This window comes from Passer domesticus, unplaced genomic scaffold (genome assembly GCF_036417665.1).
Source record: "Passer domesticus isolate bPasDom1 unplaced genomic scaffold, bPasDom1.hap1 HAP1_SCAFFOLD_44, whole genome shotgun sequence".
NCBI lineage: Eukaryota > Metazoa > Chordata > Aves > Passeriformes > Passeridae > Passer > Passer domesticus.
Window position 1 is genome coordinate 2434975 of NW_026990160.1, and position 55252 is coordinate 2490226.

Below are 55252 nucleotides of genomic sequence, written 5' to 3' on the forward strand. Positions count from 1 at the left end.
GAACCATGGAGACCATTCTGACACTGCAGGGGACTCGTGGCAACAAGGGTCCATTGTTTTCCTCTCCCTGGCACTGCCCAGTTCAGCCTTTCCCTGCCCCTGCCCCGTTCAGCCTTTCCCTGCCCCTGCCCCAGCCCAGCAGAGCAGCAGAGTCAGGTCTGGCCCTGTGGCAGGAACTGGAGGCACTGGAGGTCAAGGACAGCCACTCTGGGTCTGCAATGCTCAGCAGATGCTCAGCTCGGGCAGCTCCTGCAGCCCCAGGGCCAGCCCCGCTGCCCAGCCCAGCAGCAGAGTTGGCCCCGGGGCTCCTCAGGCAGCTCCTGCTGGCCCAGGGACAGGGCAGCCTCTTGCCAGGGCTCCTCTGCACACCCACGGGCTCCTGCTCTGCTCCTGGCCCATGCCAGCTGCCCCCAGAGCCCTTCCCAGGGGAACACGTCTGGGCTGGCCCGAGCAGCCATTGCTGCAGCCCCTGCCCTGCTGCCCAGAGCCCCGAGCTGGGGCTGCTGCTCTGCAGAGCACGGGGGCTGTGCTGCCCGGGGCCCTGGGCTGCCTCTGCTGGGCTCTGCTGCTCAGCCTGGCACACAGAGGCAGCTGATGGTGCTCCCTGCACTGACCCCCTCCCACACAGGCTCTTGCAGGGCATGGAGGGGGCTCAGAGGTGCCTGCCTTGTGCCAGGGCTGCCAGAGGGGCTTGGGGCTGCCCTGGATCCTCCTGGGGGAGTTCCCTGAGGGTCAGACCAGGCAGTGCCCAGACTCCTTTCCCTGGGCCTGCTGTGTCCCTGGGCTGCAGAGCTCTCCTGGCTCACAGCAGACATTCAGTCCTTGATCTCGGGGTGACCCCAGCCTGGCCAGGCCTGTGCCCAGTGAGCTCCACTCCCTGCTGGTCCCTGGCACACACTGTCCGTGCAGGTCCCCTGTGTTCTCCTGGCAGCTCCCAAGGCCCTCCAGACAAACCTTCTCCTGTCATCAGCCCTGGCACAAGCTGCAGAGCCCCAGGAAGGTTCAGCACAGACCATTCAGCATCTGATGGGCACTGACCACCAACAAGCAAAACCTGACCCCGACTTGAGTCCCCAAAGGCCCCAGTCAGACCCTGATCTCATCCCACTGAGGCCTGGAAGAACCAGGAACACAAGGAGCCTCTTGAGAGTCCTGAGAGTGACTCTGGAGGGGAGCAAAGCCTTCCTGCCCTCTGCTCAGGAGATGCCCTTTGCTGGTGGAGCTGCTGTGCTGGAGCCCAGCTGTGTCCCAGCAGTGCCCATGGCCTGTCCCTGCCTGAGGGCACAGCACGGACACGCAGCAGGACAGTGACCAAGCTGCCAGAGCACTCCGGCCTTGCACCCACAGCAGGGCTGGGAAGGGGAGTGTGGAGCTGGGAGGAGCAGATGTGGAAAGAGCCAGGGCCATTGTCCCTGGACATGCTGCTGTTCTGGGAGCCCCTTCCCTCCACCTCTGCTCACAGGCACTGCCCCTGCAGAGCCAGAGAAGGGCTGAGGAAATGCCTTGGGCACACAGCTCAGGACAGCCACTTCTTTTTATTCACATGCACAAGGAACAAGCCACCTAAAAGCCTTTGTGTTAAAAAAGAGAATATCATGTAGAAATACTCAGAGTAGTACTGCAGTATCTTATAAAAAGATACTTATAAGATATCTTATAAGACCAGAAAAATAATAGGAAAAATTCCCAGTGACAAAATGGACAAATAGGAAAAAAAGGCCAAGATTGTCAAGAATTACATTCTGAAGGTTCTGGAGAAGACAAGTTTAATGTTTCTGAAAAGATACAGTCATCATTTTCCTCAGGGCATCCTTGAGCTCCTGGTTCCTCAGGCTGTAGATGAGGGGGTTGAGGGCTGGAGACACCACCGAGTACAGAACAGAGACTGAGAGATCCAGGGATGGGGACGAGATGGAGGGGGGCTTCAGGTGAGCAAAGATAACAGTGCTGACAAACAGAGACACCACAGCCAGGCGAGCGAGGCAGGTGGGAAAGGCTTTGTGCCCTCCCTGCTCAGAGGGTATCCTAAGCACAGCCCTGAAGATCTGCACATAGGAGAAAACAATGAACACAAAACAGCCAAATATCAAACGGGCACTAATTGCAATGAGCCCAAGTTCCCTAAGGTAGGATTTGGTGCAGGAGAGCTTGAGGATCTGGGGGATTTCACAGAAGAACTGGCCATTGCCATGGCACAGGGGCAGGGAAAATGTATTGGCTGTTTCCAGCAGTGAATAGAGAAAGGCACTGGCCCAGGCAGCTGCTGCCATGTGGGCACAAGCTCTGCTGCCCAGGAGGGTCCCGTAGTGCAGGGGTTTGCAGATGGACACATAGCGGTCATAGCACATGATGGTCAGGAGGAAATACTCTGCTGACAGGAAGAAATACAAAAAAAAGAGCTGAGAAGCACATCCTTTGTAGGAGATGGTGCTGGTGTCCCAGAGGGAATTGTGCATGGCTTTGGGGACAGTGGTGCAGATGGAGCCCAGGTCGCTGAGGGCCAGGTTGAGCAGGAAGAAGAACATGGGCGTGTGCAGGTGGTGGCCGCAGGCTACGGCGCTGATGATGAGGCTGTTGCCCAGGAGGGCAGCCAGGGAGATGCCCAGCAAGAGGCAGAAGTGCAGGAGCTGCAGCTGCCGCGTGTCTGCCAATGCCAGCAGGAGGAAGTGGCTGATGCAGCTGCTGTTGGACATTTGTGGTGCCTTGGCATGGGGATCTGTAAAAAAAGTAGTCATGGAATAGTTGCATTTGGAGAGGACTTTATCCCAGCACAGCCTGGGGGCACTTTCCCCCACTGCCTGCCCAGGGCTCTGCAGCCAGGAGCTGTCCCTGCCAGCAGCTGCTTCCCTGTGCCCAGGGCTGGGCCCTGCCAGTGCTGCCAGAGCCCAGCCCAGCCCTGGGGGCTCAGCTCTGCCCTGCAGACCCCTCCCAGCTCTGGCACTGCCCAGGGGCAGCTCTGGCTCTGCAGGCTCTGATAGCAACATCAGAGCAACATTGAGGAGGCTGGAAAAGTATCACTGATGCTGTCTCTAAGGGGTCCTGTGCTGATTTCTGTCACTGCGTGGTTTTCTCAGATCTGAGAAAAAAATTTTAAAGTTTTTCTCACCCTGAACTGAGATTAATATCTGTGTGCAATTTCCCATCCATGTAACCCAGACCTGTAGATTAAAAAAGCAGGATTTTCCCTTTTATGCAGTCCCTCCCTTGCTCTGCTCTCTATATAACCTACATTGGAAATGTTCTGCAGTTAAATGTGGTTCTGGTAGCAGCCCTGAAAAATGCAGCATCCTCCCCACACAAGGAGAACACTTCCAAGCCTTACCATCTGTCTCCCTCCACCCAGATCTTGTCCCCCAGTGCTGGGAGCAGCTCCCCGGGCCGGCTGAGAGCTGTCCCTGGCAGGCAGCAGAGTCCCTGCCCCAGCACAGCATCCTGGGCTGCAGGAGCCTGCTCTGCAGGACAGCCCTGGGCACCCCTGGCTGCTCTGCACAAAAGAGAATCAGAGAATGTACTCACAGAGTCTGTAGGCATTGGGATGTTCCAGCTTTAGGAGATCACTCCAGGAGCTGCAGCTGCATTGTCCTGCAGCCAGAGGTTCCTGTGCCAAGGGCTGGCAGTGATTCTGCCCCAGGCACTTCTCAGCTCCTTCCCAGCCCTGACTGATTGAAGCTCTCTGTGCCTCTGGGCTGTGCCCAGGGTGGCTGCAGGCAGTGCCCCAGCCCTGCTGGGCTGGCAGAAGAGCTGCTCATCAAGAGAAATGTGCTTTTGAAGCTCTTCTTGCTTACCAGGAGCTGCCTCTGTGCCAGGAGCCCAGCCCAGCTCAGCAGCACAGACACAGCACAAGGACTTTAATGATCCTCTGGGACTTTGTGCTCAGGCCCTGAGCATCAGTCCCTGAGAGGCAGCTGCAGAAACCTCTCCAGACCTCCAAGTCACAATCCAACTCCAAAGTTTCTTGGACTTTTAATGGGTCCCACTGAGAGACACGACTGAGAAAGTGTCCCCAGGCGCCAGGCAGAGCAGAGAACTGGAGGCAGTGATGACAGGTGGGGACAAAGAGAAGCCAGGTCTTGGTGTCCTGGGGCACAGCAGGGTCTGTGCCAGCAAGGGCTGGGAGGAGACACCTTGTCCTGAGGCCCTGGGGCCTCCTGGCACAGCCCCAGCCAGGCTGGGCACTGTCAGCCCCTTGTCCTGCCCTCAGCATCCCCCCTTAGCCCACATCCCAGTGGCCTCAAGGGTCTGTTGGAAGGAGTCCCTGGGGAGCCTTGCTCAGGAATGGCCCTGGGGGCTTCTGAATGCTCCCAGGGACTGCAGATTTTTCAAAGGACTTTGAGTTTTGTTCTTGCCTTGGGGATTCTGAGAGCTTTGTGCAATCATGGCCTCCAATTATCTGCTGTAATTAGTCCCTGGAGAGGCTTTGTCAGTAACAGCACTCAGTGGGGCTCACTAATGCTTCAAGGTACTTCAGTTATTTGAAGGTACTTGGTGTTTCCCTTTTGATACAGACTCTGGGAGAGGTTTGTGCCATCCTGGCCCCAAATATCTGTTTTAATGAGTCCCTTGAGAGCTTTGTACTGACACTCAGTGGGGCTCATTAATACTTTGAGATACTCAAGGTTTTTAAAATACTTGGAATTTTCCTTTTCACACTGAGTCTTTGAGAAGTTTTTGTGCCATCCTGGCTTCCAATTCTCTCCTCCAAGGAGTCCATGAGGAACCTGTGTTGGGGATGGACTTTAGTGGGACCCATTCATGCTTTGACACACATTGGGGTTTTCTTCTGTCTTTGACTTCTGGACAGGTTTGTACAATCTCCTCTCAGGGCCTAAGGTTCCAGTGCTCAGCTCTAAATTCACCATGGGCCTTATTAACATCAAAAAAGTCCTGACAAACCATGGCTCTGCCTTGATTTCCCTCTGGTCTAGTGCTGTTCATCAGGAAGTTTTCCTCTTGGAGAAATATTTGAAAGATTTTCTAGGAAATATGTATTCCTATTTTCAAGGATGTCTTTTATTATTTTTCTTATTACACAAGAGGTGATTGAAGCATTCTGTGACTGATATTGATTCAGGGACTCTCTAAAGGAGCTCTGGCCTGGTCAGAGAAGCTGTGCCTTGAGCTGTGACCCAGTGTGGACAACCTTGCTCCACATTCCCCAACCCCATCCTGTCTCTCCTCACTCACTTGGGATCTGCTTTGCTTGGAGATCTGACTGCACACAGCCAAAGAGGGGTTTTGTCTTTTTAATTCTTTGAAGCACTCTAAAACTCTTGAGTTTCTCTGTTGAAAACATAGACCCTCCTCAAGGCTGTGCCAAGCCCAAGGTGCCACCAAGGCCACCAAGGCCACTCCTGGCCTGCCCTGGGCCGGCTGTGAGGGTGGATCATCATCCCAACCTGCACTGGGCCATTGCAAAAAGCGAAATTCTGCCTAGTTTGACGTTGATTTCTGTTAGGGACCGGATACCCCCCTACCCCAGAGACAATATTTTCTAAAATGTCTTTGTTGACCACACTGGAAACATATTTTTGGGCCCTGTAACTGTTGCTAGGGCCCCTTAAAGGGGAATGGCATGGCCACTAGGGCCTCTGCAACTCCTTTCCCAATGGCCTGGGCTTGTACAGCCGCTCTGTCTTCTGTGGTCCTGAGGCAATTACAGCCTCAATCATCTGCAGGAGTGTTGGTTCCATCTCTAGTGGAAGGGCACACAGCCCTTTCTTACATTCCAGGTTGGCATTGGCTACCCCCAATGAGTTTAGTAAATAATTTTGAGTCTTTTCATCCCAGACTTGTTTCTCTAGTGCCTGTTTAAGGCGATCAATCAATTCCATGCAGGGCTCTCTGGGTTCTTGTCTTATATTTACATAGTCCAAACTGGGGGTGCTACCATCCGGTACCTGGATTAAAGCTTTCAAAGCCATCTCTTTTATATCGTCCAATACTTCTCTGGGGATACCTGCTGCTTGATCATCTGGCAGGCTGTGTTGTCCTTTTTACAGCTAGGTGGTTGATTGTCAATTGCACCCTTGCCCCATTATTAGCATAGTCTGCTATTAATTGATTTAGTAAACATTTCCATCCCCCTTTCCCACAGGGTGTATTCTGTAGGTGATAGAAACATGGTCATAATATATTTTAAATCATAGGGGGTTACATGTGCTGTAAACATGGCCCTCATTATGCCATTAAAACAACATGAGTCCTGCCTATAGTCTTTAGCTACCCTACAAAACTCTTTGATTTCCCCATAAACCAATGGCTGATACCTGGGATTCTGCTCCCTTCTTTCATAATGTCCTGGGGTAATGTGGACTTTCAAGACTATTTGCCAGTCTCCTTCCTGAACTGCTTCCTTCCAGATCTTTTCCCAGGGATCTCCTAGGGTTGAGGGGAGAGGTGGCTCTGGGGAATCCAAACTGTCTTCTGGGGAGGAAGAATAACTTGGAGCAGAAACACTTGGATTAGAAATAGTGTGACAGTTTTGCTTAGTATCCTTGACCATGGGGTTTATATTGTTGCCGGACGGTGAGTAAAGAGCGGTGCCATTTTGTCATTTTCTGGAGCTGTGGCCCAGGGTGGAGGTGGAATGAATGACAGTGGAGGCGTGACCTGCAGTCACAGGGGTGGAGTCTGGAGGTTCGTTCAGAGTGGAAGAGAAGGTTGTGGTAGCAGGAAGTGGAGGAGCCAAGATGGAGGGAGGATGGCCAGGCTCCCGAGCCACATTCGGGCTTCTTCCATCTTGGGTCTCCAGGGCACAATTCTCCAAGACAGCATGGCCATTGCCATCTTGGACCATCATGGAAAGTCCAAGAAAGGCAGGTTTCAGGGGAGTGCCTGGGTTAGGAGTGACTGATGGATCAAGTTTTCAACACACAGCTTGCTGGTGAAGTGTCTCAAGGATGGTGTAGAAGAAGGGGAGCATACGGGGTGCAATGGGGTCCCTTTTGATTGAAAGGTTGTACAATTTAAATCCCACAGAGTCACAGAATTCAGTAGTATGGATTTTGTCAGCATAAGTGTCTGGAAAATTTTTAATGATCAACCTCACAATTGATTTTAAATTGTTCTTTGAAAATATTTTGTCATGATCAGTGAAAATTAACTTAAAGTGTCCATATAAGCTCCTTTCTACTTTGGACAACTGGCCATGCATTTTTCTCCTTCTCCACTTTGGGGGGAACAGCCAGCGGAACGCCCCAAATCAATTATGGGATGTGGATTCGTATTTTAAAAAACATGGTGGCAAAATGGGTGATAAATGTCCTGCATTTTCCCAAACCCACCTGCAATCCTCCACAGGAGGAAACCGTCATCGTCCCCACCATTGCTGGCTCAGGTCCCTCAAAGTGATGGGAAATCCACCAGGCCAGGCACAATCCACAATCCCGGGGAGCCTGGCCTATCTCTCAGCTTACCCCAGCTGACGTAACTGAATGTCAGGGTCCCTGCTCAGAGGCCAAATGTCGCAGTGAGGGTGGCTGCGACAAACCTCACTGGTTCCCTGACTTAAGAGTGAAGTAAGCAAAATAGGAAAAGGAGCGGGTTCAATGGAGTTGCCCAAAAAGAACTTCAATAACGGGGTGAAAAACAATAAATATGGAGAAGTTGAGCACAGTACGAAGGGCAGGATCCAAGGACCTGAGATAAAGGGGAAGCAACAACATATACACTTGGGGCTAGAGAACTAGAACAATACCCATACAGGGGAAACAAGTAACCAGTAGGGAAGCAGAATTAGGACAACTTAGCACAACAAGGCTAAAGACTTACGGGAGATCTCACAAGCTCATCCTAAGTTAAGCAAATGACTCCCAGGGCTTGAACCTCATGCTGGGCTCTTTCGGGGTAAAATCTGGCTGACTCTGAGTTACAGCCGGGCTAACTCCCACACTGCTGCTTCACACTGGCCCCTTGGGACCATGGGGCCCAACAGAGCCACAGTGATGTCTTTGGTTCCACGAGGCTCCACAGTGTCACATTGGTCCCTTGGATCCATGGTGCTCTGCAGTGTCACAATGGCCCCTTCATTTCACAAAGTGTCACATTGGTCTTCATAAGAAGGAAACCACAGAACCCCCATGTTTCAGGAGCTGATGAACAGCAGCCACCAGAGGCCAAGGCAAGCCTGACCTGTCTGTCCTGGCAGGTTTGTCTGGGAGCAACCCTTGGATATTCAAAATTATGAATGTGGAATCCTAATTTCAGACATTTGTGCCTGGAGAAGGAGGATTTTTTCCACAAAGAGAAAAGCATAGAGCCCTCTCCAGTGTTTGGAAAACAGGTCAGTGCTGGCACTCGGGAGTTAAAGACCATCCAGACCTGTCTGTCCTGGCAGCTTTTCTCTGGCAGCAATCCTTGGATACACAGAAATTTGGAGGTGGAATCCTAATTTTGCCCATGGATGCCTGGAAAAGTTGGACAGTTCTTTTCCGTACAATGGAAAGCCCAGAGCCCCAGTGTTTCAGGGGTAGATGGGAGTGACCTTCCACATTCCAAGGTCAGCCAGACCTGTCAGGTGACTTCTGGGAGGCCAAGGCAGCCAGACCTATTCTGCGTTCTCTTGGTTCCATAGGGCCCTGCAGTGTCACAATGGCTCTATGCTTCCATGAAGTCTTGCAACATCACAGTGGTTCTCTTGCTTCCATGATGTCCTGTGGCATCATAATGGCCCCTTGGTTACACAAGTCCTTAAGGATCTTAATGGTCTCCATGGTTCCAAAAGGCCCCACAGTGTCATAATGGTCTTTGTGTTCCATGAAGCCCTGCTGTGTCACCATGGTCCCTTGGTTCTGTTGGGGCAACAATGGTTCCACAGCTTCCCACAGTGTCACAATGACCCCTTCCCTCCATGAGGCCCTGCAGGGTCACAATGGCTCTTTGGTTCCCTGGGGCCCCAGAGTGTCACAATGATTCCATGGGGCCTTGCAGTGCCACAATGGTCTCCATGGATCCACGGTGCCCCACAGGATCACAACGGCCCTTTGGCTCCATGAGGCCCTGAAATGCAACAATGGCCTCTTGGTTCCACAAAGCCCTGCTGCTTCACACTGGCCCCTTGGGACCATGCCGCTCAACAGAACCACAATGATGTCCTTGGTTCTGTGAGGCTCAACAGTGTCACAAGGGTCCCTTGGATCCATGGTGCTCTGCAGTGTCACAATGGCCCTGCATTTCACAAGACCCCAAAGTGTTACAATGATCCCATGGTTCCTCAAGACCCCAATGTGTCACAATGATCCCCTTGGTTCCACAAGTTCCTACAGTGTAACAATGCCTTTGGCTCCACAACACCCCACAGTGTCTCAGTGGTCTCCACAGGAAGAAAACAGCCAAGCCCCAGGGGCAGATGAGAGGCAGTCACCAGAGGCCAAGGCTAGCCAGACTTGACTGTATTGGCAGATTTTATCTGGGAGAAAGCCTTGGATATAGGGAATTTTAGAGGTGGAATCCTAATTTAAGCCATGGGAGCCTAGACAAGAAAGACAGTTCTTTTCCATAGGAAGGAAAGCACAGAGCCCAGTGTTTCACAGTCAGATGGGAAGTGGCCCTTGACATGTCAAATTCAGCGGGACCTGTCAGACAGGACCCAGGAGGCCAAAGCAGGCAGACCTGTTCCACGTTTTGCTGATATCATGGGTCCCCACACCATCACAATGGTCTCCTTGATTCCATGAAGTCTGGCAATGTCACAATGGCTTCTTGGTTTCAGGAGCTCCAACAGAGTCACAGTGGTCCCTTGGCTCCATGCGGCCCTGCTGTGTCACAATGGCTCCTTGTTTCTATGGGCCCCACAGTTTGATCATTGACCCTTGCTTCCACAGGGCCCCTGAATTGCACAATGGTTTCCTTGATTCCATGAAGTTCCACAGTCCCACCATAGTTTCCTTGGACCTGCATTGTCACAGTGACCCTTGGCTCCATGAGGTTCAGCAGTGTCACCGTGGTTGCTGTCAGAGTCTGGATGAGATCGATGTCCCGAGACACCTCGGGATGCTCGAAATGCCCGTGTGGGGCCAGGGCCGGGTCAGGCCTTGGTTTGTGGTGGGACAGAGCCCCGCCCCCAGCCCTGGCAGAACTGTCAATCACACAGCAGGGGCGGTGCTATCCCAGCTGTGATTGACAGCAGAGCAGATGTTGATGGGACAGGAGCCCTGGGGGCTGGCAGGGACCTGCAGCTTGCAAGGTGCTCTGCTCTCCCTCAGGTGCTCTCAGAGAGATCCAATCCCAGCTGGGCCCCTCAGGGCACAAGTGGCATTGCCTGTTCTTGGGCACACAGCTGATGTCTGCCTGGAAAGGGGCACAGGTTTTAATACCTGTTAATTTCAAAATATACTATATTTCATAAGAAATATTTTCTTATCTGGATTACTTGAGTACTTATAAGAAATGGCAAAGTATTCCCACCAGGAACAGGAATTTCCTGGATCTCATGGATTCTTCTACTGATGGCAGGAGAAAAAATACTGATCTTCCCCTCTACCTTTGCCAGAAACATACAGTCTAGTATTTCACGGCCCTCTTCCTTTAGGTGCCTCCAGCTCTCCTGGTTGAATGGCCATGCCTAAGGACAGCTCTTCATTTAGAGCAGCTGGATCTATGTAATTCCTGTTGTTCCCAGATTTCCTCCTGCAGCTGTTCTCTGGTTATTCCAATGTGTCTCCCTTGACTGGCTTCATGCTTTGAGCATCAGGGAGTTGCCCAATTTTTCAAAACTTTAAATACCTTCTTAGTCAGCGTCTTAGTTGTGTTTTTATCTTTTATATCTTTATGTCTTTGTCTAAAATCCTTTCCATATGGCAATCCCTTGTCGATAGTGGACATATCAGATGTTGCTGTCACAAGGAGCTCAGGGAAGGGTTTTCATGTTTATTAAATTTATTAAATTTTATCATGTTCACATTTTTTATATTGGCCATGAAGAGAAACCCTTCTGTGCCTCTGAGTCTCACCAGTTCCTGGTTCCTCAAAGGACACAAACCTGATGAGTTGTGGTTCCCACTGCAGGGGCTGCACTTGGACCTCCCTCCATAGCCAGAGCAGAGCTCCCTTGTCCCAGAAAGTGCCTGGCAAAGGAGGGATGAAGGAAACAGGACAGGCTGTGGGGATCAGCTGCAGGGCACTGCCAGGGAGAAGAATGACTTTTGCATTTGATGGAGCTGTGCCTTCCCTTGGCTTTGTTGGCTGACAAGAAATGAACATCCCTCGGTGTCTGGGGCAGCTCCTTCTCCAAGGAAAGCAGGTGGGAGTTGGAGCCAAGGAGCTGAAAGCTGCAGGTCCAACCTTGTCTGGAGGGAGCTGAGATTTGCACAAGGCTGCTCTGAGTGCCAGGGCTTGGATGGGGGAAATGGTGGGGTGGGGGTAGGGACGGAGTCTGATTGATTGTCAGCCATGAAGGGTCTTGATTTTCATATCTATTCAAACTGCATGAGGAGGTACTTGGATTAAATGTCAATTGGAGATTGGATATATCAATGAATTTACAGGAGAAATAACCTAAACAGGACCTAAAAAAACTTTTCTCCCTGTCTTTTTATATAGAATATATTCAGTTTGAATACACTACTGGAATTTGTCTAATTAACCACAAATTATTTGAAATCTGAAATCAAATTATTCCCAGAGGCTTGGCTTGTTAAGGTGTTCTGAATGTTATTGAGCCCCGGGACACTGAATTCCTGCACTGAAGAGCTGAAGGCTGAACAAGCCTCTGCAGCAGTGAAATCCAGCAGCAGGCTCCAAGTTGCTGAGGATGTCAGCAGCCCCCACTGAGGCCATCCCTGCCCAGAGACCGTGGGGGAATGGGCAGACAAGGAGAGCGTCCCTGGGGCTGGGCCAGCAGAACTCAGAGGCACCAGCGGCTCCAGCTGGGAAATGGAGTGTGGAATGTGGCTGGGAAAGCCCTGCCTGGGCTGTGCCAAGTAGGACAGACAAGCCCTGACTCCCATCCCCCAAACAACTCTCTCAATGAGATATTCAAAAGGAATTACAATTCTTTGTGTATTCTGAGTTGGGCTCACTGGAGAAATACCAACAAGAGTTTCTCAGGAGCTCAAAACAACCAAACAGCCTTTACTAGCAACTTTAGAAAATCAGAGAAACTTTGGCAAAAGGTTTATTATTATATATTAGTTGTTTTGGTTTGTTAATGTAAGATTTTCTAATTTTGAGATTTCTTAGTTAATGTATTGATGAGTGTGGTGGGTTTTATTGTCGGTTAATAATTGATGTATTTTTTGTGAAATTGGATTAGGAGAAAGGTAAAGTAGGTTTAAAATTTTAAGTGGATATAAAGAAAAAGAGATTTTTCTCCATAGTTTATAAGATTATTTTCTTTTTAAGATTAAGGTATTTTTTCTGGATTTTTTTTTAATTTGGGATTTAAATTCTTCTTTACTGACTTTGATGGTTTCATGTTGTTTTTTTATATACTTTTATTTTGTTGTGTTTTTTTTACTCGAGGGACGATTGAAGTATTGAAAGGATTAACACCTGACCTGCTGGTAACTTCTGGTGGGAGTTGTGCTTGGGTTGTGTTAGGACTGGTTTTATGGTTGGTTTTTGGGGTTTTTTGTGTTTAATTTTAGTTGTAGGGTTATTTTGTATGGGTTTTAGTTTGTAGGTGTTTGGGTTTAGTTGTGTTGGGGGAGGGCACTTGATGGTAATATTTTAACAAATTCAATTGACCTATCTGGTCAAAGCTGAATTGGACAGCCTGCAAGGGTGATGGGTTTTTCTTAATAGTGTAGTATAGTATACTAAAGTGATTGATCAGCCTTCTGGAATAATGGAGTTGTCAATGCTAATTATTAATTACCTAGCGGGAACCCATGCTATGATAAAACACAGAGCCTTACCCAGTGTTTTGGGGACAGGTGAGAGGTAACCCTCATGAAACCATTGCCAGCCAGACTTGTCCTGGAAATATTCCTATAGGAACAATGCCTAGATATAAGGAAATTTGGGGGTGAAATCCCAATTGTGGCTGTATGTTCCTGGAGGAGAAGGAGAGTTCTTTACCACAGAGAGCACCAATGTTTCAGCAGCAGATAAGATGTGACATGCCAAGGTCAGCTGGACCAGTCAGGCAGTCTACAGGACGCCAAACCAGCCAGAGCTGTTCTGTGTCACCTTGGTTCTGTGGGGCCCCATAGTGTCACAATGACACATTGGTTACACGAGGCCTTGCAGTGTCACAATGGTGCCTTGAATACATGGGGCCCCGCAGTGTCATAATGATGCCTTGATTCCATGGGGTTCAGCAGAGTTACACTGGCCCCTTGGTTCAGTGAGGTCACACAATGTCAGAATGGACCCATGGTTCCAGAAGGCCCCACTGTGTCACAATGATCCCAATGATTCCATGGCACCTTGCAGTGTCACACTGGCCCTTTGGACCCTGGGGGTTTGGGTTGTCACAATGGTCTCCTTTGCTCCACAATGTCACAATGGATCATTGATGACAGGAAGCCCCTCTGTGTCACCCTGAAGCTTTGGTTCCATGCAGCCCTGGAGTGTCACAAAGGCCTCTTGGTTTCATGAGGGCCCACAGTATCACAATTGTCCTCTTGGTTCTGTGGGGACCCCCAGGGTCACAATGATCTCACTGGTTCCATGAGGCCTCTCAGAGTCACAATGCTTTTCTTATTCCATGGGCCCTCATAGTGTCACAATGGTCTCCATGATCCCATGAGTCCCCTCAATGTCACAATGGCCTCCCATTTCCATGAGGCTGTGAAGAGTCTTAATGGTTTCTCCATGGTTCCACGAGGCCTTGCAACGTCACAATTATCTCCACAATTTTCCATGATGCCCCACAGTGTCACAATTGTCCCTTGGTCTCACAGGGCCCCACAGTGTCACAATGGTCCCTTGGTCTCACAGGGCCCCACAGTGTCACCATGGTCCCTTGCTTCCATGGGCCCTGTGCTGCTGCATTCCCCCCTCCCCTTCTCAGGCCACCCTGCCAGATGAGAAATGCTCCTCGGGCCTCGGCCTTGGCCAACAGCCCCTGGGCTCAGCTCCTCTGCAGCTCAGCACAAACACTGTCTGCTCCAGGCACTGCTGTGCCCAAACAGCTCCTGGTTGCTGTAGGAGCAGCCCTGGGAACTGTTTGTGTTCCCTCAGTGGCACAACATCCCTGTTCTCACACTGCCAAAGAAAGCTGTTGATGCCAAGGGCGGCCAGGATGAACCATTGCTGTGACTGCAGCCCCTCTCTTGGGGCCCTACAAACAGCGCTGCAAAAGGAGCCCCTTGGAGCTCTCCTGGGCCAGCGACTCCCTCTGAGTGGGGCCTCTCCCAGCCGGGAACTCTCCCGTTTGCTGCACTCGGGGATCCTGAACAACGAGGGAGCCTGGGCCGATCCCCCCACTCCTCCAGGCTCAACACTTCATCCGCTGGGGAGATGCCAAAGCATCCACAGGGAGCATTTCCTGCCCTCAGGGGAATTTCTCACAGGTGCCTTGCACTGACTCTTTGTGTCTGTGTGCACACAGGAGTGCCTGTGCTGGGGAAATGTGGCAGAAATGCTGCTCTCAGTGGGGTTGGAGTGCCTTGTATAGCTAAGTTAGTCAGGCCTGTAAGTGAGGTTAAATCATGAGGTCTAAGCTAAATTAAATGCTTCTAAAAGTTGCTGTTGGGCTAAGTTGTTATGTTTAATATAAGTCATTAGTTAAGTTAAACACTGTTAAGTGTTACTCCTCTTTTAAATTACAAAGTCATAGGTTGTAAGTTAGGTTAATACTATTAAGTGCAGGGGAGAGGTCAGACTCCACTCACCGCCGGACTCAAAAGAGAGAGCCCCTCTGGGAATACTCTTCTTTTATTCCCTGTGTGTTTACAGAGGCGTATCCAGGTTCTCAGTGGCCACACTAGGTGACAATTTCAAATCTGGCCACTAATTGGTTTGAGCACAACTTTCTCAGAAACTCGCTTCCTGGTCAAACCACGACATTCTGTCACTTAATATTAACCCCTTGCAGGGGATTTTTTCAGCGCTCTCAAGCCCTCTTTCGTAAGACATGAGGACGCTGCTGGGGGGTCCCTGTCTCCCTGTTCCACCCCAGGGCCCCGGCCCCCCGTCCCCGTGTCAGGCTCTGGGGTTGATCTCGTGGAACATCCTCTGGGGGAGGCTGCAGCAGAGGGGGTGGGGGGACCTGGGGGGTCAGGGGACCCCGCTGTGCACGAGCAGGGTTGGACTGCTCTGGGGGAGCTGTGAGGGGGGGCTGGAGCAGAGTGACCTCCCCAGTGACCTCACACAGCCCCTGTAATGTCACACAGCTGATCTGAGATGTCACACACTCCCTGTGATGTCACAAAGGCCCTGTGATGACACCCAGCCCATTTGTGATATCACAGCCCACATTATGATGTCACAGATAATGTTATGATATTACACAACCTACCCTGGGATGTCACACAGCCATTCTATGATGTCAGAACCCCTCTGTAATGTCACACAGTTACCCTGTGATGGCAGAATCCATTCTATGATGTCCAGCCTATGATGTCACAGAACCTACTCTATGATGTCACAGGCAACTCAGTGATGACACACACAGCTGCTCTGTGATGTCACAAAGCCCCTTCATGATATCACAGGGCCAGTGCTGGGATATCAGTCTGTGATATCATAAAGCTGCTCTGTGATGTCACAGAAGATTCGGTGATGTCACAAACTCACCCTGTGATGTCACAGTCTGTTCTGTGATGTCACAGCCTGCTCTATGATGTCGCTCCGTCACCAGTGATGTCACAACCCACTCTCCTATATCACAGAGTCACCCTCCATGATGGCAGACTCTGCTCCATGGCCTCACATCCTCCTCTGTGACATCAGAGACAGTTCTGTGATGTCACAACCCCCTCAGTGATGTCACAAAACCCTCTCTGTGATGTCATACTGCCAATCTGTAACGTCACAGCACACACTTTGATCTCACAGTCTGCTCTATGGTGTCATACAGCCATGCCATGATGTCACAGCCTGCTGTGTGATGTCACACAGTCCCCTCTATGATGTCATATCTGATCAATGACCTCACACAACAAACTCTGTGATGTCATAGCCCAACCTGTGACCTCACACAGCCCACTCTGTGCTGTCACACAGCCCCTTGCTGACATCACAGCTGCTCTGTGCCTCTAGGACACAGCCACAGAGGTGCCACGGTGACACAGCCCCCTCTGGGACATCCCCCAGCCCCTGCCAGTGCTGAGCCCCTGTCAGCTCTGTCTGTGCCCTGCTGGTGTCCCTGAGCTGCCCTGGCAGTGCCCCAGCCCTGCTGGGCTGTGCCCAGGAGCTGCTCCTGGCCAGAGCTGTCTCTCTGCAGCGCTGCCCTTGCCAGGAGCTGCCTCTGGGCCAGGAGCCCGGCCCAGCTCAGCAGCACAGACACAGCACCAGGACTTTAATCACCCTCTGGGGCTTTGCTGCTCTTTGTATCAGACTCAGTCCTTCAGAGTGTGCTCAAAAAACTTCTCAGGGACTCAAAAGGGAGTGAAACACTGAAGTTTCTCATACTTAAAATAGTTCCTTTTGAGGGACAGGACCAAAAAAGTATCCCCATGTTCTAGGTAAAGCAGAACACTGGAGGCAGTGATGACAGGAGGGGACAAGCAAGGAAAAGGTGTTTCTGATGCTGAGCAAACCTGTGCCTCTGTCCCTGCAGGCTGTCCTCATCCCCCGCTGCCCCACCTGGCTGGCCCCTTCCTTTGCTGACAGCTCTGCCTCCTGCCTGCCTCTGCCTGCCCACACAAAGCCTTGGGCTGCTCCAGGCTCCTTCTGGGGGTCGTGTTGTACCACAGTCCTGCCCTGGCAGGGAAATTCCTTTCTCTTGGTGTCCAGTCTGGATCACCCCAGCTGCACATGGTGCCTCTCTCTGTTTTATACAAGGAAGAAAAGCTCCAGCCTCTGTGAAACCACCCTTCAATCCCTCCCAGGCAACTCCTGTTCTGTCCTCAGTCTCAACACCACTGAGCCCAGAGCCATCAGCCTCTCCCTGCTGGTTATGTGATGAGGCCTCCAAACCCCATCTTGGGAGATTTTTCAGTCTTCTCCAAGGTCTGTGAAAATGGAAAAATAGTGGCCAAAGTTATTTTTTCCCAAATCTTGCTGTGACAGAACAAGAGTCAATATTTCTAAACTGAATGAGGGTGGATTTACTTTGTTAAAAGAAGGAAATATTTTACAATGTTGAGAGTGGCAGAAAACGGCAACTTTTTCCAGAGAAGTGGATTCCCTATCACAGCAATATTCCAAGATCAGGAGCTTTGTGCAACCTGACCCAGTGAAACCCACTCATCCCCAAGCACAGAATTCCTGTTGTGTGGGTTCTCTGCTGTGCTGGGTGCCCTCACAAAGCTTCTGGCCAGAATGTCTGCTGAGGGCAGCCAGGCTGCTGCAGGGGCAGTGACCTCACCACCCCTCTCTCCAAAGCCTCACATCCAGCACATAAGCACTGCTCTCCCAAGGCTTCTCCCTCAGCCAGCAGGGATGTTCTCACCAGTGGTAATGGGAACTGGTCAGGCCCATCATTGCAGCAATAGGTCCTTCATGAGCTGAACCTGAAGCAAGTTCATCACTGCTGACATGAACAAAGTTGAGCTTGGCAGATGTTCTCTTTATTTTTGTGTGTGATGCATTCATCACCAAAGTCCCCAGAAGACACTTGGAAGTGACAGATTGAGCAGCAGCAAAGCACCAAGGCCAGGAACTTTTGTTTCCTCAGTGGGGCTGTACAAAAGCACAAAGGCCAGCAGCTGCTGGGCAGAAGCACATTTCCCCTGAGCTCTCCCTGAGCATCAAAGCAGAGAGTCTTGTGTTTGTCAGGCAAGAGCTGTTCACCTGGTGACCAATCCTGATTGCTGCTGTTAAATCCAAAGTGCACCAACACATCTGCATAATTATTTCCAACACATTGCACAGAGTTTCTCTGCTGGGCCAAGCAAACAGTTACCAGCATGGGTGACAACCCACAGTCCCAGACTGCATTGCTGGTAAATACACAGAAACCTCCTGTTCCGCTTCCTTGATGTGCTCCTGTTCATGGTGCTTCATTGAGCTGGGATTGGATCCTTCAGACTGGAAATGGCATCCTCCTTTTGGGTTTCCATGTCACTGTATTGCTCTAATGTGCATTTGCACTCTTTCAGAGTTTTGACTGCTCCCTTTCTTAGCGTAGCTTTCATTGAAGTACTGCTAAAATGTGCCCTTTTTAGGCTCAATCAGGATGTTTTCAAGGTAAAACACACCAAAGAACCACACTGCAAATTCAACAGTTATTATTCCTTGGTCTGTAAAAAAGGATTAATACAACATCACTTTCCAACATCACACATATAGTATTCATTTTAATATTTACAAACAGCCAATAATATAATAGGCATTTTTCACAGTGCTGGTAACATGGAGCTGCAACCCAACTCTGTCTCCCCTTCCCAGGGAAGTCCTGCTCCATAATCTTTATCTGCCTCCCCCAGCAGCTCAGTGGGAGGAAAAGCCACTTGAAGTGGCTGGTGGATTGTCCCTCAGTTTTGGCAGAGGCTTTGAGCCAGGAGGTTCCCTTGAGGGATTCTGGCTTTGGAAACCTCTCGCCAGCCTGCAGGTGTGGAGTAAAACTACCTGCTGTGCCAGTGAACAGCAAGTTATCCTGTGATCCCTCTGAGACCCCCAGGGCTTGGGGTCAGCCCTTGCTGGGGAGCGGCTGCTTGTGAGAAATAGCCACTCACTTTTCCTAAGTTTAGAAAGGTTGATTAAACCTTATCAAAAATACAACAGAAGACTGGATAGAGAAGATGTTACGGAAGGATTTTCCTCAGGTGTGCTCGCCCACACAATGGAGGTTTTGCCTTTTAACCCTTTAGCCTCTCCCAAAATTCTGACCATCGACCCCTTCTTCACTGTCCTGTGGTGGAGTTCACTTCCTCCAGTCTTGATTGGAGGTCAGATGTCACCATGGTGACAAGCTGACCCTCCCAAATATCCCAACCCCGTCTGTCCCTTGATAACAACTCAGGGGGTAAAAAACCCTTTTCTTAACCTATAGACATGGTATTTGTCTCTTAATGGTGAGAGTCAGTCGTGGCATTGCTCATCTGTCACACTGCTGCTCCTCCCCAGGTGCTTTGCTCTCCTGCACTCACACTTCTCTCTGCAAATCTGTGGCTTATTAAACGACCTGCTGGCTTTGTCTCTCCTCTGGCTGCAGGCAGAGTCTTTTTGGGCAGTCACAGAGAGAGCTGCGGCAGGAAAAATTAATGGAGGAGAAAGAAATAGGGAAGGAGAAGGGCTCTTGTGAAGATCGTGCTGCCAGCCTGAGAGCCTCGGGGGAGATGGCAAAGGTGCACCAGGACCCCATGTTCTCTGATGACGTTTCTTTCACTGAGCCAATGGTAAGTGATAGCTGAGAACCTCATTTTCTTCCTCTTCCTCCTCTCCCTCTTTCTCCTCCCACCCACTCCAATCCTGGCTGTGGTCACTTGGCAGATCCTCAGCTGGTCCCACATGCTGGGAGGGAGGGCATGGAGTTTCTGGTGCAGCTGCAGAGCTCACCTAAAAATGCTAAAATGCTCAAAGCATTTCTGCCCTGGAGGGTCAAGGCAGGGCTGGCAGCCTGACAAAGCCGAGCTCTGCTGCCAGGGCTGGAGCTCAGGGCACTCCATGCGTGTCCCTGCAGTGTCACAGGGAGCAGTTCTTGTAGGCAGGGGCTGCCCCCACACGTGGGGCTCAGCAGAGGCTGTTGCAGCACTGCCAGCTCACACACTGACCTGAAGCTGGCAATGGCTGGCTGGGAAAAGGAGGCCAAACTCAGCCCAAGGTTAATCCCAGAAATGCCAATGGCCTCCTGTAACCACGCCTTGCACTATTTCTGAGTCTGCCTTCCAGTGTCATCTGTGAGCCTGGACACAAGGCTGGAAGGTTTCACTGGGCCTTTTGAGTTCTCCTGCACACAGGGACAGAAAACCTTTTCCTTTTCTGTTTCTGCAAGCAAACTGCCACGTGCTGCCATCAGCCAGAGCCCTGATTCTGAGCACTGGCATTGTGAGAGATGACGAATGCCTGGTGTCTGCACAGTGCAAAATCCCTTCTCCCCTTGGAGTAAAGCCCAGAATAATCCCAACCTCTGCTTTCTTTCAAAACAGGTTAAACTAATATTTTTATTTCTGGGGGAGGGGATCATGATCTCTCCTTGTGAAGAGCCACCAGTGCACATTGGCAGTTACATCCCACTGCAGCTGACAGCAGCATGATGTGAGCAAGAGCTTGTGTCAGAGCAGTAGGAAATTGTGGAGAGTGGGACCTGACCAGCATTGAGAGCTTCCAGCACTGTGTTGAGCTGCCTTTGGAGGGTTTCCTTGGGCTCCTTGTGTTGTTCACTCATCACTGATGCTCTAAACAAAGGCTGACAGGCCTGTGGTTGAAAACAAGAAATGTGAAGTTTGAAGAGAAATGTTTTGCTGTTTCTGTTGTAGGAGGGAGAAATCGAGCCGGATGGTTTGGCCAAAATCAAGATGACTTTCAAACCCCTGGAAGCAGTGGAGTATCAAAGTATGGCTTATTGCAGCATCTCAGGTGCAGCTCCTTTGCCCTGCTTCTCTCCCCCTCAGTGCAGCCATGGTGCAAGCCTGAGCCCACTGGGCTGCCCTGGCAGTGCTGGGAAGAGTCCCTGGCCAGCAGGGCAGTGCTGGCACATCCCCAGTGGCCCTGCAGCTCCCAGGGAGTGTCCCGTGCAAGGCCAGGGCTCAGAGTGCTGTGTCTGGGTTCCTGATCCCAGCACAGCCCAGGCAGTGCAGGGAGAGGTTTTCATGCCATGCCTTTGCTGGCATTTCCTCAGAGGCCAGAGAGCTGCAGAGCAGAACAGCTTTAGTGAACAAGCACTAAGCCCCTGCAGGCCCCTGGCCTCCAGGATGGCTCCACTGGACATGGATCCATCATCAGGTGGCAGGAGCTGGGTTAGAAATGTGCTCCCTGAGCCTGGATCAGCTCCCACTGGCCAGACAGCACCAGAGCAGAGGGGGCTGAGCCCCACTGAGCCCAGGCTGTTGGTAGAAGGAGCAGCCTTGGCCAGCAGCTGCTTCTCTCCCTGTGTGGGAGCTGTCACCTTGCAGCTCTCAGTCTGTGGAAACAGAGCCCAATGCTGAGGACTTGGGCAACAAAGTCCTGTGCTGCTGGGCCAGGTAGTTTGGTAATTGCCAAGCTCTGGATGAGCTTTGTGCCTTCACTGAATGGATTTCCAAGCTCCTCTAGGTGCATGGGAAGGAAAGCACAGAATCCTAGGATGTTAAGGATGGAGTGGACCTTAAAGATCATCTAGTGCCAAGACCCCTGCCATGGGCAGGGACACCTCCCCCTAGATCAGGTAGCTGCAAGCCCCATCCAGCCTGGCTTTGAACACTTGCAGGGCTGGGACCTGCACAACTTCCCTGGGGAACCTGCTCCAGTGTCTCACCACCCTCACAGGAAAAAATGTCATCCCAAATATCTAACCTAAATTTCCTTTCCTTCAATTTCTACCCATTACTCCTTGGCCTGCCACTCCAGGACCCCAGAGATGTTTGAAACTCAGCAAACTTGTGGCTCCCATTGGAAACCAGCCCGAGGAATGGGTTAGGAATTAGAAGTCAGCCCCAAGGGATATCTGCTGAGGGAAGAGAAGGGTCCATATCTTGTCCTGCAGCATCAGGAGCTGGTTGCATCCAGCTCAGAGTCAGGGACTAGCACTGAGGCAGCCTGGAAAAGACAGTGTGACAGAGGGAATGCTTGTTCTGAAATGGACATCTCTCCCCAGGCCGTGAGAGCAGGCTGCCCCTGCAGCTCAGAGGGGAAGGCCAAGGACCCTTGGTGGAGCTCAGCTCTGACACTCTGGAGCTTGGGGACATTTTTGTCAACACCCCCCATGTCTGTGAGGTGAGCAGCAGGGCTGGGGATGGATGCTGATGGCTCCTGAGGCAGCAGCAAGCCTGGTGGAGCTGTGGAATTCCTGCCAGCCTGGGCAGTTGTGAGCAGGGAATATTTGATGTGCTGGTCCAGTCTGGGGGGTCAGAAAGGCGTGTCTGTTGTTCATGAAGCCCCAGCCCCTGCTTTTGGGCAGCCTTCCTTAGGGATCAGCTGGGAGGCTTCCTGCAAAACAAGGCCTTGGCAGGTGAAACCAGCACTGGGTGCAAAAGCTGCATGTTCAGAGGCTTTTGTGGCAGTGCCAGACACAAGGCACCTTTGGACTGGGCTCTGCAGAAGCAGCTGGAACCAACTGGCTGCCTTTGAGCTTCAGTCCACTGCCAACAGCTTCCAGTCAAGGGTCTCCTGCTCATTCCTGGAAGTCCCAGGAAAGCCTTGGGAGTTCTGTCCCTTGCTGACTAGTGCCACACTTCAGCCTTGGTGCATCTCTGGCTCTGGAAAGAGAAAAGTGTTCCTGGGAATAAAGCAAAGGATTTTTTTTCCTATTTGCCTCCCCCACAATAGAGCTAACTTGCAAAAAAACCACAAGAGAGCAACTGAAAGAGGTAGAAAATGAGGCACTACATCATGGCAGACACTTTCAAAAGCTCGGCTGGGGAAGAGAAAGACCCTGAGTTCTCTCACCAAAAGATGGTGCTGTGTGTACATTTTGATGCTGATGCCTCATTAGCAATGTCTTGTTTTCATGGTGTGGGAAAAGGTGAATGAGGTGAGGGTGCTGTTGGAGCTGTGCAGGCTGGGGCAGCAGCAGCTCAGTGCTGATTCACCAGGCAGCTGCAATCACCCCACGTTGCTCTCAGGGACAGGTCTCCATGAGCTTGGTGATGCTGCCCAGAGGTGCACTGCTCTGTGCCCATGGGATAACCCCAGGGTGACTGCAGGTCTGTGCAGCTGCCACTGCTTTGCATGAAAACCCAAAGGCAGAACTTGTCCTCTTGTATCTTTTGACTTGTGCCATTCAGCAGCACAAAGCATCTTCTGCCTTTTCTGGCTGTTCATTGCATCCTTAGGCAATAACTCCCAAGAAGGGAAGATTCCACATGGATTTCCACTTTGCTTTCTTGCTGCTGCAGGTGAACCTGATCAACAAAGGAGCTCTTGATGCTCCCTTCAGATACATCCCTTCAGCCACAAAGGTGGGCTTGGGCTTCAAGTTGGCACCCCAGGAGGGCATCATTGCAGCAGGTGGGAGCCAGACTCTCCAGATCTCCTTCAGTGCCACTGTGTTGGGGAGGTTTGAGGAAGAATTCCGGTTCAGTGTGGCTGGATCTCCTACGGCTGCCATCCTGACCATCAGGTAAGGACCCTGGGAGCTTGGTGGGCACATCTGCAGCTGTCTCTGGGACATGCCCCACCTACCTCCTGTTGGGGTGGAGCAGAGAGAAAAGGTGTTTGCTGAGGTCTTCATCTCTGCTCTGATGCTGGCACTGCTTTAGTGGGAGGATGCCTCCTGCCCTGTGTGGTACCTGGAGCTGGAATGACTCCTCCCTGCAGGGATCTCCCTCTGCCCTGGGCCATGGCAGGCAGTGGGATGGATCAGCTTTGGGCAGCAGCTGCTCTGGGATGTCCCAGCTGAAGAGCCAGCAAGGCCCCCAGGGCTTTGGAGATGGGCCAGCCTGGGGCATTCTGCAGCAGCAGCAGTGCTTTTAAAAACTTCTGTCAACAATCCATGCCAGATGGGCAGCAGCAGCCTCACCTCCCCTCTCATGGCCATGCTGTGGGGGACAAGCTGTGCTCCCTGCTGCTGTGCCCAGAGGGCTCTGGTGCCTCCTGTGCACAGCCAGGCAAGGGCTGATGTGGGAGTCAGGGAACTGTGCAGCAGGAGCTGTGCCAAGGACTTGGGCACCATCCCCTGGGCTGGTGCCATGGCAAGAGATCATCCTGGCCCAGCACAAGGGACAAGGGGTGATGATAGGGGAGGCAGAGCTCAGTGCTCAGCACCACAGCAGCACGAGGCCCTGTCCCTGCCAGCCTGAGCCATGGGCTGCTAGGATAATGCAGTGGGAGCAGGAGAGCTGATGCTGGCTGCTCTGCAGCTTTGGAGCTAGGCTGCTGCTCTTGGGAGGCACTGGGGCAAGGCAGTGAAGAAATGAAAGCAATCTGCACTGGGTTATAGCAGTAAGATAAGGGAGATGGATGAACAAGAACAAGGAAGTTATTACTTAGCAAGGGAAAAGTGGTGAGTAGGTCTGCCCCTAGTGGAGAAAGAATGGTGATGGCTTTGTTCTTGGAGGAAAAGTGCTGCTTTTTTATTTTGGAGATCAAGAGGGAACCTTCCACCATCCGATAAGTGATTCTCCTCTGTCCCTCCCCTAAACTGGTGATGGGGTGTTTGTGCATCAGCAGCTTTCTCCTTGAGCAAGGGCAGGTGTCTCTTGTTGAGATGTGTGGAGCAGAGCCAGGGGCAGTGCTGTGAATCCAACAGAAGGCACAGGTCACTGGGCCTTGATTTTTAACCACAAGGCAGAGTGGGCATGGATTGGCATCAGCCATGAAATCAACTGGTGAGTGTTGTGCAGCTCCAAGTGCTGCTTTCAGTGGGTGTTGGTGACTTTTGCAGTGTGTCTGCTGAGTTCAAGGACAGGTGAGGTGCTGTGCTAGATTCAGGACCCCCTTGTTTGGTTGTTGAAGCTGTTGCTCTTGGCTGTGCCAGCTGCTGCACTGCTGACAAGCTGCTCCTTTCCTCTAGGATTCATCTGTGCCCTGTGTAGAAGTGTTGCTGCTCTTTTCAGAGGATGTTTGGGGCTGCCCTGGGTTCATGGCTCACAACTGTGTCTGTAATGATGGTGTGGGTCAAACTCTGCTGAGAAAGCTCCTCCATGGGAACAGCAGTTCCAGCTAAGAAGTAGCAAAGCAGGAACCTGTGTCTGGCAGGACTGGTTACAGAAGTTTGTGGGGACACCTTGATGCCCATCCCATTGCAGATGGGGAAACTGAGGTCCACAGCCATGTCTGGCTGTGTGTTCAGGGTCCTTCATGGGACCAGCAGCATCCCGGGGGCTTTTCCTGCCTGCCCTGTGCCCAGAGCCCATCAGTGGCTGCTGGCTGCTGGCCACTTGGCTTTAGCTGCCTCCTGTGCCCAGGGGCACTGTGCTGAGCACATGGTGTGTGCTGGTTTGAAAGGCACGGTGCCCTGACACCAGGTTTGTGCCCCCGAGCCACGCCAGCCGGAGCTTTGCAATTCCTTGAACCAAGGCATTTCCTGCTCTGTCCTCGCCATGCAGGGGCAGCGTCACTGGACCCAGTTTGCACTTCGACCTCCCTGAGCTCGACTTCGGGGACCTCTCCTTTGGTGAGTGCTGCCTGGGCTGGGACACAGCGGGAGGGATCTGTGCCTTCCAAGGGAAAAGCATCCCTCCCTCCTGCTCTGCCACAGAAGCCTCTTCAGGGTGGGAACTGCAGGGCTGCTGGTGCCGCAGGGAGCATTTGGGCATTGTCGGATCAAACAGAAGCAAGGCAGAGAAAGTCAGGATTTTCTGGTGTCTCTGTCCTGCTTGAAAAGACAGATGTCTGCCAAAGAAGGTGGGGATCTTCCTGGAATGGAAAGATGAGCCCCTCCCTCCAAATTATTACAGCTTTGAAATTACAGGGCTCCCAGGCAAAACTGTGGGAAAAGCAATAACAGTTCTTTCCTAGACTATATCAGGAGAGCCCAGAGAACAAGAGCAGATGTTTGCCAGCCACCAAGTCTAGTTTTTTCCCTTTGGAGCAGTGAGGATCCCAGCAGGAGGAGCTGAGGGCTCTGGCAGGGCAGTGATCCCCTGCCAGCCGGCAGCGGCAGGGAAGGAGGGAAGGAGGGAAATGCTCCTTTTGCAGAGGGACAGAGGGCAGGGGGATGTGGGCAGTGGCTCAGAGCAGCAGGCAGCAGCGGGGAAGGCAGGCAGGGTGGGTGCCAGGCTGAGCTGCAGCCAGGGCAGTCCCAGGCCAAGCACACAACCTCCCGCAGCAGCACGCGGCCGAGCTCCCATCCCCGAGCGGGAGGAAGGGAAGCTCCTCTCCCTGCCCAGCCTCAGCTCCCACTGCACAGCGCCCACGGCATCACGCCACAGCTGCCAAAAACCCCCAAGGGAAAAGCCCACCCCCAGGGCCAAAACCCCCAAACCCCCTATCCCCCTTCCCAGACCAAGGGGAGCATTCACTACCAAGCCTGAACCCAGAACAAGGAAGGTCATGAACTTTTTAAGGAAACTACTTGCCTTTCCTGAGCTGCTTCTGTCCCGCCCTGCATCACCATGGAGGCACTTGTCAAGTTGCCTTTTTGAAGAAATGAAACAAGAAAGGCAACCAGTGGAACTATGGTTCTGAACCAGGAGATTGATCCTGCTGGATCTGCTTTCATTCCTAAGGTCTCTTCAGCTGAAGGCAGCTGTTGTATCTTTGCTTCTTTGGAACTGTTGACTGTTGTCTGCATGCCGTGAGCTCAGTCTCATTGCAGGTTTTGCCATCTGTGTTTGTCCTTGTTGTGCCTCTCTTGCCTCCCTGCTGGAGTCACTGCTGGAGCTGGCAGTGCTCACTGGGATGGGCACAGAGGAGCTCTGGGCTGCAGCTGCAGTTGTTTTTTCTCCCCATCTGTGTTCCAGTGCCTCTTGGTGAGCAGGCCTGGGGAGAAATCTCCTCCCCACAGAGCTGGCCAGCCCAGCCAGATGTCCACTGCAGAGCAGCTTGTGGCTGCTCTCCGGGCTCTGCAGGACATCCCCACCATGAGTGGCTGCATCTCTGGCTTTCCAGCATGGAAAGCAAATCCCAGAGCTCCAGTGGGGTAAAGCCTTGCAGGCAGCAATCCCAGTGAGCAGCATGGGTGTGATGTCCCCGTTTGTTGGGTGAGGTGGGACCCGTTTCCTCATTGCCAATCTCCAAGCAAGGCTTGGTGTGCCCCCAGTTGAGTGGGCTCTGAGCTGTCTCGTGCTCAGTCTGTTTGGCCCAAACCAAGAGATGCCTTAAAGATCCTGCAGAGAGAAGCTGCATTGGGCTGCTTTGCCTCACGTTCTAGTTCCTGATTCCATCCTCACTTTCTTTTTCTGTAGCTTCTTCTCAATGCTGACTCACTGTTTATCTATCTTGAAAAGGGTGGGAGTGTTGGCAGGCTGAACAGGGAATTTGACAGCTTGAATTCTCAGAGGAAATGCTCGGTCTGGGTGCACACTCATCACTGGGAGATCACTGGTGCTGGTTTGGGGCAGGTGAGGCAGCTCCTCCCCATCGCCAAGAGAGAAGCTTGAAGTGTTCAGCAGGGCTAGGAGTGGGCATTTTCAAGGCTGCAGTCTGCAATCTGTGTCAAAGGGAACTGAGTGACGATTCATTCCTCATGCAGCTTCTGGCTGAGCTGTAGTTCAGATAATCCAGAGCTAAACTCCAGTGCCACTTTCATCGTGCCAGGCCATTCCCAGCAGGAGTCATGCCACAATGGGAGCCTCAATGGATGTTGGTGTCCTTTCCTAGGCTTTCCCTACACCCAGCGCTGCCGGCTCACTAACAGCTCCCCGGTGCCCGTGACGTTCCAGCTCCGCATGTCGTTCGATGGCACGCAGCCGGCCGTGGACAGCGTCGATCAGATCCGCTGCCACAGTGACCCAGCCTGGAGGAAGGGCATTCACTTGTATGTGGAGCCCCGGGAGTTTACAATCACGCCCAGCCGAGGGACCATCCTGCCCCAGGGACACCAGGACATCCAGGTACGGGCAGAGTCCAGCCAGAGACGCTTCAGCACCAGGGCTGCAGCTGCACTGCAGTGTGGGAGGGCTTTAGCTCTGGGGCCAGCTTTGAGCATGGTGTGAGTGAGAGATCTGCACTGCTCTGAGGCCTCTGCTAGCTGCCTTACTCGGGGTGTTCCTCAAGGAGCACTGTTTTCTTTCCAAAATCATATGCTGAGGTCACATACCATATGGTCAAGGCCAGAAGTCACTCTTGGGTTCTTGAGAGCCATTTATTTGATTGCAAGTGGGCAGAGCAAAGATGAGGGCAGAAGGTGGCTGTTAGAGAGATGTCATTGTAGAAAGCAGTTAGCTTTTCTTCTTGGTCTCATTTCCCCTCTCCTGGGGAGCAGAAGGATTTGTGTTCACTGCAGGAATCTCCAGTGGGGACAAAAAACTCTGCAGCCATGAACTGCCCAGCACCTGCTGGGCCACACTTTGCCCTCAGCTTCCTGCTGTAAAGCTGAACTCATTGTGTTCAAGTCAGATTTCTTCTGCATTGATGTCATTGTAGTCAGATGAGAAATTGAGGCCTTAATTTGAATATAGTGGTGCGTAGAGCTTTAGTCTAATGTTTTAATGTAGCTGAGCTATGCCCTGATAGCAAGGTGTGTTTAACACATCTGCTATTGCCAGAAGGCTTTTGTTGCTTTGAGACTGTGCTCTACACATGGAGCAGCAGCAGAATTAAGACAAAATCTTCCCTCAAGGACTGGAGGATATCACACGTGGATAATGAGCTTTTGTAAGGAAGAATTTCCTGTTCTTCTCTTCCACCAGGTGACCCTGTGTTCCAACTCGGTGATGGAGTTCTACCGGAAAATGCTGGTGGATCTGGAGGGTTTTGGCAAGGGAGTGGCATCATTGGTCATCACAGCCAGGTACCAGCCCTTCCCTGGCCTCCCCCAGCTCCTGCCTTGCCCAGGCTTTGCTGGCTGCAGCTGCCAAGGAGAAGTGCTGGTTCACGAGCTCATGTTGTGCCAGCTGGCCGTGAGAAGAGCAGAGCTTGGACAGCAGCCTGTGGTGAAAAGCAGCCCTGCTCCCAGCCCAGCAGGGTCCCGGGCCCTTTTCTGAAGGCACCAGGAATGAGATCATTTCTTGGCCTGGCTTTTGGTGCTTGAGGTGGAACAAATTTCCCCAGGGCCTCCTCTCCTTCTTGCTGCAAGAGGTGGAGTTGTGCTGGGTGCGAGCACCGTGCATTGGTTTGGGACACAGCAAGCAGCCTGCTGAGAGCCAGGCTCTGGTTCTGTTCATGAGGGCACGTGGCAGGGGGGAAGTGGCTGCCAGCAAGAGTGCTGAGGGCAAGGTCTCAGGAGGGGAAAGCAGCCCTTGGTGTGGCAGCTCAGCTCTAGATTTTCTCCTTCCCTCTGCTTCCCACTCTGAGCTTGAATGTTCTCAGAGCTGAGAGCAAAAGTGGTTGTTGCTGCAGCAGAATTCCATCCTGCTGTGCTGCTGTGGGTGTCAGTGGAATGCCAGGAGGGATGCAGTTCCCTGGGGCTGTTCCCTCTCCCAGGCAGAGCCATCCAGGCAGTGCCTGGGCTGGCATTTTGTCAAGCAGGTGGGGCTGGGGACAGTCAGTGCCTGGAGCTGTGGAGGGAAGGAGCCAGGGAGCTGTAGGGCCTGGGAGGGGCTGATCAGCCACTCTGGAGGGCAGCTGGTGTCTCGTGCCCTCCAAGGCTGGGGCAAGCAGCTGAGTTCCCAGGCAGGGCAACAGCACCATGGCAGAGAAGGGAGTCATTTTTCCTGGGCACTGGAGTTGTGTGCTCCTTGAGCCTTAGTGAGCTCTGTTCCTTGTTGGGAAGGCTCCCCTAGAGCTCATGGATCACTGGGAGTGTTACAGGAGTCCTTGCAAGCCTTCCTGGGGAAAGGAGGGGCTGAGGCAGCTGTGGGACAAAGTGCTCTGCCTGGGGCACTTGGCAGCCTCTGGGTGCTGCCTCTCAGGGTTTGCCCCTCCTTGACAAGACCTGTTGGAGTGGGAAGATGTAGAAGGCAATTTATCACTGCAGGGCTGTTCAATGTCCATTTGACAGTGACCAATGTGTTATGCTCCATTTCACAATCTTTGGGGGTAAATGTTCTCCATTCTCTCAGTATCTCTGATTCCCCTGGGCTCGTCTCTTTGTCCAGATGTCTCGTTCCAAAGCTGCAAGTGTCCCCCCATGTGCTGCAATATGATGAGTGCCTCCTGAAGGTGCCATATGAGAAGAAGTTCCTGATTAGGAATCCCAGCCACCTGCCTGGCTGCTACGGGCTTATTGAACAGGTTTGGCATCCCATCCACCTCCCCCTCTCAAATATTATTGAGGAGCTTATTAGGGGAAAAAAGGATTTGGACATGACCTTGCTGGTTTCTATTCAGTCTTAAAGATCTGCTGAGAACAGGATCCTGCCTGAATGTAAACTTGAGGATGCAGTTTAACCTGCTGAGGGAACAGTTGATGTTCTAGTCTTCAGGGTGTTTTCTTGTGGGAGATCTTAGAGGGTTGTGAAAGCTGCTGCATCCACAGACACCAGTGCCTGTGCTAGCAGCCTCCTTGCAGGATGCCCTGGGAATGCTAAGCCTACAATTCTTGCATCTTGTTTGTGCCTTTTGCCTTTGTCCTGGGCATTTTTAAACACGTGTGTCAGTTGCTGTTGCGGTGGATGTTAGGGAGTGTAAAGTTCCTTCAGAGGTGCCTCTGAAGCTGCATTTCATTGTGCCTCTTGCAGAAACGCAAGGAGGACGCTGCTGTGCTCTACTCCAGCCCCAGGCCCTGTGGGATTGTCCAGCCTCACAGCAATGCAGAGATCCCAGTGCTGGTGGAAGTGCAGGCGCTGGGCACGCATCGCACCAATGTTCTCATCGGCGTGTTCGGGGATGAGAGAAACCCACTGGTGAGTGCAGGGGAGATGTGTGCCTCTGTGCAGCTGCTCCTGGCAGGCTGCAAAGGGCACAGGGATTCTGCCGGGGAAAACAGGCACAGGCTGCTGTGGAGAAGGCCAGGAGGGATGGGTGGCACAAACAGCTCGTGCCTCACGGGTGGTAATCTCAGTGTCTGGCACAGAATGTCGTTGGTCTGAGCTGGAATCCAGGGCCACTTTAGTGCATTACTCTTGAAAATGCTGTTAACTTTGGAAACATCTGTTTGGAAATGGCATCCCTCTGAGCACAAAAGGGGATGTCAGAAGACTTCTGGGAACCTTGAGCTTTCTGTCAACGAAAGGAAAGCTGGCATTTGAAGAGTGGTTGCAAGGATTGAAACTTACATTAAAACATAAGGAAATGACAATGCCAAATTCCCTGAATGGCACCAAACATCTGAACCTGGGCCATTGTGGCACTGCATGTAAATCAGTGAAGAGGAAGGACTGGCAAGGCAGGCTGTGCCAGGGAGCCTGAGGTTGGACAGAACAGTTGCTTTCAACTCTCAGACTGCTTACCTTAAAGAGGAGGGCTTCTCCCCACCAGAGGAACCAGTTGTTTAACTGTCAGCCTGGTCTGAACTAGAGATTTCTTGCAAAGCTTTTACCTTTGGGGCAATCCTTTGTAGTTTGAAAGGTTCTCTTACCTTGATCCTTTTAAATTTGGAGGTGAACATGTAATTTGCTTTTTCTTTTTTCTCCAAAAGCCCAGCATTTCAGCTGGAGAGTGGTAGCTGTCCCTAAAGAAATAACTAGAGCAGGGTTGAGCTGTTGAAGGATTTTTAGGTTTCCCTGTTGTGGTTTGCTTTGGGTTTTTTTAAAAATGTTTCTTGCCTGCTTCCTGGGACAGAGAAAACAGTTATGGAGCTCTGGACGGCTGGCAGAAACCTCTCCAAGCCCAAGGCTGATGGAGTCTGGCAGGATCCCAGCACTACAGCCCATGTATGTATGTCTGGATGCATGGGGAATGCCACCTGAGTCCCCTGGGAGTGTTGGAAAATGTCAGCCAAGCCCCCAGCAGTGTCAGGGAAACATTCCTGATAAATACCTGGTGGAGCTACAGAGTTTCTGCTGTTGGGCCCTGGGGGGGCTGTGCTGGCTGTCACTGGCTCTGTCTGCCCCTGGATGTCTCAAATCTGCCCTTTTTGCTTGCCTTCTCTGTCTTTTCCTCTCCCACTGTGCTTTTTGCATGCCCACAGGGTGTTCATCCCTGTCCTCTGCAGTTCCTCAGTGCAAGCAGTTGCAGCTGCTGCAGCAGCTCAGTGTCATCCCTGGGCTGCCTTTAGAGCAGACCTGCTCCAGCCTGGATTGGGAAGGGCTGGATCAAAGCATTTCTCAGTTCAAGGTGCCAGCAGCCAGCCAGGGGCTGCATCCTGAGCAGGAGCTGCTGGTGCAGGTGTCCCTCCCTCCCACTGCAGCTCCCTGTTCACAGTTATCTTCTTTTCCAGAGATGAGCTTCACCCACCTCAATTCACTCCCCAACCACCAAAGGAGATGAGAACATGTTTGCATTGCCCAGCGTCTCGATGGAGGCACTTCAGGGCTGGAAAGCAGGAGGCAGCCACAGCCCTGACTGAAGAGCAGGATTTGACCCAGTCTTCAGGAGCAGAGGTAGATTTTCTTGTACACCTACTGCTTGTGCTGCCTCCCCAGCCTGCCACCAGCAAGTCATGCTCCTGCTGAGCTCCCTTTTTGCTGCCTTGCTGTCCTGTGCCCTGACAGTGGCTGGGCAGCAGGGCCAGTGGCTGGACATGGGGGAGTGGGAGGGAGAAATAGGAGAGTTTTCCTTGGAGAAGCTCACTCAGATCCTACAGGCCTGTGTTGAGTGTGGGATTTTTTGCCTTGTTGCCTTCCCAATGCAAGATGAGGCTTTCATCTGCATCATGATGGGAAGAGCTGCAGCTTCCTTGGCAGAGCAAGCTGGGATGAGTCCTGATCTCCATGTGCCCTCTTCCCAGCCCAGCCAGACTCCCTGTTTGCAGCTCTCTGCTGTCACCCGAGAGCTGCTCTTGCACTGCTGGCCCTGAAGCTGTCTTACAAACTGGGACTTGGCAAAGTGGCTGTCTCTTCCTGCAGGCATAGGGCATGGCTTGTTTTTCAGGGGCCACCACAAGCTCCTGCAAACCCTCACCTCCCAGCAGGCCTGGAGGGATTCAGGTGCTGCGTGGACGCACCGCACACTGCCCTGGGAGCGGAGAAGGGAAGAGGGAATCTGTCTCCCTTGCACACTGGCAGTGTGGCAAGCAGGGCTGGAGCTGCCAGTGCCACTGGTGGCCCTGAGCATTGGCCACAGAGGGGCCTCCCATCCCTGCAGGGCCAGCACAAAGTGCTGCTGGAGCAGCTGGGTGTTGGAGAGGCCGTGCAGGACACGTTGTGGGGCTGCCCAAGGACGCTGTGCAGCACCTATGGAGGGCACTGCTCCCCCTGCAACTCCTCAGGTGGTCCAGAGGAAGGTTTTGCAGGAGCTTTTGCTGTAGCACCTTGAGGAAGCAGCATTTAAATCAGAGAGAGAGGGGAAGAGCCTCAGGAGTCAGATGAGCTGGGCTGGGAGTCCTTTGCTCAGCTCCAAGAGCTCTCACTCTGAGTCTCCTCCTTGTCTAAAAGCAGTAAGTTTTGAAACTTTTCAAGGCAAGTTGTGCATCAGAGAGAATTTCTAGTGCCAGGAGACATCCCAGTTCACTTTCCTGTAATGTACTAATGAATGCATTGACCCGTGAGGATGGGAGATTTTCCCCATGGTCCCTGCACTGGTCAGTGGCATGGATGCAGGATGAGATCAGGGTGATTCTGGCAGTGTTTGGGGAATAGGCCCCTCTGGCTGCAGCTGCACTTTGCTCCAAGGTGCTCTTCTGCATCCATTTCCATGCTCAACACCTCCATCTCTCCTGTCTTCCATGCAGGCTTCCAGTATCCTGCCAGTGTCAGGTGTGCTGCAGCCAGGAGAGAGCCAGCAGGTCTCCTTGCCCTTCTCTGGCCACCTCAACAGCATCTCCAGTGCCACGGCGCTGTGCCACGTGGAGGGAGGCCCCAGCTCCGAGGTGCTGGTGCCCAGGGAGGCCTCACGTGCCAGCTGCTCCCCGAGCTCCCAGGAGATCAGCTGTGGCTCTGGGGCACCTCTCAGGGAGAGGTGAGTAAGCCTTCCATGGGTTCCTGCTCTCCATGGCTTACTGTCCCTGCAGGGCTTCCCTGCTCCAAGGACTCTGAGCTCAGAGGTGCTGCATAGCAAAGGCCAGAAGCAGCACAGGGATGGCCACTCTTGGCTCCCTGGCTCCCAAGAGAGGAAGCACCTTCTTCTGTTGGGACAGAGCATCTTCTTCTCTAGTTTAGTGGTGAGCCCTCCTGGCTCAGATGCTGCCTGCAGGGAGCTGGGCTCTGGCCCTGCCTTGGCACTGCCTCTAGAGGTGTCTTTAGCTCCATGGTGTTGAGTCACATCTTCTTCATCATCTCCCTTCTTCACCAAAACAGTGGGATTGTGGTGTGGGCAGGTGTGGGGCACAGACCAAACCTTGGTTTGGGTGCTGGTGCTGCCACAGATGAAGTCTTTGCAGTGCTGATCTGCCAGGGTTCTCCTGATGGTGGGGCAGCAGCCATAAAAGCTCCTGTCCTTGGGGCTCCCCTTCAGCTGCAGCAGTGGGCAAGCACAGGAGAAGCTCTGCTCCAGCAGGGCAGCCCAGCTCAGGACACACAGGCAAAGTGTGAGCTGGGAGTGGAGGCTGCTTAAAGCAAGCCTGTGCATCAGGACTTCCTTCAGGCCAGGCTGAAGTTGGTTTCATGGGGAGGAGAGGGACGAGGCTGCTTCAGATGGTTTCCATGGCAGACAGCACCAGCTGGCTTGGTCACAGCTGGCTTCCAGCAGGAAATCTGGCTGACAAGAGCCTGTCTTGCAGGAGAGCAGTTCCTGCAGCCTTTGCTTTCTGACTGATGGGATTACTCTCATTTAGGATCAGGCTATGAGTTGTTAAAACCGAGGCTCACAGACAGAGACTCTCTAACTCATTGAAGTTAGAAAGTGGTATGTTTATTAACCCCGGCGGGCGGCACCAGAGTCGTCCCTACAAGGTGTGACCGCGCTGTACAAGGTTCTTTGCCCTCTCTTTATTTCCCAAGATCTTACATACAATACATGTGCACAACCCCAGCACCTTCCCTCCCGGCTCTGTATTAAAATGAGGTCATTAGTCCTTCACACCTGTGCAATTCTTCTCTGGAATTGGGTCGGTGGTCTCAAATTGGGCCTGTGGTCTCAAGAGATGAAGTCAGGAATGTCTTCATCAGGTCTCTGTGACCCTCTGGCACCATCCAAGGTCCCCTGCTTAGTGATTGATTGACATCAAGCCCAGGTGCTAACCATTGTTCTGCTGGTTTCAAGATGTTCTTCTAACAGTTCACTTACTCCACTTCCTTCTATCAAGAAGCTCATCATGGTAAACAATATAACAATCAGCTCTGGCTGAAGCATCTAATCATCATTAACCTGTGGTCTGCCTGTCTAACTGACATCCTGATCAATGTGAATTGCTTCTAAGCCTCAGCTGAAATCCGAACTCATTGAAATCCTGCTTTAGCTGTGCCCAGGGAGAAGGGGGCTGAATGAGCTGAGTAAGAATTGCAGGAGAGATCAGCAGATGTTGGCACTCTGTGCTCTGCTTGAAACTGGGAAGTCAAGAGACAAAGGGCGTTTCCAGGCACAGCGCAGAGAGCTGGTGGATCAGCCTTTGGCAGTGGGCTGGAGGTGTCTGGCTGTGCCTGGAGAGGGAGCTTGCACAGTCAAGCCCTTCTGATGGCAAGGCTCAGGCTTGGCTGCTCCTGGAGGTGCCCTTCCACCACTGCCCTCCCTTGGGATGTTCCCAACCTCTGTGGGTTGAGGAGAATTCACGGAAATGGTCTGGCCCTTCTGCCTGGCCTCAGGGTCAAGGAATGAAGTGCAGGGCCAGCCAGGACGAGTGAGCCCAAGGTTCTGGTGCTGACTCTCAGCCATGTTTTCTGTTTTGTCTGCAGAAGGGAGCTGAAGCGGCCGGCTCCAAAGCTTGAGGAGGAGACAAAAGCCTTGGCGGAGGAAGAGAGGCAGAAGGAGAAAGAGAAGCAGAAGAAAGAAAAGAAGGGTGTCTCTGTGGGGAAGGAACCTCCAAAAGCAGAGAAGGGGAAAACCAAACCCCCAGAGAAGAAGGAAAGCAAGGCCCCAGAGAAGAAGGACACCAAAATCCCAGAGTGGATGGAAACCAATGCCCCAGACAAGATTGAAAACAAACTCCCAGAAAAGAAAAACAAACATCCAGAAAAGAAGGAAATCAAATTCCCAGAGAGGAAGGAAAGCAAGGCCCCAGAGAAGAAGGACACCAAAGCATTATTAGAGAAGAAGGAAACTAAATTCCCAGAGAAGAAGGAAACCAAAGCTCCAGAGAAGATTGAAAACAAACTCCCAGAAAAGAAATACAAACCTCCAGAGAAGAGGGAATCCAAATTCCCAGAGAAGAAGGAAACCAAAGCTCCAGAGAAGATTGGAAACAAACTCCCAGAAAAGAAATACAAACCTCCAGAAAAGAGGGAAATCAAAATCGCAGAGAGGAAGGAAAGCAAAGCACCAGAGAGGAAGGAATTGAAAATCCTAAAGAAGGAAACCAAATCTCCAGAGAAGAGAAGCAAACCTCCAGAAAAGAAGGAAACCAAATGCCCAGAGAGGAAGGAAATCAAAATCCCAGAGAAGGAAACCAAGGCACCAAAACAGAAGGAACCCAAAGCCCCAAAGAAGGGGGAAGCCAAAGTGCCAGAGAAGAGAGAGACCAAAGCCCCAAAGAAGAAGGAACCCAAAGCCCCAAAGAAGGGGGAAGCCAAAGCCTGAAAGAAGGGAGGAACCAAAATCCCAGAGAACCCAGCTGAGCTGGAGAAGAATTCTTTATTTTATTCACACAACTTATTTTATACAGTTTGACAAACCTAATGTGCCACTTTAGTTAGTTAATAGATTTCTTATTATTAGTTATGCCAATTATTCTGTTGGATAATAAAATATATTTTACTTGTGCATAAAATCTCTCTGTTGTATTGTTTGTATTGTTACCTATTCTCTTCATTGATTCTCATGGGACAAATCCCTTGTTCTTGCAGGTGCATTTGTTTTTCACCCTCAGATCAGATTGTTCACCAAGTCTCATTCTCAAAATAACTTCACATGGGAACTTGTGACTGCTTAGCTGCACTTAGAAGAGATGACAGGCCAGCTGTTAATATAGCAGAACAAGGCCTGGTTTCATAAAGCCTTTCTTTTATCATTATTCTACCTGTCTCTGACATCTCCCCCTTTTTCTTCATTTAAAAAAAGCTCCTATGTTCTGATGTTGAAACAGCTCACTCTTGGGAGGGTATGATCTCATGAAGGTTATCACTGGTTATCTGTTAGATGTGGGACAAGATATATAAAAGACCAATTACAATCAACAAAACTTACCCAGTTCTGTCAAGTCATTGACACAGGGTTTTGCAGCATGAGCAAACAAAAGAATAATGTCCAATGTCTCTTAGGGAACTGGAAAGAAATGACCATTGTTTCCAATTAGCTGAGAAGTAGGAGAAGGTCCATTAGCTGGAAATGTTGATCTTGGACATCACTGAATGTCCTCCTGGAGCTGGAACAGGGAAGGACTGAAGAAGGTTGGGAGGAGCACTGTCCCATGGTGATGCCATGAGGCTTTTGTTGGCCAATTGCCTCTGTCAGTTTCCAGGCACAGCTGTGTCTTGGCAGTCCTACTCCTGTTCCTGTTCTGGCCACAAAGGCTGCAAAGGGATGAGGTTATTTCTCTTTCTACTGGGCCTCATTTCTTCAGAGCTGATCAGTATCTGATGGAATGAACAGGTGACTGCTTTGAGCTGCTGGTGATAAAACACAGGCATCTCTTCTCCTGAAGTTAATGAATCAATTAGGCTTCCCTGTGGGACACTCCACTGGGATTTAGATGGGATGATCTTTTCTCCAAATTTCTAATGTAAATATTGCATGATTCAAAATGATTAGTCGTCCAAATTTCTCATGTACATATTGCATTATTTGAATGTTCTTAAGGCATTCATTCCTCTCCTTTTTTGTTTTTTAAGAATGAGATGCATGTCTTTTATGAGTATGAAAAAATATCATAGTAAAATAATACATGTAGTGGACAAGTAACTTAGAGCAATTAGGAATAATTTGGATACAACGATCAGGAATATTTCCAATAGCAGACAAAACTAACAACATAGGTGGAATGAAATAAATAGCAATCTCTGAAATAATGTACCATCACCCCAGAGTCTGCAAACAGCTGACAAACCTCGATTCAGTGGGGACTTGGATAATTATTTCCAGATCATAATTCCCAAGTTCCCTTTAAAAATAGTTCAACTGTCATGTATGGAGGGTCAAATTGCAAAGTCAAAGCAACTCAAATCTAGTTTTGATGCAGAAAACATCTGGGTCTCTTGGCTAATTCCTCTCCAGGTAGAGTTAAGGCCTGGCCACCACCCAAGCTCTAAGTGGGAGAGAATTCCATAAATGTAATTGAAAACAAGGCTCCTAAGAATAGCACTTAGGAGTAAAGGTCTAGGGGTGAAAGACTGATGGACCATCCAATAGCTGTCTCCTCCAGAATTTCCTCAGCATGGAGATGCTTTAAACACAGCCAACTGTTGGAGTTGTTCTGTAATAACAATTGGGACTGCATCTGATTGCTTAGAGTAGATGTCACAATACCATCAGTTTAGAGGAGGCTTCTGACAAAGCTGAGACATCATTTCCTGGAACTCTGAAAAATACTTGAAAATCATGAGGCAGCACTGGGTCAAACCATGGAGCCCCAGTGCAGAGCCCAGCTAGAGGGGTAGTCTGGTCTAAGAGATACATGAGCAGCTAGAGAACAAAAGAAGGATCCTGAAATGACATGTGTCTTGTAGATAATTACACCAAAAGATGGTAAAACATATGAAAAGCTGGCTATAAAAACAGGAATACAAACATGAATGTATTTATGACACAAAAAATGCAACAAAGGAAACACTGAACAGCTCACTCATAAAATTTATGATACCTCAGATTAAATAACACTCAAACCTGATATAAATTCCTTTTGACATCAATAGAGCTTAACAAGATGAACTCAATAAAACCCAGCCCTAAAAGGATTTCAAATTAATAAACATAATTTCATTATCTCCTTAGCAGAACAAAAAGCACTCTCAAGAGAACTCAATTACTATTACTACCGAACATAACTGGATCCATAAAAAGCTGGAATAGATCATTGCTGAAATTACCTAAAACTGACACTTAACATTTATAAAATATACCAAAATTTACTTAAAAAAACTTAACCTTATTCAAGAAGGTAACTGAGCGTTACAATATTTGGCCTTAATTTAACAGAATTCAAATGAACATTCTTAAAAGTTATAGCTATGACATGATGTAACTCAGTCTAAGGTTATTAACACAAAAAGACAACTTAAAGGTGAACAAGCTGTAAGTGAAATAACAGCATGATGGTCTGCTGGAGGGATTAAAGTTGAAACAAGCATATTAGAATTAGAAGTAAATCAGTTATGAGTAAAACCCATGGTAACTGCAAATTCCATGGAAACAGAAATTCAGTAAGACTTTTCAAAGTGCAGGGTTACTGGGAAATAAATATAATAATGTGCAATTTAGCATATTGCTGAACAACCCAACAGCTTTTAGTGACAGTATCTGGCATCATTTTATATGGCAAATGTGTTAGCATTCTTGTTAAAGAGATCAGACCATGTTAAAATTTGATAGGTAATAAGGCGCTGCATTTACCGCTTTTCAATCTTTCCAGTAACTGTAAAACTACATAAAACAATCAGAATTTAGTCAGAAACTAAAATAAACTTTTAAAAACCCGAGAGCACCACGTTTTCAAGGCACACAAACACAGCTCTGGGCCGGAGCGGGGCCTGTGCCGCCCACAGGGGAGAGGGAAGGCGCTGCCCACAGGGAAACTATGGGGAGAACAGAGGACATCTAAACTGCAATAACATAACTGTACACCAATAAAGCTTCTCTCAATATTCACACAGTATTCATCCCTTAATTGCCAGAGCCAATCATCCCATTTTCCATCTCCCAGCAGGGCCCTGCGGCCGTGAATCCAGCCCGCCGGGGCTGGCCCGGCTCGGCTGCCACAGCCCTCCCGGGGCCGCTGCACCTCTGCTCCCCAAACACTGCGGGAAAAGAGCAGGGGAAAAGCAGCAACACACAACAAACTCTACAACCCACACACAAAAGATAAACACAGAAGAGGCACAAGCTGCATTTTATTGCATCTTCTGCCAACAAGGTCACTGACTGAGAGTTGCATTTCCAAGGCCAAGATCTGTCTTTTGAGAAACTTCAAACTCAGAAATACCATTTTTATTAGATGTGTGCAAGGCCAGGCCTCATTGGATGCACAGCTTTTCTCGCAACTCTGCATCATCTTGAACTGAAAAAGAATTAAGCAGTGTGCTCATGAGTCTGGCATCTCAGCTAGAAATGCCAGGTATTAGAGGGAAGAACTCAGCCTACAAAATCTGATTATTTTTTCTCTTCCATTGGCTTGTCAATAATGATAATCAGAATATATTTCCACATGCTAACATGAAGGTGTTTGTATTTGCATAAGCAATAATGAATCTGTAAAGGCTTTTGAATTTTCTTCAAGGGCAAATTTGAAACCAATAACCCTTTCTTAATAAAGAGGCCCAGTTTAACTTTTCACTGAAGATGTTAAACCCAAGGGCAGTTCATGTAATGCTGTCTTCACATGTTGCTGTAGAGACAGACAAGACACCTATTTCTTCATGCACAACAGCCCATCTTTGTTCTTCACAGCTCATATTTCTGTGGTTTTCTGAAGGCATTGTGTTTAATTTTAATTGGTTAGTAACTTAGTGCAACTCAGTTCATTGGTTAGTAGTTGCTCATGTAGGTGTCAGTCAAAACCTTTCCTCTCTAACGCTGTTTCCATTCTTGTCTCCTGCATAGAAGATGTGGGTAGAAGTCTTTCCTCTCACAGGTGCAAATTCCTTTCTCACCGGAGCTTGTCAGGCTAGCTGTTAGCTGTACTTAGCCCAAGTAGCAGGCCTGAGCCATCATTTTACAAGGGTAAAAAGGCTCTTCTTTTATAGGGTTTACCTATATGTAACACTGACATACGATTATTTCAATCTTAAAGAATCATCTTAAATTTCTTTCATGTGAATTTTGGTCTTTGTAACATTTGTGTATGGTAGATTTGGAGTTCAAATCTGTTTTGACTCATGCCTTCATAGAATCCCAGACTCATGGAATCATTCAGGCTGGGAAAGCTGTGTGAGACCATGGAGTCCCAGCTGTGCCCGATGCCCACCTTGTCCCTGAGGCGACTCCGGCGTTTCGGGGTCTCCCCGGCCCCGGCTGCCGTGGGTGCCCAAGACAGAGAAGTCCAATTCAGCACGACCTGTCCAGGCCCCTCAGGCAGGCCCCAGAGCTGCAGGCAGTCTTAGCAAGCTCAGCTCTTTAGTGATTCTCAGCTCTTTAGTGATTCTCAGCTCATTTGTGATTTCAGCTCTTGGCTTGCTGAGTGCCTTTGGCAGATGCTGGCAGAGAGAGGAGAAGGCTGTGTGAGGTTCCACAGAGATGTCTTTATTGATGTCTTCTGAGAAGGTCTCAGGGACAGCTCTTCTGCAGAACTGGGCAGAAGTAGGGCTTTATACAGGGTACAGGAGTTTTAGAAACAATCCAATAGTGAGGGTCGAGGCAAAAGTGACCTATGGGCTTACAGAGAGATAAGCAAGGGTCCGAGGGTGGAAGAGGGGATTCTTAGGTCCAGTCATCATGACCAGGCATTTCCTGTCTTAGGCTGCTGAACACCAGGGAGGCATTGCAGGCCCTGGGCCTGCTACAACTCCACTTTCTGTATTTAGAAAAAAGGCATTCCCTATGGTTCTTTTAAACCAATGGAAAAGGCATGAGAACATAGCTAATACAATGACAATTACAAGGAAAATCCACAACATTCCCTTAACCAAAGATGCAACCCATCCTCTTAATCCCCATTGACTGAAAAGGTCATTGACCCAGTCTGGGTTGTTTTCTACTTTTCAGTCCTTCACCAGTTCCTTCAGTTTCTGGATGTTTGCGTGGATGGATTCCCAATGTGAAGAGAGATTGAAGCAGCACATCCCTTCCAAGTCTTGGCAGCCGTGTCCGTGGGCAAGCAGCAGGAAGTCAGTTGCTGCTCGATTTTGGAGTGGTGCACGTCTTGTGGTTTCTTCTTCCTTTCAAAGATCCCTCAGGGCAGCCGACGTAGCGCTGGCTTGCTTACTGAGCCAGCACCCAAGGTGATTCATTTCACCAAGGGCTTTAGCTGCAGCTACCCATGGTAGGAATAAGGAGACAGCAATCCTTTTTGGTTTGTTCCAATCGTATAATTTGGGATTGCAATTTTCATCAAATTCTGTGTAGGATCTTTTGTGCCATTTTCATTCACTCTCTTTTTTTCAGTTATGTAGCAAGGTTATATTTGATGTGAGGGTAGAAAGTTTTCCAAGGGTACAGGGACCTCCCTGTAGCCATGAGGGGATCCCAGCCCATACTCGGTCACCACAGATGAGAAACGTTCCCTTGGGCAATACTTTGGGGTGAAGAGAGGATACAGAGATCACACGAGCAGTGTAATTACACCAATCAGGAGGGTTATAGGCTTTGTTAATTGGTGATGTGTCTTTCCTGTATCTGGTTTTGGTCTGGTCAATTTCTGGCCAATTATTTTTTGGATGTCTAAAGTAAATTTGACACAGTATGTTGCCTTGGAGGAGCCCAACAGGTCCAATTCTTGGGGTTCCTCGAGAGCACTGGGCAGCATTTTTGTCCACTGGTCCCAGGTGCCCACCAGGTTGGGTCTCTTACCTGTGGTGAGGAGGAGCTCTGAGTTATAGACGGGCCAGGCATCGGCTGCGAAGGGAATTCCTACCAGACATGTGGGAAGTGGGTTATCCATGCTTCCCATGGATAAGCACATGTTATCCTGTTTTAATGTCCTTGCTGAGGTTACCCAGACATTGTGGCCAGGCTGTGGGCTGATCCAGGCGATGGCACACGGTATGTGAGGAACATCCAGGCAGCAGTGAGGACAGCACCAACGGAGACATTTTTCATCTCTGGACAGGAATGGGGCTTCTGATAGGGAATATAAGCAAAATTTGTTATCTTGATGGTGGGAGGGGAGGGTTAGGGTTTTCTCCCTTGTTCCTTCCCTCGGTTCCTTCCCCTCCCCCTTTTTTTTTTTCCTTTCTTTTCTTTTTTTTTTTTTTTTTTTTTTTTTTCTTTTTCCTTAAACTAAGGATGGAGGAGTGGGTATAAGGTTAGGGGTTTTTGGTAAGAGTTGAGAAAGGGGAATAATAGGGCTTTTTAGGATATAAAGTGATAAAAACATATAATCCAGAGAACAATTTTGTGTTCAGGCTGTGTCTGGCTTATGGCTTGATGCATCAGAATGTTGTTCAGCTTTCTGTTTTGTCTGCTGTCCCGTGATGGGATGGTCTTTTCTTCTGTATGTGGACATTTGGCAACGTCTTCGTCTGCAGGCAGAACTGGTCTGGTTTTGAGGAGGTCTTGTGTTTGACTCTGGGGAATTCTTGTCAGTGTTTGTGGGAGTGGTGTTTGCAGTGCCTAGGCAGGGTTTTATGTTTTTTCCTGGGTACCATCCAGGAGCAGATGGTAGTAGAACACAGGCATCCCCTCTTCCCCAGGTAATCAATTGGATTGGCCCAGAAATTTGATGTGTTTCTGGGTCCTTCCCCAGCACAGGTAGTTTCTCTGTGAGCTTTGCTTGGGTGGTATTTGCAAAGTGGTGAAGTATTGGGGGGTCAGGCTCTGATGTTGTACAGTTCAGGAAGTTGATGACGTAGAGAGCCTTGCAAAGTCTTTCCACTGGAGATTTGATTTTTGTTTCTCTTTGTTGCTGATTGAGGACTCTTTTGAGGGTTTGATGTGTCCTTTCTACGATGGATTGTCCTGTGGGATTTGCAGGTATGCCTTTCTTGTGTTCTATTCCCCACTCACTGAAGAACTCTTTTAACTTACAAGAGGTATAGGCAGGTCCATTATCAGCCTTGATCTCCTTTGGTGCTCCCAGGGTAGCGGAGGCAAGGAGGAAATGTTTAAGGGTGTGCTGTGTGGTCTCTCCTGGATGAGCTGGTGCAAATACTGCTCCTGAAAACGTATCGACCGATATGTGCACGTATTTTGACCTCCCAAAAGGTGGGAAGTGGGTCACATCTGTCTGGCACAGCTGGCAGCTGTTCAGGCCTCAGGGATTGACTCCCGTGCCCATAGATGGTATCTGGTAGTTTTGGCAGTTCAGACATGTGGCAACAATAGCTTTTGCTTGATCTTTTGAAAGCTTGAACATTCTGATAAGGGCAGGCACATTTTGATGAAAAATGAGTGTGACAACTTTTCCTGGGAAAAGATCTCAGGGACATTAGCAGTCTCTATTGCCATGGCCAATGCATGTAATTCCCTGTTCCCTCCTGTGATGATACCTGGGAGGTCGGTGTGTGACCTCACGTGCATGATATGGTAAGGTTGCTTTCTGTGGGAGATTAAGCGTGTTAATGCACAAATCAGTTGGTGTAACTTTGGATTGGAAACCTCTTTGAGAAGAGCATGTTCTGCTGTCATAGCTACACCACTCAGCTAAGAGCACCCTGTTACCTTCGGGGACACCCCTTAAATACCTTTTCCCTTACATCAGCCTGTTGCATATTCATACAGCCTCATGCACAACAAATTTTCCCCAAACTAGTTTACATGTTCCAAGAACTGTTTGGCATGGCTCCTCCTTGGATCCGCCTTTTTAGAGCATGCAGATTCCTTGGCTGTGGTTTCAGTCCATTCTTATCACCTCCAGGTTTTGGGCCTTGCTCCACTCTGCCTTCAGACGCTGAGTGCTGACAGTTGGCAGATCTGTACAGGTGTCCTCATCCTGTGTTCATTGGATGTTATCCCATCCAAGCAGGCATTTTAACACAACCAGCCATTTCACTAAGCTTAATTAACAACAGAAATATAAACTATGTCTTTAGAACAAAGTTACTTTAGCACCACACATATAAAATCCATTTTAATATTTGAGAAAAGCCAATATTCTAATATGTATCTATAACAGGGTGAAGGAGCTCTGGCCCAGGCTCTGGCCCTGGGGGACACACAGACACTGCTGGGGGGTCCCTGTGCCCCTGTCCCACCCCCACAGCCCCAGCCCCCCGTCCCCGTGCCAGGCTCTGGGGTCGATCTCGTGGAACATCCTCTGGGGGAGGCTGCGGCACCGGGGGCGGGGGGACCCGGGGGGACAGGGGACCCCGCTGTGCACGAGCAGGGTTGGACTGCTCTGGGGGAGCTGTGAGGGGGGCTGGGGCAGAGTGACCTCCCCAGTGACCTCACACAGCCCCAGCGATGTCACACAGCCCCTGTGATGTCACACAGACACTCTGATGTCACACAGACACTGTGATGTCACAGACTATCTGTGGTTTCATACAGCCTTCTGTCATGTCACACAGCCTCCATGTGATGTCATATAGCTGCTATTTGATGTCACAGAACAGCTTTGTGATGTCACAGTCACCCTGTGATGTCACAATCTTGTCTGCGATGTCACAGCCTCCTCTGTGACATCACACAGCTGATCTGTGATGTCACACTCTATGTCACAACCCACACTCTGATGTCACAGAACCACCTTATATGATGTCACAGCTGGCTCTGTGATGTCACAACCCCCTCAGTGATGTCACACAGCCTCTTTCTGACATCACAACTGCTCTGTGGCTCTGTGACAGCCCAGAGGTGCTGCTGTGACACAGCCCCCTCTGGGACATCCCCCAGCCCCTGCCAGTGCTGAGCCCTGTCAGCTCTGCCTGTGCCCAGCTGGTGTCCCTGAGCTGCCCTGGCAGTGCCCCAGCCCTGCTGGGCTGTGCCCAGGAGCTGCTCCTGGCCAGAGCTGTCTCTCTGCAGCGCTGCCCGTGCCAGGAGCTGCCTCTGGGCCAGGAGCCCGGCCCAGCTCAGCAGCACAGACACAGCACCAGGACTTTAATCACCCTCTGGGGCTTTGTGCTCTTTGCATCAGACTCAGTCCTTCAGAGTGTGCTCAAAAAACTTCTCAGAGACTCAAAAGGAAGTGAAACACTGAAATTTCTCATACTTAAAATAGATCCTTTTGAGGGACAGGACCAAAAAAGTATCCCCATGATCCAGGTAAAGCAGAACACTGGAGGCAGTGATGACAGCTGGGGACAAGCAAGGCAAAGGTGTTTCTGATGCTGAGCAAACCTGTGCCTCTGTCCCTGCAGGCTGTCGTCATCCCCCGCTGCCCCACCTGGCTGGCCCCTTCCTTTGCTGACAGCTCTGCCTCCTGCCTGCCTCTGCCTGCCCACACAAAGCCTTGGGCTGCTCCAGGCTCCTTCTGGGGGATGTGTTGCACCACAGCCCTGCCCTGGCAGGGAAATTCCTTTCTCCTGGTGTCCAGTCTGGACCACCCCAGCTGCACATGGTGCCTCTCTCTGTTTTATACAAGGAAGAAAAACTCCAGCCTCTGTGAAACCACCCTTCAATCCCTCCCAGGCAACTCCTGTTCTGTCCGCAGTCTCCACACCAATGAGCCCAGAGTCTGCAGCCTCCTCCTGCTGGTTAAGTGATGAGGCCTCCAAACCCCATCTTGGGAGATTTTTGGGTCCTCTCCAAGGTCTGTGAAAATAGAAGAATAGTGGTGGAAATTATTTTCTCCCAAATCTTGCAGTGACAGAACAAGGCTCAATATTTCTAAACTGAATGAGGGTGGATTTACTTTGTTAAAAGGAGGAAATATTTTACAATGATGAGAGTGGCAGAAAACGGCAACTTTTTCCAGAGAAGTGGATTCCCTATCACAGCACTACTCCAAGATCAGGAGCTTTGTGCAAACTGACCCAGTGAAACCCTCTCATCCCCAAGCACAGAATTCCTGTTGTGTGGGTTCTCTGATGTGCTGGGTGCCCTCACAAAGCTTCTGGCCAGAATGTCTGCTGAGGGCAGCCAGGCTGCTGCAGGGGCAGTGACCTCACAGCCATCACCATGGCAGCCCTGTGCCCTGGGCCTGGCTCTGCCCTTTCCTCTGCCCCTGCCTTGTCTCTGCTGGCATGAAGAGTTTTGTCATTCATATCTTGTCCCCAAGGTGCTGGGGCCAATGGCTTCCCAGGCAGGCTCCTGGAGCAGAAGTGGCTTTTCAGAGCCCGGCCAGAAATGAGCCCTGAGGCCGCAGCTCTGCAGTGCTGGCCACCAGGCCGGGCTGCCAAGGGAGGCTTCTGGCCATGCCCTGCAAGCAGCTGCTGCTGCCAAGGTGCCTTTGGTGCCTCAGGCTCTGCCTGGCACAGCTCCCAGCACGGCACTCTGCCCTTGTGCCCGAGCCCTTCCCTGTGCTGGGGCTGGCCTGGGGCTTTTCCTGCAGCGGGACCTGCCCTGCTCCTGGCACAGGAAAGGCAGTTCCTGCTGGAGCAGGAGGCTCTGCCTGCAATGGGCTCCAACAACTCCAGCAAGCTCTGTTGACATCAAAATTGCTTCCTAGATCACTATATTCTAATAATTGTTATAGCTCCTATACTGTGGAGTAAATTACTCTCTGTTTTTAAATTTAATCTGTGGTGTAAACAAACCATTCTGTCTAATCATGATCAGAATCAATCAGAGCTGTATTTATATAAATTTATCTAGTATTCCATCGATAATCCTGTGTGACAAATTGCATTAAGGTTCAATTCTACCTGTCCCTTCTTTTACACCTTTGACAAAGTCTGGGGCTGGGATTGGATCCAGCCACTCCCACTCTCCTGTACTAAAATAAATTTTGGAAGTCTAGGGGCCCTGCAGGGGTTTGAGGATTCATGGTGGCTGTTGGGTGTCATTTCTCCATCTCATGACTCAGCAGGAGTTTCTCCAATAAAGAAATAAAGGTTTGCCTGAGGCTCCCACTGCGCCCGTGACAGGAAACCCTGTGAGTGTCTGGGACATCCCGGCTCTTTGGCAGCCTTGGGACTCTGGGATGTCACCGTGGAGCCCCCGTCAGTGCCTGTGACAGATGGGTGCCTTTGCAGCTCAAGACCCCCTGGGATGTCACCATGGAATGGCTGTGACTGCCTCTGAGCACACAGCTCTTTACCATCCCCAGAAACCCCTGGGAGGTGTCCATGGAGCCCCTGTCTCTGCCTGTGACATTCCAGCTCTTGAACAGCCTGGAGACTCTTGGAAAGTGACCATGGAGCCCCTCTGAGGGCCTGTGACAAATCTGATCCTTAGCAGGCAGCCATCACCAGGACCCTGTTGCTGTGGGTCATGGGATCCCAGATCCACAGAATTGGCTGAGCTGGGAGGGACCCATCAGGATCCTGGAGTCCAACTGCTGGCCCTGCACAGGACACCCCAACAATGCCAGCCTGGGCCTGGCAGCGCTGGCCAAACGCTGCTGGAGCTCAGAGAGCCCTGGAGCTGGGAGCCTTCCCTGGGGAGCCTGGGCACTGCCCCAGCAGCCTCTGGGCAAAAACCTTTTCCTGAGGTCCAGCCTGAGCCTGCCCCGACTCAGCTGCAGCCGTTCCCTCCAGTCCTGTCCCTGGGCACCAGAGGGAAGAGGTTCCCACAGCCCCAGCCAGGGACCCGCTCCCAAGGCTGTTGCCATGGCCACCAGGGCTGGGACCAGCTGGGATGCTCGGTTTCCATGGGCCGGGGTTCAGGAATGGGATTCCCCAATTTCCTGCTCCCGCTAAAACCACGCTGCTGCTCGCTGCCCTCCCGCCTCCCATGGAAAGAACAAAAGGCAAAGATCCCAGGCTGGGATAAGAACAATTTACTGGGAACAGCAATGAGATAAGGAACAAACAGGAAAAAAAGCAATATTGATAACAGAAGGGATAAGAAAAACTATTTACAGGGAAAACTACAACTTCACCACTGAGTGGCTCTTCCTGGCCACGTATTTCCTCCTGCCTGGAAAGGACACCTTTCTCCTCAGGGAGAGAGAGAGAGTCCCTTTCCTGCCCCTGGCAATGACCTGAGGTGGGAGTGAATGTAATGACACGGCTCTGGCCAGACCCTCTTGTTCTTCAATCCTACATCAGGTCACTAGCAGGGGCAGGAAAAGTGGCAAGTGTCTTCCCACCATGGATCACAGGGAACATGGATCAGCAGGTCTCTTCCCAATGCGGGTTCTCCAATGGGGGATGAAGCTGGAGCAGCACACGAGGCTCTTCCCACACTCAGGGCACTTGCAGGACTTCCCTTACTGGTGACTCTGTTGGTGTTTGGTCAAGTTAGAGCTGTGGGTAAAGCTCTTCCCACACTGGGGACACTCGTAGGGCCTCTCCCCGCTGTGGATGCACCGGTGCCTGGCGAAGTTTGAGTTGCACTTGAAGCCCTTCCTGCAGTCTGGGCAGCGGAAGGGCCTCTCCTCTGTGTGAATCCATTGATGCTGGAGGAGACTGGAGCTGGTCTGAAACCTCTTCTGACACTCAGGACAGTCATAGGGCCTCTCCCCGGTATGGATGCGTTAGTGAGTGATGAGCTCAGAGCTGCACCTGAAGCCTTTCCCACACTCCCCACACTCGTAGGGCCATTCCCCAGTGTGAGTTCTCTGGTGCACGATCAGGCTGGTGATCCACCAGAAGCTCTTCCCACACTCCAAGCACTTGTGAGGCTTCTCCCCATCAGGAACCTGCTCATGGACCACCAGCTCCAAGCTCTGGCTGAAGCTCTGTCCACCTTCCTGGCACAGGGTGGATCTTTACTCCTCAGAGCAACCTGGGCTGCGTTTGCAGCCCCTCCTCGTGCGGCATCTCCAGGGCTTTTCCTCCCCGTTGGGTTCCTGCGCCGTGGAGCCGCTCAAAACGGCCTCTGCCACGAGGTTCTGCTGTGCTGGGCTGGGAGATGGAGCAGGAGAGAGGGGAAAGGGGCACTGACTTCCTCCTCACCTGCTTGCATGTTCTGGGGCATTTTCCTCACAGCCTCAATGGGGGTTGGCAATGGAAATCCTGGTTTGAGGAAAACAAAGGGTGAGCACATTGAGTCTGAAGGTCCCTCTGCCCAAGTGCATCTCTACAAGTCACCGGCCATTGGGGCTCCAGAAAAACCTCCCAAATGCCAGCAGTCAGCCTGGAAAAAGCAGCCCAGGAGTTCCCCACCCCTGCTCCCTCCCCTCAGGTGTTCGGGGTTCCCCCTGTCCCAGCTGCTGGGGTCACGCTTGCATTTGCATTGGGGGTCCCCCTTCTCCTCGGTGCCCGCCCTCCCCAGCCTGCTGGCAGTCCCAGCAATCCCAAAAGCTGCCCCCTCTTCGCTCTGCCCATTCAGGGCTGCCGGGGCTTTTTGGGCTCCCTTTTGGGCTCCCTTCTCCCCACATGCTCTGCTCCGGGCTGCAGGGGCTCCAAGGAGTCCCCCCTGCCCCTCTCCAGCCTCTGCAGGCTCCCGCCCATGGCGGCGCTCCCCCCTCTCTGGGCTCCCCACTTTGGGCTCCTGGGGAACACAGGGCTCTGCTCCTCCAGGCTGCCTCTGCCGCCAGCCGCCACCGCCACCCCCCGATGTCCCCCCGAGGGGCCTTTTCCGCTCAGCCTTGCACTTCTTCATTCTCCAAACATCCCCCCAAAAAAACCCAACTGGGAGGAACTGGGAGTGGCTGGGAGCATGCTGGTGGTCACTGGAAAAATCTGCGCTTATACTGGGATCAGCTGGGATCACGCTGGAGGTGACTGGGATCATCCTGGCAGTGAGTGCCACTGCACTCAGGCTGACTGGGAGTGCTTGGCAGCAAATGGGATCATACTGGAAGGAACTGGGAGTGACTGGAACCAAATGGGAGCGTGAAAGAGAGCAACTGGAACCATGTGGAGCACAACTGGTTCATACTGGCAGGGACTGGGAGCACACTGGGCTCATCTCTGGATCATACTGGGAGGGACTGGACTAATACTGGGAGAAGCTGAGAGCGACTGGGAACACACCCTGCACATCATCCCCCATACTGGGCCTGACTGGGAGCAACTGGGATTATACTGGGAGCACACTGGGAGGGCTGGCATGTGACTGGGATCCAACTGGAGCTTACTGGGATCATATTGGGGTTGAAAGGGAGTGACTGGGATCACACTTTGGGCTACTGGGAGCACCTGAGAGAAACTGGGATCATGCTGCAAGCAAACTGGAGGAACTGGGCAGGACTGGATGCATGCTGGAGGCAGCTGGGATATTCTGGGCATGACTGGGGGATCACACTGGGAGAACTGACACCTTCCTGGGGCCACTGGCAGCGCCTGGGAATGACTGCAGACATGCTGGGACAAGGTGGGAAATGTTAGGGGCTTTTGTGGATTTTGGGGAGTTTAGATTTTGGGGGTTTTATTGGCGCTTTGGGGGGGGTGTTGTTCTGGGGATGTTTGGGGGCTTATTGAATTTTTTTAGTTTTGTTTGTATTTTGGGAGACTTTACTGAGATTTTGTTGGGGTTTTTTTGGGATTCTCAGAAATTCTGGCAGTTTTATTGGGATTTCTAGGAGATTTTGAGGCATTTAACTGGAATTGTGGGGGCTTTTCGTGGGATTCATTGGGGATTTGAGGTTTTTTTTGAGAATTTTGGTAGACTTTTGGGGTTTCATGTTGTTATTTGGGTGTTGTCATGATTTCTTTAGGTCTTGGGGGAGATTTTGTGGGATTTTTATGGTTTTTGGGACATTTTTTGGGGGATTTGTGGGCTTTCATCAGGATTTTGGGCGTTATTGGGATTTCAAAAGATTTTGTGGGCTTTTATTGGGATTCTAGGGTGTTCTAATGGGATTTTGTCATATTTATATCAGACTTCATGAGTTTTATTGGGACTTGTGGAGTTTTAAGGAGATTAAGGAGATTTTGATGCCTCTCAGCCCTTCCACAAACCCTGGGAAAACCCCAAAGGCCCCAGACCCCCAAATGCCTCACAAATTCCACTAAAAATCCCAAATTCCTCAAGAAATTACAATAAGATCCTCCAAAACCCCAGAGAATCCCACAAAATCCCAGTGAAACCCACCAAACTCAAAAAAACTCCCCAAAATTTCACTAAACCCCCTCAAAAATCAACCCCCAAGTCCCAATAAAACTCCCCAAATCCAAAACTCCCCAAATCCACAAAACCCCCAAAATCCCATAACCCCCCAAAACCCAATAATTCTCTCCGAAACCCCACTAATAGCCCCTCAACTTCCATCAAATACCCAATAAAGTCCAAAAAAACGCCCAAGATAATTCCAAAAAACCCTCCCAGAATTGCATCAAAATTGCCCCAAAATGCCCCAAATCCCAAAAATGCCCCCCAAAATCCCCCCAGACTCTCTGGGGCCGTCCTGGGTCAGGGGCACCGGCCGGTGGAACAGGAGCCACCTCAGGGGCCCTCGGAGCTCTGTGGGGAGGGGGCACCATGGGAGACCCCCAGAAACGGGAGGGGGGGGTGGAACCCCTGTTGTGCCCCCTCGCCCCGAAACCCCCAGACCCCGGTTCAGGGGGGGCCTGGGACCCCCCGGGACCCCCAAATCTCCCCCGGGACCCCTCGGGGAGCCCCAAACCCCCCCAAGGTTGGCCCAGGATCACCCTGGACCCCCAAAACCTTCCCGGGACCCTCAGACCCCCCAGTTCCCCACAAAATTGACCCCAGACCCACCTGAGACCCCCCTCAAATCCATCAGACTGCCCCAAATCCCCCTCAGACCCCTCAATCCCCCCCAAACCCTGGGAAATCCCCTCACACTCCGCTAAATCCCCCCAGATGCACCTCAGAACCCCCCAGAGCCCCCCAGCTCCTCTCACAATCCCCCAAAATCCCCTCAGACCCTCCCAATTCCCCTCAGATCCCCCTAAACCTACCTGAGAACACCCAGACCCTGTCAAGCTGTCCCCAAAGATCCCTAAAGCCCCCTCAGACCCACCAAAGCCCCCTCAGACCCCCTCATTATCCCCAAACCCACCGCACACCCCCCTATTTCCCGTCAATCTCCCCAAAATCCCCAATTTCTCCTCAGACCGCCCCAAACCCCCCCAGTTTCCCCTCAGCGCCCTCCTCAGCCGCGCTCGCCTCTGAATCTCCCGCCTCCGCCGCCTGCACGGGCTCCCCAGCCAATAGCGGCGCGCCCCGCCCCGAATCAACCAATGAGGGCGCGGCTCCCCTCATCAGCGCCCGCCTCCCCGCGGCGCTGCAGCCAATCAGAGGCGAGCCGCAGCGGCGGTGCCGTGCCGGGCGCTGCGGAGAGCGGGGGCGGCGCTGGGAGCGGCCGGAGCGCTCCGGGAGCTGCTGAGGCGGCCGGGACAGGGCCGGGAGGGGCTGAGAGGGGATCGGGGGGGCGTGGGAGGGTCCGGGGGGCTGGGGGGGCTTTGGGGAGGGTTCCGGGGGTGTGGGGCGGGGTCTGGGGAGGGGTCTTGGCTGGGGAATCGTGAGGTGTCAGGGAGGGTCTGGGGAGGGGTCCTGGGGCACTGTGGGGGGATCTGGGGGTGGGGAGGGGTCCTGAGAGGGGTCTCGAGGGGGGTGCTGGGGGGACTTTGGGGTTCCAGGGTGGTCCTGGGCCAACCTTGGGGACTTTTCAGGGGGATTTGGGGTTCCCAGGAGAGATTTGGGGATCCTGGGGGTTCCCAGGCCCCCCCCTCCCGTTTTTGGGGGTCTCCCATGGTGCCCCCTCCCCACAGAGCTCCGAGGGCCCCTGAGGTGGCTCCTGTTCCACCGGCCGGTGCCCCTGACCCAGGACGGCCCCAGAGAGTCTGGGGGGATTTTGGGGGGCAATTTTGTGAGGGTTTTTGGGGATTTTGGGAGGGCTTTTTTAGAGCTTTGGAGGGTTTTGATGGAAGTTGAGGGGCTATTAGTGGGGTTTTGGAGAGAACTATTGTGTTTCAGGGGGTTATGTGATTTTGGGAGTTTTGTGGATTTGGGGAGTTATGGATTTAGGGGGATTTTATTGGGGTTGGGGGGTTGATTTTTGAGTGGGTTTATTGAAATTTTGGGGAGGTTTTTGAGTATTGGTGGGTTTCCCTGGGATTTGGTGGTGTTCTCTGGGGTTTTGGAGGATCCTATTGTAATTTCTTGAGGAATTTTGGGATTTTTAGTGGAATTTGTGGGGGATTTGGGGGTCTGGGACCTTTGGGGTTGTCCCAGGGTTTGCGGAAGGGCTGAGAGGCATCAAAATCTCCTTAAAAGCCCCAAAAGTCCCAATAAAACTCATGAAATCCGAATTAAATCTCACAAAATCCCATTAGAACACCCTAGAATCCCAATAAAAGCCCACAAAATCTTTTGAAATCTCAAGAACCCCTAAAATCCAGATGAAACCCCGTAAATCCCACCAAAAATTTCCCCTAAATAATAAAAATCCCATAATATCCCCCCAAGACCCAAAGAAATCATGCCAACACCCAAAAAACCTACAAACCCCAAAAAGACTACCAAAATTCTGAAAAAAACCAAATCCCCACTGAATCCCACTAAAAGCCCCCACAATTCCAGTGAAATGCCTCAAAATCTCCTAGAAATCCCATAAAAACTCCCAGAATTTCTGAGAATCCTAAGAAAACCAGGAAAATCTCAGTAAACCTTCCAAAATACAAAAAAAAAAAAAAAAAAAAAAAAAAAAAAAAAAAAAAAAAAAACAACCCCAAAAACCCCCCGAACAACACCCCCCCAAAGCGCCAATAAAACCCCCAAAATCCAAACCCCCCAAAATCCACACAACCCCCCAACATTTCCCACCTTGTCCCAGCATGTCTGCAGTCATTCCCAGGTGCTGCCAGTGGCCCCAGGAAGGTGTCAGTTCTCCCAGTGTGATCCCCCAGTCATGCCCAGAATATCCCAGCTGCCTCCAGCATGCATCCAGTCCTGCCCAGTTCCTCCAGTTTGCTTGCAGCATGATCCCAGTTTCTCTCAGGTGCTCCCAGTAGCCCAAAGTGTGATCCCAGTCACTCCCTTTCAACCCCAATATGATCCCAGTAAGCTCCAGTTGGATCCCAGTCACATGCCAGCCCTCCCAGTGTGCTCCCAGTATAATCCCAGTTGCTTCCAGTCAGGCCCAGTATGGGGGATGATGTGCAGAGTGTGTTCCCAGTCGCTCTCAGATTCTCCCAGTATTAGTCCAGTCCCTCCCAGTATGATCCAGAGATGAGCCCAGTGTGCTCCCAGTCCCTGCCAGTATGAACCAGTTGTGCTCCACATGGTTCCAGTGGCTCTCTTTCACCCTCCCTTTGGTTTCAGTCACTCCCAGTATCTCCCAGTGTATGCCAGTTCCCTCCAGCATGTTCCCAGTCCCTCCCATTATTCCCCAGTATGATCCCATTTGCTGCCAAGCACTCCCAGTCAGCCTCAGTGCAGTGGCACTCAGTGCCAGGATGATCCGAGTCACCTCCAGCGTGATCCCAGTTGATCCCAGTAGAAGCCCAGTTGTTTCCAGTAACCACCAGCATGTTCCCAGTCACTCCCAGTTCCTCCCAGTTGGGTTTTTTGGAGGGATGTTTGGAGAATGAAGAAGTGCAAGGCTGAGCGGAAAAGGCCCCTCGGGGGGACATCGGGGGGTGGCGGTGGCGGCTGGCGGCAGAGGCAGCCTGGAGGAGCAGAGCCCTGTGTCCCCCAGGAGCCCAAAGTGGGGAGCCCAGAGAGGGGGGAGCGCCGCCATGGGCGGGAG

At 51.3% G+C, this 55252-nt stretch overlaps 2 protein-coding genes and 1 long non-coding RNA gene across 3 annotated transcripts; 2 read left to right on the plus strand and 1 right to left on the minus strand.

Moving 5' to 3' along the window:
- Nucleotides 1-1766: 1766 nt before the first annotated feature.
- Nucleotides 1767-2576, minus strand: LOC135292709 (olfactory receptor 1f45-like; the record flags this gene model as incomplete). Its single annotated transcript, XM_064406814.1, has 2 exons — nucleotides 1767-2045; nucleotides 2283-2576. Coding segments are annotated over 2 exons (573 nt in total), but the record flags the coding sequence as incomplete, so codon positions are not given.
- A 28451-nt stretch (nucleotides 2577-31027) lies between these two features.
- On the plus strand, nucleotides 31028-33580 carry LOC135292756 (uncharacterized). Its single transcript, XR_010354923.1, has 3 exons — nucleotides 31028-31484; nucleotides 31991-32153; nucleotides 33443-33580. It is a non-coding gene; the product is annotated as an uncharacterized LOC135292756 (long non-coding RNA).
- A 38-nt stretch (nucleotides 33581-33618) lies between these two features.
- Nucleotides 33619-36565, plus strand: LOC135292735 (neurofilament heavy polypeptide-like). Its single transcript, XM_064406831.1, has 2 exons — nucleotides 33619-33669; nucleotides 35541-36565. The coding sequence occupies exon 2, from the start codon at nucleotides 35755-35757 to the stop codon at nucleotides 36379-36381; it is 627 nt and encodes a 208-aa protein (XP_064262901.1). The 5' UTR covers nucleotides 33619-33669; nucleotides 35541-35754; the 3' UTR covers nucleotides 36382-36565.
- Nucleotides 36566-55252: the final 18687 nt, after the last annotated feature.

What these genes read in the sequence shown, in the direction of transcription:
- LOC135292735 (XM_064406831.1), top strand. Translation starts at nt 35,755, where the DNA reads ATGGAAACCAATGCCCCAGACAAGATTGAAAACAAACTCCCAGAAAAG.